This window comes from Hyalella azteca, unplaced genomic scaffold (genome assembly GCF_000764305.2).
Source record: "Hyalella azteca isolate HAZT.00-mixed unplaced genomic scaffold, Hazt_2.0.2 contig7978, whole genome shotgun sequence".
Classification (NCBI taxonomy): Eukaryota; Metazoa; Arthropoda; class Malacostraca; order Amphipoda; family Hyalellidae; genus Hyalella; species Hyalella azteca.
The window spans coordinates 157568-229656 of NW_025938085.1; the positions used below are offsets into that span (position 1 = coordinate 157568).

Sequence of the window (72089 nt, forward strand, 5' to 3'; positions counted from 1 at the left end):
AGTAAATTTACGTATGCATATCAGTACTCATAAGCCAATCCATGGATACATATACTCACTGTATACAAGAGGGAAAAGAGTTTAATGAGAAGTTGACAAGTTGTATAGGTTGCGGCTAGGATAGGACAAGATGTTGTAGTGGGAATATTTCGAAGGAATGTAATACGGATGTTATTGGTTTACTCCTTTTCATTTCTATATATATTTATGGAATGAATTACTGTGTTTACTCCTATTCATTTCTAGAATTTTAAATTGAAGGTAGGCCAGCTCAAACATCACATTTAGTTAAAATTTCATTCCGTAGGTAAGAACGCTGAAGGGCATAACAGCCCATGAAGTCAAGTGCCGGATGTCTACAGCTACAAAATGAGCTTGGTAAAGGTAAGCATGGCCATACTGCATCTGGCCAAACCTCTTCCGGCCTAACCTACACAAGTTGCAACATTTCTCCCCCCAAAACAAACCTGAGCGGACCTAACCTAACCTCATTGGCTGCAGGAAGTTAGAAAGACGGACCAAGTGGGCTGGTAGAGCCAGTCTTAGGCTTCAAGAAGGGTGCGAGCCGAGACAGCGGGAAGAGGTTAGACCAGAAGAGGTTAGGGCGGAGTAGGTACAGCCGGACGAGGAACTGCCTGCTTATGAGCGAGCATGCTTAAGCATTAGATGAAGACCTACGGCGCTATTATCTTTCGGCAGTGTGTCGCTTGTCTGGATTACGGAGTTCAAGCATAATCAGCGGCTTCTAGCTCTGAAGCTGGGTGAAGTAAAAGCATGGTGAATCTGGGCGTTGGCTTCAGGGCTCATTTAAGAGTGAAATTTGTGGCCTACGACTGCCCCTCCCGACGGCTGATTAGTAACTTAGCAACTACGTAGACCACTCCGTGAAAATATTCAACAGCCAACGATTCTCTAATCTCTGTTAACAAATTTGGAGACTTTTTCGAAAAATTTTACATTGCATTCAACCTCTATTCTTCCCTCCAATCTTATTTAGATCGGTTAAGCAAGTACCATTTGTTCAAGCTGCTTAATTTACATTAAAACCCATTTTTCGCTACCACCAGCCTACTCGGGAAAATGAAATTATTCTGCAATCCTTTCTTGACGTTTTTTATAGGTTAGAACAATTTTGTACTCAGACAAAATTTTTGTAAAATTGTTAGACGTCATTTTGCGTTTTGGAAATTCATTAACATTATGCATTCGTGTTTGATTTCAAACTGGCTCTTTAGTCCGAAAATTAGCTAATTTAAAGTTGCTTTACCACTTTTAAAGACATTTCTTAGCTTCCTTGCTGTGGCAGAGGAAGGCCTTGGATGTTCAGGTTGAAGGCACAGCTTGGCAACAGCGATGTGACAGAAGCTGTCGGTCAGCTTGAGCTTTGCATTATTCATGATGACAGTCCGGCAAGGGAGGAGGACTGTACAGCAGCCGATCACGCGTGTCCAACAATTTGTTCAGCAGGTAAAGTGACCTCGATTATATTGCAGATCCACAGACATCTGTTTTATTTGCAGAATAATTAACGAATTCAATTTAAAAATGAATTAAACATTGTCATAGACTTGGAGATGAAGTTGAATATACATTGTGGAAGCGAAGTGAACTCGACTGGGGTATACTACCTATTATTTAACTTGATTGAATCAGTGAAAAGCTGGAACCTTGGGGAAATGGAGGGATATGCGCGGCAGTGATGTTAAGTTGTTATTTTAGGTTTTCAAGGATGACTACTATTATGATCATGCCTAAAATCAAATAACTGTTCATCGAAATTGTTCCATTTACGACTGGATTTTTGTAACTACAAAAATAACCAAGTAATAAGTGACTTTATTGATACCATAATTGCTACTGCACATAGTATTCTATAATAATTATTTTATAACATAATAAATCATATAATCAATTATTGGTACGTGAGTAAGTTGATTAATTTAGGCAGATTATCAATCTTGCACTATTTTTGAACGAATTTTCATTGAATTGCCTGAGTGTTGTAAAGAAGGCCTTTATTTAATAAATACCGAAACATAGCTTTATAAAAGATGATATTCTTATCTTTTACATGTCTTAAACAACGGTCGCTTTGCTTGGAAGGCAAGTTTGCTCGGAAAAGTTTTATTTTGTGTTTGGAAGATATTCTGGACCAACTTTTTTGTCGGTCAGGCGCTGGAAATCGGTCGATAAAAAGCGTTCCTAAATCAAGGATTTTGTGACAACATCCCATCTGTGTCGCCTAAGTTTTTCCGCACCAAAGTTTCAGGTCCATGTTTTGAAAACCACTTCTTTGTTCAGAAATTTTGTTCGTCTAGGTCTGGGTATTTTGGCCAGCGAACCACAACATCTTCGACGACAGCAAAAATGAAGTGCATAAGAAGAGTTGCATTTGGTAGAATTTTGAGTAAAGTTTGAGTCGTTCTTGCTGAAGTTTAACAACTTTGAAGAGGATGGGACGTGGAGAGACATCAGTTTGGATTGATTACGAAAAGTCTTCTGGACAGGTAATTAGTGATGACCGTCGTTAGCCTGTTTCGACAATAGAGAAGCATATTTGAAATATAGTAAAACCGGTGAGAAATTCTACATCAGCCCCATGTCATTGTCAGCAAAAATGTTTTGATAACTTGCGACTAGAATTTTGAAATTAAACTTTCCAACGTGCGTGACGCCACAACACTACTGAACAATAGTGAAAAAAAATATCGTCAGGAGCTCGAGACTTTAACTTTGACACCATTGATTTCCAGAGGTCTGGGATTTGGTAAGGGTTAAGCCACGTCATTCTACAACATATTTCCCCAGTTGTATATTCAACAGTAGCTGGAAAATGAAGAAATTTATCACTTGAAGACATTAATAATAAGTGTATAACACATTTTCCTTTAATTTTTTCGCTTAATAAGTATTAAGGATCAACACGATACTAAGTCGTCGAGGTAACTTAATTTTTCTATTTTGTTTGCCTGTTGAATAGCTAATTTTTTTAATACAGCTTGCCGGCTAATTAAAAACAGTTAAGGTAACTAATTTTCGGTTGACTCAAATTTGGGTATCAGTCCAATCTATCTAATAATTAAAAATATATTCTCGAAAGCTGCAAGTATGAACTTTTCGAGAATTTAATTCATTGCCTGTCATGCCACATAGTCGCATTTCATAAAGAACCCTTTTGAACGAATTGTCAAACCAAATTCTGCGTTTTCTCCCCCTTATCGGGCTTGTAAAACAGCCTGATCTTCTCGAACGAGCAAGGAATATGAGTCCAGTAGGATTCTTGTCTATTCTATTACTCGCTCAACGGAGAAAAACTTTGTAAAGAGAACCAATCAAGCGTAAGCCCGCGGCTCTGTGTCGCGTCATAAAACTCAAGTTGTGCGTACCGTAACGACGGCAACTAGAGCACCAAAGCTTTTCTCGCTGATATTCGGGGACGGACCTTTGCGGTACGCGAAAAGATGTCCTGGTGCCTTTCTATTCTCCGTCTGATGCTCTGCACGCCTTGCCGGAACTGCCCCGATTCTGTAAATGGATTTTCGATGCCGGTTGAGGTACAGAAACGGTCGCTTTTATTTAAGCAAAACTGTGGGCGAAGGAAATGTTTTGAACCACCGCAAGAACTACTTGATGATTTTATTTGTGATATTTTATTTTCTCGCCTGCCCTTCCCTTCTTAATGGCAGTTTTGTGTACGTCGTTCTTGCACGGCTTCATTAACAATGACGAGACGGTCTCGTTAGGGAACTCAAACGGTCGTAGGAAAAATCTTTAAAGTTCCTCGTGGGTTTGAGCGAGCCAAGTGTCGACGAAAGAATTACCCCTGCGCTGATTTGTGTGAATCTCAATTAATATAGTACCAGATTTGTTTGACAATCGATTTCTAATTTGGTGGAAGACTTTGGGCATGAAAATTATAGTTTTCTACCAGTATTTAAAGCTACATAGATAGGAGCCAATTTGAGGAACGGGTATAAATGATTATAAAGATAGTTTCAATCAGAGATTAAATGCTTGTATTTAGATGCAATGCATCACTGCGCTTAGTTATTTTTTTCGTTCGAAGGACAATTATTGGGTGTAGTCGACGGCGCAAAGTAAAGAGCCAAAGAATGGTATATTAAAGTAATTCGAAATTATCTTGAAATTAAGTCTAACTTAGCAGTTTGGGTTTGCTAGGCTTAAATCTGTTCAATTGGTTTGATTATAATAATAATGCAGGCAAGAATGTGATTCTAAAGTTTGCAATGATATTTTAGTTCATTATAGGCGTTCATATTATTATTAGAGTATTATATTGCTACTCGATCCTTACTCAATCTTCTCAACACGAAACTATTTCATTCTTTCAATGTTGGAGTGGAGTTTGTGGTACTATTTGCTTGCAGTTTTTCTAACGATTGAAGCGTACGAAATCTTTCTTCGTGAATATTCGATATTTATTTGTGATACATTTCCGTGATGCTGGGATCAGAGGAGCCAGCCAAGCGTTCCCCAAAGCTCGTGCACGAGAAGCAAAGCGTTTTTCATTTACAGCAAAGGCTCTGGGAACCATCTATCACCGCCTCAATAAACACACGCTGTGACTACGTGATCCTTGGCCGATTTTTCTTGGCGTTCGCCTGGGCAATCTTTTGTCCTGTACACACCAAACAATAAGGCTTTTGCCATGCCAGACTAACTCCTGCACGACTCGACGTTTTTCGTCAGACATGGTCGCTTGGCGCAGCCATCATCCGTCAATGTGTCCCGCACCAAATCTCTGTACGATGGCTGATCTTTCATAAATTATGTTTGAGGACCTGGCCAGAGATCCCTGGGTACTTTCAGAGCTTGCTGAGGCTGGCCAACTTCTCCCTCGTGTTCCCATATGGTATTACAGGAATAATCCTGATCTATAATGCATGAGATGCTAGACAAAGACCGAGATCGCTCGGGGGAAGAGAAGTAAGTATTCTTATGATTAGGCCGCATACTTGTGTTGGTTATGATGTAGAATGAAGGTTGCGATGTTGTGTTGGTTATGATGTAGGATGAAGGTTGCGATGTTGTGTTGGTTATGATGTAGGATGAAGGTTGTGATGTTGTGTTGGTTATGATGTGGGATATTAAAGGTTGCGATGTTGTGTTGGTTATGATGTGGGATGAAGGTTGCGATGTTGTGTTGGTTATGATGTAGGATGAAGGTTGCGATGTTGTGTTGGTTATGATGTAGGATGAAGGTTGCGATGTTGTGTTGGTTATGATGTGGGATATTAAAGGTTGCGATGTTGTGTTGGTTATGATGTGGGATGAAGGTTGCGATGTTGTGTTGGTTATGATGTGGGATGAAGGTTGCGATGTTGTGTTGGTTATGATGTAGGATGAAGGTTGCGATGTTGTGTTGGTTATGATGTAGGATGAAGGCTGCGATGTTGTGTTGGTTATGATGTAGGATGAAGGCAAGTCCGGTGCAATAATGAAGGTTTATAAAATTATTACTCAGCGAAGCGAAATGTGTTTGTCTGACTAGGCTAGTAGACAGGGATCAACCATGTAGACTCGTGGACTTCTTCGAAATAATGTTAAATTTTTACATTTTAGGTACAACCCTTCAATATAAATGCAAAAGTGCCCTCCTATTCAATTCGTAAAATTATAATAACTTCGCTGTCGCGCATAATCCACGGAACGATTTCAGTTGATAACTAAAAAATGCATTCTGTTTTAATGATTGATATAGTAGTTTTTGTGATGATGGGTAACCTGTGTGATTGGGAACCTGAATTACATTCGTAATACGCGAGGGCGTTGTTCCTTTTTACCAAACTTCTATTTAGCTTCACTTATTATTGTCAATCTGCTACAAATCATATAATCAATATTTAACACCCTTCTACCTGTCCAATCGATCTGAACTTTGCACACTTGCGTAAATTCGGAGACAATGCATGAATTATTAATTCATAGAATCACCGAATAAGTGGTAAATCTGTGGTAATCAATTAATTCGGTCTTGTATGAAAAAAGAATTTTGTATGAAATCTTATATACTTCATAAGCAGTTGCAGAAAAATTTTATCAGACGGTAATGTATCCTTTTTGCAATTATATTTATTGTTCATAAAAAATCGATTATAAAATTCTTTGAAACTGAAAATATTAAATTTAAAAATAATATAAGAAATTAATTGTACATGTGTAACATCGGAGATACCGGCCTCTTTAGAAGTGCGGTTTTTAATAATATGCGTTAAAAAATTACTTTTTAAAGACAACACTTCTGAACAATCCAGTGTCTTGTATGTTACACATGTACGATGAATTTCTAATTTTATTTTCAAATATTTAAAAGAAAAAATATTTTTCAAAATTTTTTAAGATATCAAAATTTTGTAAATTTTCAAAATTATTTATTCTGTCAATTGATTCATGCATTGTCTCTGACTTTGCAATTGTGCAAAATTTCAGATCAATTGGACAGTTCAAATTGTGTCATATATGGATTATAAGATTTGTAGCAGACGAAATTATTTTATAATTTTTTTAATAATGAAAAAAAATTTTTTTTAATTGATAAAATTATTTATTCTGTAAATTTAATCATGCATTGTCTCCAACTTTACGCAAGTGTGCCAAATTTCAGATCGATTGGACAGGTAGAAGTGTGTTAAATATCGATTATAAGATTTGTAGCAGACAGACAAACAATAATTCAAGAAGTGAAGTTAAAGAGAAGTCTTATAAGAAAGTTACTGAGTTTATTACTATAATCTTAAACTGAACACGTACAAACGATTTCTTCTAGTTAACGTGATCAAACGAGAGGAGACTTATATATATTATACCATAGAATAAATAAAAAATTACTGGGCATATTACTGTAGTCTTGAGCTGAACATAAGCAATTGCTGCTTGTGAACACGAGCAAACGTGAGGAGACTTAAATATAATATACCTTAGAATATAAAAAAGTTACCGAGCTTAATATAATCTTAAACTGAACACAAGCGATATATTCTACTTAATGTGATCAAACGATAGGAGACTTAAATATAATATACCCTAGAATAAATAAAAAAATTACTGGGCATATTACTAAAGTCTTGAACTGAACACAAGCAATTTCAGCTTGTGAACACGATCAAACGATAGGAGAAATATATATACTATAACTTAGAATATAAAAAAGTTACTGAGCTTATTACTATAATCTTAAACTGAACTCAAACGATTTCTTCTAGTTAACGCGATCCAACGATAGGAGACTTAAATATATCATACCTTAGAATAAATAAAAAATTACTGGGCATATTACTATAGTCTTCAACTAAACACAAGCAATTTCTGCTTGTAAACACGGTCAAGCGATAGCAGACTTAAATATATTATACCTTATAATATAACAAAAGTTACTGAGCTTATTACTATAATCCTAAACTGAACACAACAATGTCTTCTAATTAACGCGATCACACGATAGGAGATTTAAATATATTGCACCCTAGAATAAATAGAAACTTACTGGGCATATTACTATAGTCTTGAACTGAACACAAGCAATTTCTGCTTCTGAACACGATCAAATGATAGCAGACTTAAATATATTATACCTTAGAATATAAAATAATATGCGTTTAAAAATTACTTTTTAAAGACAACACGTCTGAACAATCCAGTGTCTTGGATGTTACACATGTACAATGAATTTCTAATTTTAGTTGCAGATATTGAAAAAAAAATTATTTTTCAAATTTTTTTGAAGATATCAAAATTTTGTAAATTTTCAAAATTATTTATTCTGTTAATTGATTCATGCATTGACTCTGATTTCACACAAGTGTGCAAAATTTCAGATTAATTAGACAGGTAAAAGTGTGTCAAATATCAGTTATAAGATTTGTAGCTGACAAAATTATTTTTTCAATTTTTTAATATTGAAAATTTTTTTTTTAATTTTCAAAATCATTTATTTTGACAATTGATTCATGCATTGTCTCCAACTTTATACAAGTATGCAACATTTCAGATCGATAGGATAAGTAGAAGTGTATTAAATTTCGATTACAAGATTTGTAGCAGACAGACAGACAGACAGACAGACAAACAAACAGACAAGAAGTGAAGTTAAAGAGAAGTGTAGTAAAAAGTACTTTTGAACGCATATTTTCTACTTAGCGCAATTTCGTGTTTTTCATCATGTTTCGTTATTTTCTTCATGATCTTTTAACGCCCATTGCCAAGCCATTTTCAATAACTATCAAAAATTATTGATTGGACTAAGCATCACGCTCTCTATCAGTGATAGTGCTGGAATATCAAACATTCTAGGCTACTTTTCCTACGCGTTTCTAATGTTATCACAGCTTACACTTGGACTTAATAATACCTTGTCTTACGTTTATCAAGCAATCAAGTCAACTTCAGTTAACTTATTTACGGATGAAAGGCCGATCACAGTAAATCGTACCTATCTATGCTGTACTGAAGGAAGTTTGTGCATCGATTTAATTTAGGATATACAGATAGCCAGCCTCATAGAATCGCGAAAGTAAAACAATACAAATAATAGGAACATTATTTGCTACTTCTAAATTTCGCTGCATTCGCTACTCCTTTTCATGAACATTTAGAGTCTGAATTATGCAGTTTAATGTGCCACTAAAGTTCGTGAAGAGGTTGTCACCTATGGAGCGCGCTCAGGTGATGGCTTTATGCCGAGCTCAAATAAGCGCCGACAAGCCGCCAACCTGGAAAGCTCGTGCGCAAGAATTTCTCATTAGAGAAGATTAATGAGGTGTCAGCCATATAATATTCCGGCACCTGAGCGATATTGGGATGCAGTTAGATTTTTAGGAAATGAACCTATGGTGTAATTTTGTCATGTAATTGGAAATTTGTGTACAAATGAGAATAATTAGGCGGGTAAAATTTTGTGAAGATATTTCGAATTTTCCTTCATGTCTTCTCTAACCAAAGTTTCTGGTAAATAGTTGAAATTTTTGGAATATACAAACCTTTTTAATTGTACGAGTGCGTTCTGCCAATATTATACAAACTTCGGTCTAGTAAAATGCAAAAAAAGTATACATTTTCTGAACAAAAAATTTTTTTGAAAACCTCCTTCCTTTGAGCTGCAAAAGATATTTCTCTTTCCTTGAGTCTTTTTTTTTACAATTATCAGGCAGAGAATGATAATTATTCCTTGAATTAAATTTATATTTAAAAATTTACCGGGTTTATGAATAGGTTTTGAAATTTTCTCAAAGTTTATTTTCCAATATCCAAATAATTAAATCTCAATGATCGTCATCATTGCAGCCAACTGTTCTTCAATGTAACGTTTTTAAGAATAATTCCGACGTGTTTATCGAGGGATTTTTTTCCAAACTACTAAGACAATGAATGATGCTTTCTAAAAATGTTTCAGATATATGTCATACTTTCATCATACATCAAATCTCAATGCTTTCATTTGCCATCTATGCCTCAACTGTTGCAGAATCTTATTTTGTAGGTTTGATTTACGTCTAGTCTAAAGGATAATTCACTCTTTAATTAAAAGAAACATGTTCGAGTCGAAATCAGATGAATATCTAAATCTGAAGAATGAAGCTAAGGACAGGTCAAAATAATTCTTTTATATTCTAAAACAATTATTTAAGGAGAAAGTAATTGTAACAAATCGCAATAAAGATGTAATATTTACTGAATTTGGATACTGAGCTGCAACACGGGGTACGTTGGTTGCCTTAGCTCAGCACGACGTCTACTGAACGTCTGCATCTCGGCCATATTTTTGCTTCTACTGCCAAAGTCAGCTCGTGTTAGAGGAGCTTTCCAGCCTGAGTTGAGACCAGAAGCGGCTCAAATGCTGTCTTAAAACCTTTAAGCGCATATCATTCCCGTAACAAAGACCTTGTGATGCAAGCTTTGTTCAACTTATGCTCAGGTTTGCCTTCGTGGTGAAGAACGCATTTTCGGCAGCCGCGGCGTCGCCGGCATAGTCGCTGTTGGAGGAGAGACGCGCGACCTACGCAAATGAATTGTAACGCGATACGCAAGAAATGCAGACAGCGAATATGGAGTTGTCTGCTAAGAGTTCTTGCGACGTTTGCTGGCAGAGTTAGTGGTTCTCATTTACAGAAGTGCTGCTGCTGCGCTTGTCAGTGTTATAAACGAGGAAGTTGTTCCTCTCATATAAAACTGATTCCTGCCAATCAAATTTCGTTCTTTAGCTGCTAATAAAATTTTGTTTATAAAAGCAAAATAGAATGAGTTACAAATATAAGGAAAATTCACTGCTAAATGGACTGGTCATTATGATAAAAGAAATTTTCTACTGTTTACTTGTACAAAATTAAAAATTAGGCCGTTTTTAACGGAGCATCACATTATCGCCTGCAAATAATGGCCTAATAACAAACGCTGACGTCAATAAACAAGATTAATTCCCTAAAATTGAATTCCGAGAGCTTAACAATTAATGGTCTGACACCGGCTATCCGCTGCATGAGCTTGCAATTACACAGATTAGCTACGGAATAATTATATAAAGGAATGAAAAATTCTTTATGCCCAGGGCTTCATGATGAAAACATTTTATTATTCACGGAGCAATTTTTAAAATATATTTTAATGTTCCTACAAAAAGTTTCCAAAAGAATTTTTGTACTACTTATTATGAAGATTTTTCAGTCCAGAATATTTTCAGTTATTGAATATCATCCAGTTCCTGAACAATGACGGTGTGCTGCAATATAAATTAAACCTTAACACTGACGCATTTTTGTTATTTATCATTTTTCGAGCGCAAGACGACACTAGTCATAGTATTTTTTCAATACGCAGGAGTAGCCTGAGGGCAGACAGAGTTGGCCACCTATTAAATCTACGGAATTCGAAACACTTATTTAATTACCTTTTAATGCTGTTCAGAAATTACAGCACTTTTTTCCCTCAATCTGCATAAGAATAAACAAAGGCTCAGAAATACTATCCAATCAGTGTTTGCTGATTTAAAGTGGGAATGTTTATTTGCGTGAATTGAATCGCTGTTCATGACAGGCATTAAAGGCAATTGAAACAATTATGGATGTAAGTTGGATACTGAGAATCAATCAACATAATTATACGTAATATTCTGATTAAGGCTGATATAGGATGAGATAGGCTAAGATAGGCTGAGGTAGGCTGAGATAGGCTGAGAAAGGCTGAGATAGGTTGAGATAGGCTGATATGGGTTGAGATAGTCTGAAATAGGCTGATATAGACTGAGATAGGCTGAGATAAGTTCAGTACCGACAAGTGCATAGCTTATGGATAGTTTGATTAGCCTGGTAAACCATCTGAACTGAAATTCATTAGTTTGTAGGTAAAATCAACAAGGAAATACTGAATATTAACTCTAAATGTTCAATGGAATTTGTTCTAGATGATGTGGATGTAATATGGCAACCTCTTCATTAGACCACCTTCATGGTCACTGTTAATACTAAAGAAATAATTATTGATTCATATGTTGATTTTCACCCATATTTTCAAACACCATTCAAGGTTTTCCTGCATATTTAAGTTTTTAAAGTTTATTTTTTATATTATTTACTTAGAAATATTTGTAGGGAACGAAATTTTGCTGAGGAAAAGGAGAAAATCCAACAGCTTGGAGGGGCAGGTCTTTATGAACGTATTGAATCTACTAACCGAGTTTATGATTTTCTACGCGATATTAAATATTAATTTGTTAATATTAATATGACAAATAAATATTAATTTGTTTCATTCCTCAGCATGTAATTAAAAAATCATTTTCTATTACTAAAGATGATATTATCTTTACTTAAGATCAGCCATGCCAGGCATCTGCACGGGAAGTTAAGAAGCAACGTAAAGGAAGCGTAGTCGTGACGTAGCAGGCTCCACGTGACGTCATGATGATATTGTTGCTCCGGCAGCTCGTTCTCAGCCATCTCGCAGCGCTCGTTCAATCTCAGAACTTCCTGCCGTCACCTCGTCTCAGCTCCTGAACCTGCAGCGAAATTGATAAAAAATTCATCCCTGAAGCGGTCAGGGGCCGCGTCTGCCGAGGACTAAGACTTTGTTTTTTCCTGTAGTTATTTTCATGATAAACTTCTGTTTTTTTTTATAAAATAAGGTTTGTAAATTGTTTGGGTTAAAGATAGACAGGAACAGATTTCATATTGAAATTGATAAAGCATCTATACTAAATTATTTTAATAAAAATGTACACATTATTCCATATTATTTTCTCATGGAATACAATAGAACTGTAATGATAATATTGTATATTATATATAAAGTAAACAAAACCGTCCAAATGTTTTGGGAATTAGTTTGTGGTAGTACTTGATGCATTCAGTTTTCATTTGAAAGTTTAATCTCTTAATGGGGCTTTGAACACAAAGTAGCATGGATGTCTTGGGGCGCACTGTATACTTCTTTACTCGACTGTACATGTTATCGAATACTGCCGCACGATCTGGTTGTTCATTGTTCTACAATACATTTTTGTCTTGATTTGAGAATGATCATGGCATCTGCTTTGGTGTAGTTAATCATTTCTAGTAAATGCTACATGTATAAAAAAGTCTCGATGCATCCAATGAACTTTTTATGCAGATTGCTTCATTTACTAATAGGCCAGGTCTATCAATGACAAAGAAAGCAATTATAACTACTTTCTTTCTAAACATTTATAGAAGAAAGTGGTATGATTGTAAAAACAATCTTAACAATAAAACCAGGGAAAACCAAATTCCATGTTAACATGCACAACATTGTCGACAAAATTAATTTTGTTTCTCTGTGTTGTAAGTTATGGCAGTTTAATTCTGTATTCGGACAAGTGCCGCTTGCCAACTCTTTCAGTGTACTGGGCATCGCCAGCCGGACCGTCGAGGTAAGATGGATAGAGGCGAAGTGACCGATATTGGAAGTTTGGTTTCCAGGGTGAAATAATCCCTCAAGTTCTCAGACAACTTCTTCGTTGTTTGTCGTGATAGACTGCAAGCAGTCGATTTGTCAGACTACCGAAAATTTTTTTGACAACTGACACAGGATATAATATGGTTAAAAGTAGGAAAAAAATAATGAACAGTTGTTTTAATAATTTTTAACGATAATAGGTTGCAGTATTTTTTCGAGTAAGTCATTTACGACTCAAAGTTTAAAAAAATTAAACTGTTGTCCAACTTCCCCCACAACGACTGACGCTACACGGCCTGATCTCAATCAGAGACTGTGTATAGCACCCCGATAAAAACACTATTTTTTAGAAGCAATTTACCGATCCATGTCTTGTGGTTTGGAACACGACCGCTGTCGGTTATTGCCGCTGGTATTTCTGGGCTGGCCTTGAAGCCTTCAACGTCCAGGAGCAATTCAAACATGGCCATGTTGGTACAAGAAAGAATTTATTGCAGTCTTCGCTGCCAGAATTTCCATATATTCCTGCAATGCTTGTAGGTGGAGTCGTTGTATTATTTGAAGTCATAAAAAATGTAGCTTGAATGAGCTGTCACATTTACGTGGTCAGAACTCGTTTATTTTACACAAAACATTGCTGAGAATAAAAGTTGTATGTTTTTCTGGTGATATTATTCCCGTGTACCAAGAAATTTTGTATTAAAGCGGTTTATAGTTTCCAAAATAAGGCCTATACATAGGGCAGCAGCTCTAAATGTAGAACACTCTCATGAAACTAATTCACTGGTTCTATTACTATCCGTCAATAATATCTAATAACGAGACTAAATTTATTAGCTCAAATAATTAATCCTAAATCAAAATCCTACTAAACTACAAAATCAAGCAACTTTGTGGAATAATTAAAAAAACAATCGTCCTTAACTAATGGACGCAAAAGAAATGTACTTTATTACGAGAAATGAAATTGAAATTACTAATTTTTTAATTCAGTGGTCAATCAAGTGACAGGTTTTTTGTCTTGATAAAAAGCTATCACATTTCCCGTTTCAGCGATGAATTTAGCTGAATAGAGTAACAAAAAAATTGCTTGTCTGTTGTGGCATGGTCTTCACAAGCGCGAGTCTGAGAGGCTTTGCGTTTAATTGGAAGCAGTGTCGTTTGCGTTGGAGATTTTTTTCAGCGTTGCATTCAGTAAACAAGAGAGGCGAGCGTCCGCATCTTGTTTCTCGACTCACGACACCGAGGCTGAAAGAACAGCGCCCACCTGACGGGAACAATGCTAATTTCAGAGAAAAAGAAAACATTCCTCACAATAGGATGAGGAGTGGAAATTTTTGCCCGGCCAGGGAATAACTTTTCTGGCGACGTCCAGCGGATCATTGTTATGCATGAGTCACAACTGCTCACGCGATGACTTTTCCCCGGCATCCCGTGCGTAATATAAAATGAGTCTCGCCAAACCTCGGATAATGTTAGTGGCGGAAATTCGCTTATTTGATAAATTTTGTTTGTTTTGTTCGGTTTATTGAAGAAAATAACAAGGAAATTGTTAAAAAAATTGTAAATGTTTAGAAATATATTTTTATTTTTTTTTTCAATAGCGGAAAGTTATTTTAGTATTAATGGTGAAAAATGCAAGTATATTAGCGACATCGTATTAAAAATATGGTGAACAATTTTTTCTAACTTTGGTTTGCTTACTTTATCGTACACACAGATTTCCGAAAACGTTAGTTAAAAAAATTAATTCAGAAAAACCATGAGGATAATTTTCGAAAAACTTATTCCTAATTTTATCTTCAGATGATCCATAAATCGGAACAGGAAAAAAAATTGAAAAAGCCAAGGTACCAATAATTAAATCGAAATACAAATCCAATAATAGATATTGAACTTACTTTATTATTTTTATCTTTCTCACAAGGCTTCTCCAATAAATAAAGCGTTACATTTTAGAGCGAAAATTATTTCTCGGTCATGTCCCATGTGTGACAGATGTCAGATTGCATGAAGATTCTGAACAATCGCTCGTGGCTTCAACAGCTCGGAATACCTTTTTTAACTCGTCGAATTGACTTTACAGGCTGAGTGGCAACACAGCCTATGTCAACGCGACACGTCAATCTGGTTGTGTAGAGTGCCAGCTGCAGTCAGGTGTTGGTCTACACACGCTCGATGCAGCTGCCGTAATACTACAGCAGCAATCAAGCAACTCACAAAGCGTTCTATGTCTCGTCTATCGTGAACAGATGCAATGACTTGTTCCACAAACTCGATTAATGTTGAGCGGCTCTAAGTCCTCACTTTACGCACTGAAATTCACGACAAAATTAAACGACAGATGTGCGGATGGCATGCGCCACAGAGATAAATGCAGTGATTAAGTTTGCATTACGCGGGTGGATGGAGAGCTCGTCGTCCGAATCAGTCATCGGATGAAGAGTAAGCCGTTTCGCCTCAAGCCTTTTACGACAATGCGATTCTTGGGTCTTCGTAACGACGGAATTGAAACGAACTTAACTTAAAAGTGGAAAGATTTGAGGAGATCTTGGAGCAAATCTTTATAGTGGCCGAGACTACTTTCACTGTAGTTTATAAATTAGGTAATGAAGAAATTAAAATAATGGAACATTTTGAGAATAAGCACCCCCAGGATAACTTTGTTAAGAAAACGCACCCTAGGATATCCTTATTAATTAAACTCAATGTATTTTTTACATGGAATTGTATTGTTTAAGTAGACCTAATATGTTTGCATTATTCATTCAAATAACCTTTTAAGAATGCGCACCCCAATAACGCTTGGGGTGCTTATTCTTAACAAGATACAAATAATTATTTGGAAGGAAGAACAGTATTGAAAAGATTTTAATGCCAGCATTTCCGTTGACCAATATACATTCAAGAAAGTACTATGAAGAGCATTAAAGTACGGGCTGGTATCTCAATTACAAACTTTTATTTGTAAAGTCTACGACTCTCATTGAGCTATAATGAAACAAGTCACGACGCTGTTTGGTAATTGTTTGGGTGGGCAGCATTCCTAAGCAACTCCTTCGCGACATGTTGTGATCAGACTAAGAGCTCTAGAGATTCTAAGGTACCAAAGAGAATCAACTTGTTTGACTAAGGGAATTGAATATACCGACCAACTTGAAGACAATTCGATTAATTTGACAAGTCCCTGTCTCCGGAATTCTGCTCATGCGATGGGACTTCGGCCAGCTAAAGAGCAGCTGCCATCTAAACGATGGATGTACAGGAATGCTGTCGATGTTCGTCCAATGGTATAAACGGAAAATAGGTCAACTTCCTACATCAGATTAATTATCGATTGCGATCTGCAAAATTTAATGATCAAGAATTTAAAAGCAAAGAAAACTGAGAAAAATTTTCCATATCTTAAGAGAGAAAACGTTTCGGAGCCCAGCTTCATCGTCAGTTCAAGAACCCAGAACACAAATTCAAACAATTAGCAAACTAAAATTCACATTGATGACATTAAAAAACATTAAAACATAAATTGCCCAATGAAAACGAATAAACAAACCTATCTACAATTTTGAGGGGATATGAACTGTATTTGACATTTAATCTAGGCTTTTGTTCAAAATTATACAGGGATTCTAAAATTCGCAGGTCAGAAACACCGGTTGTGGAGACTAAAATTCTAAATCACTATCGGACACCGAGACGTTGCACTGCTCGGCAAGAACGCGTCCTGCTGAATGAGAAGGATGCGCAAGCAGGTTTCCTGTTCTAAAACTCCTTCCTTTGTGTTCCGCCAGCCTAGGATAAAAACTGCATGATGTCATACCGATACACGCAGACGCACACTGCGCACAACTATATTGATCAACTAGGGACGATCACGTAGGAACAAGGAGTGTATCTGTATTCTTGAAAAACGTAATGATTTTAAAATTATTCATCATCAATATGTGAAGATTTACATTTTGGAGTTATTTAGAGGACAAACCTTTCAACTCCTAGGACATAGTCTCCGAAGTTGGACCAAAGTAAGTAAATGAACCATAAACAGCTTTCTTATTGTCACGTTCGGGAACAATCTCAGGATATTGCTTAGAGGAAAATTTCTTAACTATTCTCCATCAAGTTCAGGATAGTTAAGAAATTTTATTTCAGGATCTTACTCAGGGGAAAAATTAAACTGATATTTAAAAACCAACTTGTGAATCCTATACTGCTTGGCATGTGGCTTGGTTATTATGAAGCTTACTGCATTTGAAGTGGAATAGGGATATTTGTTGAATATTTCGTTCTAATGTATACCATTGTACATTGCGCACTATATGATATACCCACGTTTCTACCTGATATCATTCATAATATACGGTTATTCACTTAATTTAGGTTAACTGTTCTCATTAAAGCATTGTTTCGAACGAATTCCCCATTCGTTTGAAACAATGTGGAATTTTATTCTTTTGCACTTTGACGCTGAATTTCGCCGCGTCTGCCGATTTGGTATCTAGGATTCACGAACTCAAGTCCCGTTAGAACATCTTGACTATCTATATGAGTATGTCAAATTTAGGGACTTTGAAGTGAAACATAATTACAGTAATCTAGAATACAGTATTCCCCTCAATAATCTTTTTTATGACACCTAAAAATTTAATTGAAATCCCAAAATTTTCCATCGCCACGCTGTACCCTGCAATGATTCCAAAAGTTTCAACCCAAACTAAGAGGTCCCATACAGCCGCGGTGTATACGTGCCTGCAGGTACCTTCGTGTACCACTAATACTACACATTAATTGCTAATTTGTGTAATATCTCAGTTAACGTGTTAATAATTAGCATAATAAGTAGGTTTACTGCATGAATTTATGAGTGGGCTCCTAGGAGCAGGTTTGCGGCGTGTGGCAACAGCAGCAAATTGTTGCCAGAAGATTGCCTTGCGTTGGTCTGAGAGTACAAACCCCCAACTACTATATAACGTCCATGGCCTCAGTTTGCTTATGGCAATAATGTAAAATAACTTCAAGGCTTGTGGTCTGCGCGCAACACCACTTTTTAATATAGTACAGTTGTTTAATTTTAATTCTTTTTAGAATAAAATATAATTGCAAATTATGCAATTTGCAATATGCAAATTTGGCTAATGCTTAGCCTATAAGTTCATATTTTTCTTAAATAATGATAAATAAGATGATAACTTGTCTTGAAACCTTGCTTAAATATCTATACATTTTTCTCATATGATAGCTTTGATTGTAATTATTATCGGAATTTCGGGGCAAAAAAGTAAAGGAGACCTATCATAACAACGGTTTCTTTTTTCTTTTATTTGCGTAAAATTGTCTTGGCACTTATTTAATTTTTAGTCCACCTTATCGGCAATACAATAAAACATTACGATCAGCGATTGCCTCTACGAACAATTCTAGCAAGAATGATATCGTAATTTTATTAAAACAGTTTTTTCAGTGATGAGAAAAGAACCAGGCATAAGATCAGTTGTATTGTCTACATTTATTGTATTTATTGTCTACAGTTTTTTCATTGATGAGAAAAGAACCAAGCATATTAATCTAGGTAAAATTATTGAAATTTAAACGATTGCTGACTCGGTTAAAGGTTATGCGATAAATGCGCTATCTCTCACAAACTTCCTGCTGAAATGTACTAACACAATAAAATGCATTGAATCCGGGTCGGAAGTAATAAATTTTCTTTGAATAGTCAGGCGCCTTTTCAAGCCTCTGCTCCGATCAAGTGGGCTTCGGAACTAAACTTCCAACCTCTTCCATTGTCGTAATTATTCCATTCTGTCCGAGGTAGAGAAGCATTTTATCCTGTTCAGGGTTTTGCCATATATTCCAGGCATCGAAGTGCACAGGAACTATTTTTGCAGCAAACATTCGGCAGAATTTGTTGTAAATTTTTTAAGATGCATTACTAATATTTTCATAACCTTCCATTCATCATCACATTTCATAGAGCAGTTTTTCTCTAGTTTTTACTACTATTTAGAAGCAGGGCTCCTCGCATAATCTTGGCTATCATCGTATGATAGTGCAAAATATTTTTTATTGTCTACAGAATATTAGTAGAGATTTTTTTCTTGCCTAGCAAGAACACACATAAATCTTCGCTAATTTCTGAGTAATAACTGATCTTATGTGAGATGAGAACATATAGCCTGTACGTATCTGATAGATAAAAATACGATTTCGCCAAGAAAGATTGTCTTGTATGCTCTATCATCATTTTTAATTTTCTTCCACTAGACATAAAAATTTATCTTATGTTACTTCAGGATTTGATATTTTTTGTTTTCAAAAGATGCGTTTTTCAGCGTCCATGCGCGCTGAGATCATCTTGAGGGCGCCAGGGGCGAAACTTTGCGTCAATCTATCAGGGCATTTAATGGATCTGTCGTCACTCCATCACAATCCGCCATGCACTCAGCCTCGCAGTCGCCTTCAATCTTCTGCACTTTACGTTCCTTCCGAAAGCATTTATTTTCTCTGCCACGTCTAGCTGTGACTCCTAACTCTTAATGCAGCCTGCGAGAGCTACACGTAAAACTAAGGGGAGTGTTTTCTGGGTCTAATTCTAACGTGACATTTTATGTTGGTGGCAGGAAGTAAGAGTTTGAGAAAAAATAGTAAACTGTTCATTTTTACGTCACTAAAAACCTTGCAGCTGGATTAAATACGAAGAAAGTTTATCAGGAGCAACTTGAGATTGAAGAGTCTTCAAGCAAGAATAAAATACTTAAAAAAACTTTAAAAAACACGTTTTTCGTGTGGACTAAAAAGTAGAAAATAAATTATGGTTCGCCCCAAAAAAACGTGTGTCGGGCAGTTTTATGATTAAAGTGAAAAGCACACAACACTTAAATTTTGAAAATTTGATGGTGAACGTACAGCCCGACCCACGTTTTTTTGGGGCGAACCATAATTTATTTTCTACTTTTTAGTCCACACGAAAAACGTGTTTTTTAAAGTTTTTTTAAGTATTTTATTTTCTACTTTTTAGTACACAAGAAAAACGATTAAGACTTGATTAAGTATGACCTGACGTACGTATCGATGATACGCAGCGTCAGCGCCTGCTCGTCTATAACGTGAGCGCCCGCACGTCATACTATATATATACTATATATATACTTTACTCAATTAAACTAATTTCGGTCTCTAATTACTAGTTTTTATGATTGCATCTGAAATTGTTAGGCGAAAATAGCCTGCATGCCGAATTTCAGATCTCTAGAACAATCAGAAGTGGGCTAATTTTCGTTGTCAATGTTAACAACAAACAAACGCGAAGCTAAGCTAAGAAAAACGTGTTAAAAAGCAATCGTGCTAGGCTTGAATTCACAACTATGTACTTTTCAAGTACAACTATAGTATATGTATTCAAGTACAACTATATCACATCATATTTGTGTTCGTTCGGTGATCATCATTGGAGGATGAGGTCGTACGAATGTTTTTCGGCCACAGAAAAAAAATGTTTGAATGGTGTTCACTATTCATGAAAAATTGTCAAATATTTAATTGGCAAAAATATGGAGTTACAGTATTCTCCCTTCATATCTGAACGTAATCTTGAACATGAAGTTTCTCAAGATTTCCCGCTCTCAGCTCAGCCCATTCCATATTTTATCCTCTTGAGACTAGGATAACAATGAAAACGCCGTCTCTCGCATGAGCAGGAATAACTCACAGGAATACCAAAACAGCGACGGCTGAACTTTGTATCCATTTGACCTCCTACAATCCCGTAGACACTCAACTTCTACTTTGCTAAACTTCAGTCGAGGAGAGTGTCAAGATTGATTGATTGCACTCACACTTGGCTGTGAAGCGACACGAGTTCGCAACTTTCGAGGCAACAAAAAAAAGGAATATTGCGGGAAGCGCGTTAGAGGCGCTCGGTGCCAATGTAAATGAAATTCTTCTTCTTGCCTTCCTTGCCTTTCACAGAGTAACGGCCGATGTAGCCTGGCTGATTGATGCTTTGACACGAATGGAAATGTGGTAACCGAAGACAAATTATACACAAACGTCAATAGAGGAAACCAAACGCAAAATATATCTTCATTACATCAGTTGATTGTGAACAATGGGTAAAAATTGTTAATTAAGTGTGAATTTGTATTCGGCTTTCTATGAACCAGCAAATAATACACAAATGAATCAATAATTAATTAGATAACGTATTTGTGTCGTGAACTTCTCAACCCTGCATAAATAAATGCGTGAATTATAACAGTTTCCAATTATAGAAATACATTAAAAAAATTAAAACAAATCGCTTCATATATTATATGATTACCCAGTTTGGTCATTGTCGTATTGCTGACTTTATATAATAACTTATTAAATTATCAAAATTCTCCGGCAATTGTGTACAGAAAAAGTTTGTTGGTACACATACGGCTGGGAATAATTAATGGCAGCCACGTGCGAAGCTGCCTTGTTTCCATTACGGTAGAATATTACGGTGCCCCTGCCCATTAACATCCATTATTGTTACATAAATTAAAGTAATCGTACTTTATTTCAAGCGGCTAATGTATTCAGATCTCGGATGCAGAGTACGAAGAGGCAATGTTTAGTGGCTGGCTTGTAAAAAATATGACGACGTTTTGCAGCAGAATATTAAATTATTACAGAATTAAAGTAATTATGACTAAAGTTATGCCACTAATTGAAAGTGAATGTTTCAAAGTTATTCTGATATGCCTACTGATTTAGGGTTGAAATTGATTTATGCGAATTTCACTTATAATTTCTTGCGAATAATGACATCCAATCTATATGCTCATGGAATTCAATATTTAAGAGGCGGCGACAAGAAGCAAATCTTACCGCGCATGGCGAATGCTTAGCAAACGCGCGTTGTCGGTTGCTGCATATCGGGCCCAGCCTCGCCGCTTAAAGAGATTTCCTCAGCAGCTCTCAGCCTTACATATAGCACCTGCAGAGAATTATACAGAGATTCCCGCAAATAGATCTAAACCTTAGCACCTGCAAAGAATTATACAGAGATCTACTTAGCAACTCGAAACTCTAGTACCTGCAGAGAATAATACTGAGATTTCCTCAGCAGCTCTCAACTCTGGCTGCTGCTGAGGCCAATATAGAGAATCTCTCCGGAGCTCTCAAAGTACCAACGTTTCATCTATGTAAGGTCCATTATGGCCATTAGTTACGAATTAATATGTCCGTTGTCAAGAAGCTATTTGGTGCATATTTGCATCATTCCTTTATTTATTGAGCGCTCGATTTAGCCGCATGACTCTAGAGCCTCTACCGATTACATTTTATTTGTATTTTAAAACTTGACTCCTGAACATTTATTTGCGCATTTAGTGGCAATGTTCCACAGTAAAAATCTTTCGAACTCGGATTGCGGGACACTTATCGTAGTCGAGAATTGTATTTTGACGGCGAGCTATAACATATTTTGCTTAAAAACCTATTTATGATAATTAGTCATCAATTAACAATTGACTCATTCAGGTCAGATTAATGCCGCTTCCGAATGTAATAGATAGAAATTCATTATTTCGTGATCCAGTAAAACAAAGTCCAATTAATAAACCATAAACATGTTATTCTAAAAATGCATCAACTGGAAATGCTTCAAAATAGTCGACAAATATATTAGCTCCATCGAACTAGAATGACCAAAACGCTGAAAGAAAAAGCGAGAATATTGCATTCGAGCAGAGCTCAGTTTTTAATAAATTCCAATTTAATTAGCGAAGGAATTAAATTTTGCACTGCAGCAAAAATCAACGGGGGTCGCGGATCAATGCTACCATTGCGCAGTCGAACGCGGAACTGACTGGTGGCAAAGATAACATTGATGTCAATGGGTGTAAATAGGTTAATAAAAACCTGGATGAGTTTTGCGAGTGGATATCGCCAAAAATTTAATTCCCGTAATGAAGGGATAATAATTTTTATCTTGTGGTGCATTCGCGTCGTTTTTCCGACAGTCAACTTCCGAACCTTTAGAAATAATCTAAAAAAATTGCGAGACACGCGGACAATGATTGAAATTTCTAGAGATGCTCATAGCAGTGCAGAAAAACTATATGTACTGCCTTATAATAAAGACCTATAATAAAGGCATGCAGCTTTTTTCAAGCTGAATTTACCGGACTCTCCTTGTAGAACGATCCACACAACCGGAAATAGATTACAATGAGCAACAGTCAAAAGAATGCAATCACATGAATATAACGAATTGGTCTTTTGCTCTTTGTGGTAGCGAATTTCAGAAATACTCATAAATATCTTATGGAATTTCCGACTAACTGCAAACGTAACAATAGCTTTACTGAACTACGGATTTTAATAGGAAAAATACATTTAAAACGAAATGGTTGAAAAAATATGCAAGTTGACCAAACCTATCTAACGAACCTTACAAGCCTAATCGCGCGTAACTGATTTTTCTTTTTTTTTTCTAATACTTCTTCTTGCTTCAAGTTAGGTCGTCGAGCGAGTAATTGAGGTTCGTGTTCAAGGCCTTCCTTTAATGAATAAAATAACGTTTTCAAATATCTAGCTAATGAATAAATACAACAGTAAAACCCGAAATATACACACAAAATAGTTAAATTTCAAAATAGTCAAATCAAAAATATCATATCATCTAAACGCACCTATACAGCAAGATCACGAGAAAAAGTGATGATTAAACTCAATGATAGCCGAGGTTACATCAAATATGATTGTAAATAAAATGATAAATGTCAAAAATCCAAAAGCCTAGTACATTACAGATCACATATTATAAATACAGATATAAATTAAACATACTTCACGTACGCCCTAGTGTGCAGGAAATTTATTATTTATTTATTTAGTGTAAAAGGCCGACCAACCGAAGATGGACCAGCGGCTACGCACGACGATTACTGCACGGCGCGGTCACGTCAATGTACATAAAGAATCTACGATAATTACGATGCATCGGTTCAATCATGCGAATGAATATAATGGTGGATTTAGAGATTAACGCAAAAAGTTATATATATGACTAGCTTTAAAAATTTTCAGCAACGATCAAATGTCTTAAGTAATAACTTAGTACGTAATTATTTTACAAAGTTTCATAATCAAAAGATCGACGAGAATAACGAGAACAATAAATTTAGCCACGTCCTAATGAGGCTGCGGGTGTAGTCTTAGGAGGCTTGTTAACGACAAGACCGAGAAATGAAGTCGCCGCCATGGCGCTCGGCCGAAGGTTCTCGGCACACCTTGGCTGTGCACAGAGGAAATATTCTACTTCAACTTATGAAGGTGTAAAGATCCCAGAAAGAAGCTTTTTATTGCCAGCTCACTAAAAGCTTCCAGTCTACAAAGTCGAAATAAACCTTTTCTCTTACAATGTTTTTCCTTAAACGCTTATTCATATTGAAAAATTGAACAATATCAGTATAAATTCAGATATTCATCTTTGGGAGTCGTTTAGTGAATTCTTCATAGGATTCATTCTACGGCTACGAGCAAAAGTTTCAAGATGAAGCAAGTTTCCCTATGGAGTCTATAGGAGAAGGACGCCGTGGAGAAAAAACGTTTGAAATATGACGGTCTCCGGTCGGAGGGAATAAAAAAGAATGGTTTTTGAGGGATCTGCCCGTCAGACACAGCAGCTTCTCTCAAAAATTTCCAACAAAAATTCTCTGACGGCACCGCATTGACCCGGCCCATGGTAATATATGAACTGAAATATTAAGAAATGTCTTAGAAAGCTGGAAAAAGTTTATCGTAAATTGGAGAAATTTGCCATAAAACGAACAGAATTAGATCTATTTGATGCTGGAGAGCTTTATGTTCAGAGATGTTTTATTATTATTATTCGCCTCGTAATCGCTAATTTTTGTTATTAATCCATCAATGCAAAAATAGGAAACATTTAGCGCACCTTTGCTCTATTTGATTTTATTATTTCTGTTACGGAGAATAACTGTACTTGGAAGAATTTGTTCCGCAGTATAATTACTTAGCTTTAATTAAAATAATTTACATAATCATCATAGGCGCATTCAATGGCTTGAATTGCGTTCCGTAAATCTCAGGCCTATAAGACCAACCATCGAACCTATCGCTCTGGATCAAATGTCCCTACGCAAGTAATGGCATTCCAACAAAAACTTAGACAGCTCCAGAGTAGCTGCTCATCATTTATGACTAGAATTGAGAATAGGAAATTTTTGGCAATGATTTTTTGACGCTTGGTGCTTGACAAATCAGTTTCTTCAAAACGCTTGCCTGTGTTACTGACTGGCTAGCTGAAAAATTATTTTCTGACGCCGACATTCTGACGCCGACATTCTGACGCCGACATTCTGACGCTGCTTAATTGTCCTCCGTCCTCGCATTTAGCTTGAAACCGATCGGTCCCCTCTAAATCTTGCCAATGTCTATGCATGAAATTTTAGCAATTGACAGTTAAATTTAATGAAGAATTATATTACCGTGCATATAACATACTGAAATTCCAACAAACACAATACAGATGGACACACCCACCAATACCACCCACCCAGTACCCACCAACAGAATAACAGCGTGCATGTGGCCATACAGTTAATAACCAAATGGACTTTGAGGTTTAGATAAACAATTTTCAATGCTTCTAATGAAAAATAACATTAAATTCGTCAAACTGACAAATGAACTCTACTTGAATAAAGCCATTAAAACAATACCTTTAATACACGCATGAAAAATAACAGACTATTTATAAGAAAGCGTACCAAAAATATTAATTCTTGAGAGATCGGATGGCGTTGTTCACAAGCTAGCATTTGTCTTTCCTCCGCTGAGGAGAAGGCGAAATGAAAGCGAGAGCCGAGAACAGCTAATTACCTTGGCCGTCTCGCCGCGCTAGCGCTCGGTGCGCTAGGGACCTCGGAGCTACGCCTCTTCTTAAGCTTTTTTACTTCATCAAATTAACAAAAGAAATTAGACACAATAGACTGCTTAAAAGTATAGATTTGTTTCCGTTATCAGCAAGCTTCGCTTAAATATGTGTTTTGTGAATATTACTTCCTACTTTATATTTTCGGTGCAATTTTGCAGTTTACCTTGCAATAATATCACTTGATCTAGGATAATGGTAATGTGGTGCGATTTGATTTTATGCTAAAGTAACATATAAATGAGGATTAATTTTGCTGTCAATTGACTGAATTTGAACTTGAATCAATCTAATATATACTCAATCTTTTTCGTGTTTATATTCCAAATTGTTGGTAAAAAATGAACAGACAAAACGCATGAGAAATTTACGTTTCTACCTCAGCACTAGGAAAGATAATATGTTGTTACTCTTTGCAATTTAGCAACATTTTCTTCAAATGAGAATGTGAAGTACATGGTTAAGCAATCGGATTCTGTTACTAGATCTTACTAATAAAACACTGGGACACTTAATATGTTCTTGTATCATTTGAATGTTGAATACTTGAAATTATTAATCATAATGTTGTGTTGCATTTTCTGCGTCTCGAACTGCCTATATTAGGGGGTGAGCTTGATCATTAAACTTCTGTAACTGATTGTGTTTGTTAATGAAATAAATAGAAATTTGCTCCGACATTTTTTTCAATTTGGAGATGATTTTTTCCAATATGAACTTGCATATACTGATTTTTAGCCATTCTTCAGTAATATAAAGCACTTTAGTCCAATTTTAAAACCAGTAATCCAAATTTAAATTTAAGGCTGAATAATCTCTCCGTCAAACATCAACTAATATTAAACTATTTCACCAGAACATCGTTGATTCATTCATTCACCATTCATTCACCAGAACATCGTAACATAGCGTAATTTCCGCTGACTGAGAATATTTTAGATATACTTGTGCGTATAGGCATTGACATTTTACGCGCGAGGCTCGTCAAAAAAATGTCATCAATAAAGTAACACGCATTTCCTATTACACTCATTACATCAAAAGACAAGCAGCCAAACGGCGTTATGTTACTTCTCATCAAGAATTATGAAGGACACTCAATAGAAGTCGGAGCTTCATGCTAACGCAATCTTTTGGCTTCATTGCCTACAAGAAAGCAGTGACTCGTAGCGGCTAATGTTCTCGCTGGATCCTTTTTTGTGTTCTTAATTGAATTTCTTTTAGCTGGTCGGGCTGGCGACGGCTCCTATATGAGGGCTCGAGGGTCGTTAGCTGCAGCAGCTACAAAACAGCTGCCACCTCGCGCGTCTCGCTTGCTTTCGTTCTTCAATACTTCGGGCTCTCTGGTTTGTTTTTCTTCTGGTCGTTTGTCTAAATCCCTTTGTTTCTGAACTTCCTGCTCTCATATGCTTATGTCTATGTTCTCCATCAGTTTAATGTTTTCCAAGGTGAAAACCATAAACTGTGCATGATAATAAAATATTCTAAACGTGTTAAATCGTGTTAAATTAGGAGAATATAAATCATTAATATCAATGGTGCTGTTAACATTCAAATGAAAAATTTTATTAACGAGTCAAAATCTATGCAGAGGCAATTTATAGTGAAGAAGGCACTCGATTATAAGGCTAAGATCCATAGTATTTTTTGCCGTTTGGCGAGTCGACGGCAATATTAATTGGTGCAATTGCTTAAAAAAGAATTAAATAATTAGTCATTTAACGAAGTACGGTCACTGATGGCCAATAAATAACGGCTTCCATTTGAGCAGCAAAAACCAAGAATTTCTTACTTAAAATTTGGAATTAAACTGCACTTCCATGATGAATTCTTAAAGATTATTACGAGAAAAACAAAGCATCAGTTGGAACGTTCATATATATGACTCAGAAATTAATCTGCGATGAGCAGTAGAGTTTGAAGAGTTTTATGGCAGTCAAATGCCGTATCAGGAAGGTCTCAAAAATACAGTATCTTTCTAATAGATAATGCGACAGCACTTATCGCAACCTCGCAGCTGGGCGCTCAGATGCCAGCAGGAAGCGCCGTGTCTTTTGTTTGTCTTCAATCGACGATAGAAAAAGTGGGGCGATAGCCAATTTTATGATCGTCCTTCCCAGGGGTCGTCATTATTTAAAGTTGATGGAGCGGGCGTGTGGCTCTTTATCCTGTGGCGTGCAGGCTTTCAATTCAAAACTGCAGTGCGCAGACTGAAATAAAGAAAGTTTGTTTGAGCTTGAATTGTAAAGACGAAAAATCGAATTGGATCAATTATTTAGAAAAGAACGTAAAATTTTTTAAATGTACCCGTGTAATTCTTGGTTGGATAGTAAAGATAAGATTCGTTTTTGGAGAGCGCAACCGTGTCGAAATTTGCGTATCGAATACCCTAGTTACACCTTGCCCAAATATATTTAAATATTTCTTCATTATTATTCATAATGCCATCAAAAATTAGAAAAAATAATGTCCTTTACTACCTAAAACTGGGAAAAGGCTACATTTCCTCTGCCGATCTGATCAAGTTCCACTCATTGTTATTGTTTTGACTGAGCTACAACGAATTGGGAAGTATGTTGCATATGATGGAAGTTATACCTACTAGATATCCTTAGGTTTAGTCATGCAATTTAGGCAGTAGTTTAATTCCTGTACGAACTATATAAATAGGCAATGATGAAAACATTCTTACCGTCGAACGCTTACAAACTTTCTCAATACAATCAGAGCTTAGCAAATGAATTACATGCCAAAAATCCAGCACTGTCAACTAAAGTATTGGTAATGCATTTTAGCTGAAAAAATACACGCAGTATAAGCCAATGACTTACGCATGTACTCATGAACGCAACCAGGAATATCACAAGAACATTGATGTGGTTATAGTGCACTACCGCAAGGACATTGGTGTGGTAGTGCCTTGTTTATTGGAAAGTTGGCAACAAGAGAAGACGGCTCAGAGTGAAGAGGAAAAGCCAGGAGATAATGAAATGACAGGAAGAGACGGAACAGACGCTAATTGCATTATTAGGTATTGTTGCGTCGTGTTGTGATTGTAATCTATGAACAGGCGTAAGCAATAGTATTTATTTTAACCTCTGGGTGTATTTTCCTCTGCGTGTGAAAGACCATTTTCAACATGCCGAGATTCAGTAGTAAATTCTCATACATCAGCTCCTTTAAATAAAAATCTCACGATCGAGGAAAGCGAGTGACCATGTGAGAAGAGTTGAGGCATTTTGCCCGGTCAGATAACTCAAATCCCAGAGAATTTTCAAATCAATTTTAAATTTTTAGCTTTAATTTTCATCAACACAACACCATTCAACATTTGTATTTTGCTTTATCAACAAAATCGAAGGCTTCTTGCCTAATCAGCTTAACAAAGAGCTTCTGGCTTAAAGAACACCACTGAGAGTTTGTGTCGCAACAGACACAAAGAGAGCTTCTTGCCTAACTAACACAAATAAGAGCTTCCTGCCTAACACAATTGAGAGCTCCCTGCTTTAATAACACAATCGAGAACTTTCTGCCTAACTAACACAATTGAGAGCTTCATGCCTAACTAAACCAATTGAGAGCTTCACGCCTAACACAATTGAAGGTTTCCTACCAAACTAATACAATTGATAGCTTCTTGCCTAACTAACACAATTGATAGATTCATGCCTAATAACCACAAATTATTGAGAGCTTTTTGCCTAACTAATACAATTGGGCGCTTCTTGCTAACTAACACAAGTGAGAGCTTCTGACTTAACTAACACAATTGAGAGCTTCTGGCTTAACTAACACAATTGAGTTTCCATTCTTAACTAAGACAATTGAGAGTTTCTGGCTTAACTAACATAACCGATAGCGTCTTACATAACAACACCAAGAGCTTTCTGTTCAAGAGAAACCAGGAGTCTCCTGTAATTACTTTCACGTCGTAACGAGAAAACATTGTAGAGCGCAATGGCAGCCGTGGTCTGATGAAGCGCAGTTTGAAAGGAGTAGGTAAAGCTCCGGAAATCTCTGATAGAAATTACTATCGAAAATAGAAGAAGGGGAATATTAATTGGAATTAGTTCGGTTGCAAACCTTAATCAACTAGTGGATAATTACTGTTATGAATTTTTGTGTGATGGAGCGAGGTTGTATATTATTGAGGTGCATTGTTCAAACAATCACAGCAGCATCTGCAAGATATCAAACTACGGGTCAAAATTGACAAGAAGAGCACGTAAATAAGATTATCAATATTGGGCCAGCTTTTGAGACGCGCAGCAATTTAGAAAATTTTGCGTTGTCTTGAATCGGCGACAGCCCAGACGTGGTCAAATCTTATATTTTCATTTCATTCATTCCTATATTTTAATTTTTCTAATATACTGTAATGAATATGTTTGCTCTCTGGCGAATAATAAACAAATAGAAGGAAAAGAAATCCACAAGTTTTGAACTTTTATGTGAAGATATCTTCCAAATTTGGTAAGTCCTCGTGAACTTCATCAGCTTTATCAACAAATTATCTCCCAGTTACTGCAGTAGCATCAAGCGCGTCAGGCTCTGATCGTTTGAAAAAAAGAAAAGGCTTTCATTTTTTTTGTGTCGAACGTGCCAATTTTGATCGGATTCCTATATTAATCAAATTTTAACAATAAAATAATTTTTTTGAAATTTTTAACATGAGGCGATGATTACTCGAAAATTCACAATGTTGGAAGAATTCAGGGGCCCCGAATAAAATAGGCATCAATATTCCCCCTTCGTTTTGGTATATGTTCTGTCAATTGGTAGTATTCTTTACCGCAAAACTGTCGCCACACAGATAACAGTTAACCATATCGACAACTGATTCGAGCTTATATAATCATTTCATTCATTTTTAAGATCGCGCTAGGGAAGAAAGTAACTAAATGTTAAAAAAATTTGCATTTCAAAATTTGACATGAACATTCGAGTTATTCCGATGTGAGTACATATGCGATTAGGTCATAGTTCCAGTGAATTATAAAATCTTTAATAAAACAAAATAAACCATACCAGGATTAATGGCACAAGGCAATTAAGTCAAGACTTTTGAGTACACAAGGAACCAAGATTTGAAGCAGAAGTTTAGATGCGTGGCGACCTGTTATTAGCGCATGGCAGAAAAAGTGAGTCGCCTAAAGGCTGACAAAACGTGCGCTTCAAAGGGTGAAGGGATATTACTCGGCCAGACGCCCTTTTGAAGCTTTTGTTTGAACGCGTTCACGTCACATGATTGAGCTTGAGTGAAGTGCTAGCTCAATGTACAGAAACATCTTCAAAACGTTGGTTAAAAGATAGAATAATTCATGTACCTTTTATAAAAATCCACTGCAACATGGGATTCTTACGAATTCATCTGCATCTTGTATAATGCTGTCTTTGATATAACTGTGCTGGATTACTGTGAGTCAACTTTCATCGTCATCCACGAGTTTTCAAGAAAATAAAAAAAATATGAAGCAATTTCAGACATTTAGATCTCATTTTGTCTTATCAGTGAAGGAGGCACTCGTCTAGGAATTGGTACAATTTCATGAGCTCAGATGCATTGATTTGTTGTTGGAATCTTCTGACAGTTAAAAAAATTGGCAATTTATTGGTATTCTTCATAGTTTGATATCAGAAAAAGGTAAAATTTATTTAGAAAATAAAAGGAAAATGGGTATAAATGAGATTCAAATCAGAAAATCTGATCTGCACAGTAAACATGATTTGTCAGTAAACGATCATGTCAAATGCACGCATTCGTCATGAGCTTTGAATTTTTAACCAATTGAATGGCATGGCGACCACTGCATGCAAACATGTGAATAATACATTTGTGTGAATCCTGAAGGAAGTCATTAATATCAGGTATTAAAAATTTTAGAGGTGAATTATTTCCATTGAATCACCTATTTCTGACATAATAGACATACAAATTGGAGATGTTTGTTAGATGCGTCAGAAAATAATGTTGCACCATGAGTTAGATAACATGTCGTGAAATGAGTTGTTTTGACATGAGTTAAGGAACAACATGTTGTGTCATGAGTTAGAGAACAACAGGTTGTGTCATAACACAACATGTTGTTCACAACATGTTGTACATGTGTTGTCTACAGGGCAGGGTGGCTCAGTGGTTAAAGTTCAGAGTACCAAGATTGGCGCAGAAAGGCGCGGGTTCGATCCCAGCTCTGTGCGCCAGTTTCTGGTCAGAATCGGCGAGGAGGCCGGGCGGTTAAGCACAGCAGAATTGTAGCAGTGAGTTGCGAGTTCGAGACCGCAAAATGCTGTGAATGTTCTGCGATGTTAAGAATCGGCGGCAGGCCTACGGCCTAATAAACACTGAAACCGCTATTATGAGTTAGAGAACAGCATGTTGTGTCATGAGTTCGAGACCCACATGTTGTATCATGAGTTAGAGAACATCATGTCTTATCAGTAGTTAGAGAAAACTTGCTGTACCATGAGTAAGAGAACACCATGATGTAACATGACTTAGTACGTTCTTATTAACTGAAACTTGGTGTCCGATAATGACATGTATTCATCTGATTAGTTCCATTACTAAAATATCTTTGTAGTTCTGGATTTATTTACGTTTATTTTCTATAACTCATCGATGTTCTATGTCTGAACATTTGGTGAACATTTGAAGGATGGTGAACATTTGATGGTGGATGGTGAACATTTGAAACCACATCCTAACATTAAACTATAAATTGCTATGAGATTATAAGTAGGGCTGAAAGATGTTTAATTACTAATGAAATTCATAGAAAATGTTCCAATTAATTAATTTATTTAATTATTAATTTCTGTGATATTTTACTTTTGTTGGTCATTAGAATATTGTTTGGTATGGCCATATCCTGTACAAAATTTGTGGTCGCATTGTCAGAAAGGAGGACTGTGAAGTATTAGTCATCTTATGTCAGTGCTGGTGAAGTGGACTCGTGCTTTAAAGTAATAAATACAATGGTCTACTCCATTATATTAAAAAAAGAGAGATCAGAAAGGCATCCAGCAGAAAATTAAGTGCTGGCCTGTACCAAAAAAAATCTGTGGACTTTTTACCGTAATTTGACGAATTTACAGCGTTCCAGATTCCGCAGTTTATTCTTTGAAACAAAACCAACTGCTCCGTTGAGACCAGTCCGAAAGAAGTGAATCAAAAGACACTTCAGTGATCCCATAGCTTCGGCAAAAACGGACGCTTTCATTGTTCCGTCAGAGTGCAGAGAGTTGTGTCTGCAAAACTTGGGCTTATTAGAAAAAACCTGAAGATCTCATATTGCCCCAGTCAACTCGCAACTGAGACGCTTTTTGCGACCTGCGAGTCTCGGGAGCGACCTAATGTGATGACTTTTGGCGACAGCGAAAAAGACAGGATGGAAAAGCAACCCGAAATGATAGTGTAGCTAAGATATTAAGATGTTGTACGTAACAAGTCTGGTAAAAGGTGAAAAGGACATAAGGTTAAACGTTCTTTTTATTGGTCAACTTACGAATTATTGATCAAGAAACAACACCCTGAATTGTGAACACTTAGTTTTAACTCTTTGCACTATCAAAATTTAGAAAACTCAAAACGTGTTTATTCATCCGGATGATTTAAAAGAGTGTGCATCTTGATTAGACATTCAAGATTGATGCAGTTTAGACCACACTCCACTTTAAAACTTTATTCACCTCAGAGCCTGTAACAGTTGATCCAATTTATGGAGGAGGTTCTGGTGCATGAGTTTAATGATGAAGCTCTCAAATTTTAAGAACCGCGCTCTAGTAAAGGGGGCAGCAACAGACCAATGTCATAAGCCCTTCATTTCACGGAGCTGTGATCGCCGTCACGTGCCGGATGACGAACAAAATCTCAGTTTAGATTTATTCAAGATAATCAACGTCCCTCGAAGTCGTTTGAGCATGTAAGTGTACCTTAGATTTTTTAACAAACATGAAGCGAACAACGAGTGAGTTGCTGTCTTTGGAGATAATTGCCGGCAAGAATATTTCAAGGGCCCGCATGAAGTGTATGAATGCGGACCACATCCATCCAAATATACCCCATTGAAAAAACCAGGAATCATATCGAACTTCAATGTGAATTATTGTCATTTAATTACAATAAATCTCAATGGAAAATGCTGTGGCAACCTGAGAAGTCATGTGTAAGCCTAATTGACGTCTGTAAGTAGTTTATGTCAATATTTCCTAAAATACATTATTACTCACATAAGCTGTTTTTTTAGATAGATACATGGTTACTATTCATTCAAGACGGCTATTTACCTGCTTGCTATTAACCGCAAAACAGTTACAAACTATTATATTTTTAAGCACAGCCTAAACGCTCATCATTCATTATCATCATGGTCCATTCATATGACACATTTTCGATAGAGGAACGTTTCAATTTTTGACAGCCTAGTAACAATCTTTACCGAGAATTAATTAGTTCGCGAACTTGAAGCAATACAAATATTTTCGCCGATAATAATCACCAACCAGGAAACTATATAAGAATTTTATCTTCAAAAGTCAAAGTTTTTTTTATAATTTGAAGCTTTTCGATAAGTTTGGTTATATTTTCTACACAGTCGCTTCTCCATTTTTGCTGTAAATTAATAATTAAACGCAACACAGCCGCGCAGTTCCATTATCAACAACCAGATTTATACATTTTACGAAATATCTAAATTTGCAGCAAAAATATAAAAAACTTGAATCTTAACACGTTTCCTGCGACGGCTCTTTTGCTGCTATGCACGACACCTGCGATGGGACCCACCGGTGGGTCCCACTTTAATTTTTTCTTCCTTTTATAATCTGCAAAAAAATATAAGTCTATATTGACTACGCGTTATATATGCGTCCTAGTATTACTATATAAAGGTTAAATTAAAGAAAGATATGTAAGAACGAAGGTTTATCGAACTTCTAATTCATGAAAATTTCATTTTATTCAAAATATGCAGAATAAAAATATAATTACATTTGTTAGTGAATAAATATTTTACTTTTCATGTTTCATATTGAAAGATGGTAGGCAGAGATAAGGCGACCCATCACACAAGTCACAAAATGTAGAAACTTTTCGAGATTCGGTTTTAGCCGCTTTGGAACCTTCGTTTTTGGATATCATTTCATAGCAGCCGCGGCACCTTTTTCTTGTTTTCCTTTTGGGCCCTTCCCCTGAAGATAATGTCCAGATGTTGCAGAAAATTTCAGGGAAGATTTTCCAAGCTTTATTTTCTCCTCCATAACGCCACAAGTATAGTACAGTACAATGGATTCCTTGAATGCTCTCATTGTAATTTTCTTTTTTGAGTAGTATTTATTGTACAGTACCCACGCATTCACAATAGAAGTACCAGTAACTAATTCTAAGGCAACTTTTTTGTACCATTTCCTCGACTTCTTTAGACGAGAATAATAGGAGGACATTTGGTCTGATACATCAACCCCTTTTTTGCAAGCATTGTAGTCTAACACACTTTGAGGCTTTTTGATAGGTAAACCAGCCCTTGTGATTTTACCTGTGTCTACCAAAGTGTCATCATGTTCTGGAACTGTTGATAAAGTTACAACATTCCTTTTATCCCCTGTTGATAAAGTTACAACATTCCTTTTATCCCTTTATCCCCAAAAAGGATCAATTATCAATTTTTTAACATGGGACCCACCGGTGGGTCCCATCGCATTACAGCGAAAACATTATCTTCAGATGCGATGGGACCCACCCGTGGGTCACTGTTTTTCTTACCTAATCAAGCTGTAACATATGAGAACAAAACTCTGACAACCTCACTCCGTGCTATCTCAGATGCAACTGAAGTTATCGTACATATACCATCGTCGCAACAGGAGAATAGCATCGATATTGGCCGTCGCCGTACACGTAACACAGTGGTGACCCACCAGGAAACGTGTTAATAAGAAAATAAAATATGGACATCTGTTCATGACGTAACTTATGCACAGAGTTGCCTAAAAAAACAATAAAAAGCTTTGCTTTAATTAAAAGCTTAAAAATATGTAGAATGAAAGCATATGTGGAAATGATTTCAATTATACGCAGGTCTGGCTAATCAGGCCGCGATGCTAAAATGCTGAAATTCGAGCTATCCTATACGTATGATCACTTCATCACTTCCTGTGTTCCATTTTTGGAAGTAATGGCATATTTCTTCGAGTTCTCAACATTCGCAATCATCAAGGTTTGTTCGCGTATGTGTCTATATAAAAAAAGGTTAGTAGTTAGGATTAAGTTAGCAAGAGATCGCCTAATTATAGCTACTGTTGGGAAAATAGTATAAGTTACTTCCGATAAAGTTTACTGCTAAAAATACAGCCCAGAAAATTAGACATTAGTGCTTGGTAGCTGCATGCAGTAATAATGTATGGCATGGTCTATGACGGGCCGGAGCAGCCATGACATGAATACTTTTAGACGATTGCTACTCAGCATTACAATGTCCCGCCTCACTTTGTGGTGAGTGCAGAGGTTACTTACACGGAGACAGTCAGTGATGAGAAAATTTGTTATTTTGCAAAGGAAAATGTCTTGTACAGTGCAAACATTGACCCCAATATAATGTAGTAGCTTGCCATCGCAGTTTTTATTTCCGTTTACATCCAGGTTTTGAAACAATTTTGAAAAGACCCCATTGATTTAATTTCATCAACAGATTTTTTATAGATTCCAAGTTTCTCAGCTATGATGCGAAAATAATTCCTAACTCCATTTTTCTCATCTATGACGCGAAAATAATTCCTAACTTTAATGCTAGCTTTACGTATCTTTCATATTACATCTGTAAATTTGACATGCCGTTGATAGCTCTCACGGCCTTTGCAAGAAACACGACAATTGGACGCAAGTTCGCTTCACTTTTTCCCTTAGGCTGCCTGCCACTCCGGCTGGGAAGTTTTCGTTGGCCATTTGATTTGTCAAAAAGTTAGGCGCTTTAACTAGACGCTAAGTTTTTGCACAAAGTCTGAGCGGATCAGCACGTTTCACCTGAGGTACACCGCGTGAATATCAGTACAGAGACCCAGATGACAGTATCAGCTCAAAACTCATCTACAATATCATCTTTTGACCTGTCAACGATTGAAAATGGCTGCTCCCAATGTTTCATGTTAATGATTAATTAAGTATTGCTCGGGGTAAATTTTTGCGTATGTATTAAAAAATAGTTTGAAATAAATAGTTTTTGGGTAATTTTATAAAACAAGCCGCAAGCTCCAGGTATCTTCAATATATTCAGTTTATTTCCAGAAAAAATGAAGAAACGAAATATCATGGAGTTAGACTTTTTATAGGATCGGTGAATGAAAAGCAAAACGAACCGTAGATTGAACATATAAAGCCTATTTAATGAGCTGATTTCGGTCTTCTTTCAAAGCGATGCTTGATAAAACACTCACCGCCATCAAGATCAACGATTTCAATCAAGCGTCTCATTACTAAGGCAAATTTACCGAAATCTTTTGCAGAATGATTTTCGATCATGATAAAATTGCACCTCCCGGTATTTTAATGGCAGATGGATGTCAAATTCTGGGAAAGTAACATCGCAAGCTGAAATTCATAATGGTCTTGGCTTATTTTATTGTATACATAGTAATAGTGAAGCATGGTTTTTCTCACCTTTGGCTCGACATTTATATAGCACCATTATACATAAAGCATAGCATTGATCATTTGCAAACTTATATGCATTTTAGCAAATGATTTAAATTTAAAAAAAGTTTTTTTTCCAGCAATCCTGGGTCAACAGTTATTAACAGTATAGGCCAATTAACAGTATACACTCATGTGAGAACTGCAGTGTTGCTAATACAGAGGCGTTCGGACGATGACATTTGCTTCTACATTAATACAATTGTATTAATTACGGTGAGAACGCGGCAAGGTAACAAAATTAACGAGCAAGTATTGAGTTACCGATGAGGTACATCTTAGCAAGCAAATTGATTGCTCATATTCAGGTCAACTTGACCAGTGTTTGGAGAACGAACCATGGCATATGAGGTGCAATTCAAATTCATTCGATATTGAATGTTATGATGACCTGAAGTACTGGTAATTAGAGTTGCCAGTGGAAAACTTAGGGTCGTAAATATACATAAATATAGTTGTAGTTGTTAATATTCCCTATCTGTTTCTTTGTTTCTGATTTTATTCACAACGCATGCATTTTACAAAACGTATATTAGCAAAGCTGAAATAATTTTTCTTATATTAAAGAGATCATAACAGACGCATATTCAAAACAAGCCTTGGTATTAATCGTTTAACTGATTGCCGTCTCAGATTGAATAAATTGCCGTTGGAGAAAATGCAGGGGAACCAGAAATTCAATTAGTAGCTATAACGTATTTATCGAAAAATCTTAAAATATTAGATCAGTACTCACTGCAGTGAGTGACAGAGAGCGCATTTTCCCACGTCCGTCCGTCCGTCACGGACAGACGGACATGACGAGCACAATAGCGCCTTTTTTCATAAATGAGAAAATGCGCTAAAAACGGTGCGCATTTAACAAGAAGCGATTGCAAGTGAAAAAAGTTTTGATTGAAAATAAATCAATCAGGGTATATACGCATGTAAGTAGTACAGCTCATACGATCTACCACGTCATCGTCTGTAGTGCATTTGGACATTCTAAGACTTGCTTTAAGAAGCGAACTAACTAGTGCGTTAAGATTCTTTCGAGTTTCTTGCTTTGAATTTCATAACCTAAACTCCATCACTGGATTAGCCGCGGCTCGGCGAGAAGTTACTCCATCAAACCGCTTGAAGTTGAGCACATTACATATTTTTTGTTTCACTTGTTTCAGCAATAATTACACTCCTAACTCTGGCTGCATAGGACGCGTATCAAGTTTACACTCTGAGTTGTTGGACGTGACTCTATTCATTAATTACGTATCTATAGCTGCCTTCCTGTGTTTGATATAATATTTGTATATTGATAGAATAGATATGAACAATATAGGTAAGAGAAATAGTTGACATAAATTTAAAGGTTACATATAATTGTAAGAATTGATTTAAAAATTGGCCTATACAATGGTTTTTCTTTAGTCACAATAAAAATGTCAAATGATATTGCCAAAATAAAGCGCAGGTTAAAGTTTTGCATATGACTTATTATTCGGGGCAGAAAATCCGTGGAAAGCGCTGAATCTTGTAAGAAAACCTAATATATTTTTACCGAAATGTTGTCGAAAACGCGACAAATTCAGATAGCGGCCTGGTCCGCATTTGACTTGGTAATTCCTCAAAAACGCCAGGGGCGTCGAGGTCGCGCTGCCGGCTGCCAAGGCGCGGCGCTTAGCAGCAGCTAAGACGGCGCTGCTTGACGGCGCTTAGCAGCAGCTAAGACGGCGCTGCTTGACGGCGCTTAGCAGCAGCTAAGACGGCGCTGCTTGACGGCGCTTAACAGCAGCTAAGACGGCGCTGCTTGACGGCGCTTAGCAGCAGCTAAGACGGCGCTGCTTGACGGCACTTAGCAGCAGCTAAGATGGCGCTGCTTGACGGCGCTTAGCAGCAGCTAAGATGGCGCTGCTTGACGGCGCTTAGCAGCAGCTAAGACGGCGCTGCTTGACGGCGCTTAGCAGCAGCAGATGAAAGTCTGGACAGATCCGTCGGGCGACCCTGCGTTCAATTTCTCAACCACTCCTGCACTTAGAATTCGGTTTAAGGTATTCAAAGGTTTTATTATTCATATTGAACATATTTTGGAGTAGTAACAAATATCGTTGTAGTGGAATAAAGTTTATGATAAAAGTCTGAATTTATTCATTGAATTCATTTATATTGAAAGGATTTTGTTGGAATATAGAATTTATTTTGGTTCGTTGAACAAAATGCTTACATTTATCCCAGTTCAAAAATTCGAAAAATCTTTCCTCTCTTTTTTTAATTCGAACAGTAAAATCTAGGTTTGATGCCTGATTCTCGAAGCTGCCGTCAAGAGCAAGGCTCATAGAGCAAGAAAAGTTGCAAATGCTGCCTCTGATACACGTCTTCATAAGACTACAATGAAGAGTGAAATCTGACCAGAAGCGGTCCATATCTCAAGGCCGAACGTTTCTCTGTATTGTCGTGCCCTGACAATGCCCAGGCCTCGTGCCACGAAACTCCGACAAAATGCTCCGCTCGCCGGATTCACGAATCTGCCGTTCGTGCACCAAGGCTACTCGACCGGCAACTGAGTGCACAAAAATTCATGAGATGCAACTTAACGTCAGTGAAAAATGTACTGTTCAGAAAGGCTTTTTTTTGAGGCATGGTAACAGTGAGTTTCATTCGAGTAAACACTCGTTTTGAATTTTGCGATTATATGAATCTAACAAGGAACTGATTTATTAAAACGTAGAAAAGTTGAATTGTTGTTATAGGTATTTTTTATTTCCTTATAACAGTTCCTCATTCCTTTTTTACAATTATGACAAAATTATAGTGAACTATCGAGATTTCATGATGTGAACAATTTTATCTTCCCTTAAATTGAAAATTTGCTAAATTGTTCTTCTCAAAAAAAAAAAAAAAAAAAAACTTGTTACATCACGACCTAAAAGAATGATGATTGCAAAATATTTTGTTTAAAACTTTTTGAATCCGCATAAAATATGTTATAGCGAAGAATGGAATACTTTGTAAAATGGAATAATTTGTAATACCGCGAGGCTTTGAAAACAACACTCAAATATATTCACTTTCAGAAAAGGTAACTAAAATCGCTATTCGTACGAGCGACAGTTTGAACGACATTCTTTTCACGAGTAAATAGGCTACATGATGGCTATTATAGCGCTACGCTCAAAGTTTCCTGGAAAATTGCATTTACATTTTTGAGTTCAGAGTAACTGCGTTTTTTTGGAAAGTTGAAACGTTGGGAGGCGGGCACGAGCTCTAATTTGAATAGTTGCCACCAAATTTGCTGGCCTATTAGCCGGCCGTGCAAGTTTCTGCTCTCGAATTACTGTTGGAGATGGAAAAATTGTCCTGATATACGATCACATGAGTACGCCTGCAGACTTCAACTGCTCAAGACGAGCGCAACTTAGCAAGACACGGCGTAAGGATGTTTCCCTACGATTCCTAAAGTTGTGGAGTTATCTCGACTTTGCTATTGGAGTTTCATAATTTTCTGAGGATAATCGCACCATCGGGTTTATTTTTGTACAACTTTTCACGAATTACTTAATTAATTAGCGATAAATATTAATAATATAATTATTAGTGATAAATTTACATGTGCTTGGTTAATTTTTAGATTGTTTGAAAATTATTTTCCTACCAAGCAGTGGGTATTTTCATCGATCAATTAATTAACATTATCATTTGGATTAGTTTAACAGTAAATTAACAGATGTTGCACACACAGGGAGAATAATACTCGCATCTATGGCTTGATCATTTTCAAATTACTTGTTCTCACCTTGGGAAATCGACTATACGGCTTGAAAGTAAAATTTTATTACTTGGTTCATCGTCTTGATACATTCAATATTATTATTATTCTACGAAGCAGTTATCTTAACGTCTGGTTCAAACGAACGATCGAGGGCACGTTACACATAAGTTTAATAACAAACGAAAAATAAATAGACACGAGAAAGGATGAGAACAGATAAATATTACTAAGCACTTGATTCATAGGCTCTACGAAATATTTCCGTCTTTAGGTGTTGACGAATCGCCTGCAACGAAGGAGCCGATGTTGCTGAAGCCGGTAGACTGTTCCAGGTACTGGCATCGGCGACCGGGAACGCTCTGTCACCGACGGTAGATAGACGTGTAGATGGAACGATGAGGTCCGCTGTTGATAACGAACGCGGTCGTCTTCTAGAAGGCAGATCCCACACGCGCTGACGACATTCCGTGAGATAAAGAGGCGCCAGACCGTGAGGGCATTGGAACGTCAGAGCAGCGACCATGAACTGCGAGCGCTGCTGCCTGCGCAGCCAGGGAAGATCGCGCAATATCGGCGTCACGTAGTCGAATTTTTGCTTATTGTACCCGAGTCGCGCAGCAGCGTTCATTACGGATTGCAGTTTATTTAGTGCCGTGGTCGGAAGTCAATAGAGAGTGGCATTACCACAGTTCACTCTGGTCAGAACGAGTGTAACCATGAGGGCCTTGTGGGCCGGACTCAAGAGACAGCGGTTGACGCTACGTATTCGTCGCAGAGTGTCAAAACAAGCGGTTGTGACTTTGGCAATGTGATTGTTCATAGAAAGTTCCGAGTACAGCAGAATGCCTAGGTTTCGAACCGAAGACGCAGGCATAAAGAACTAATTGCCTACGCGAACATGGTTGACCGGAAGCTGACGATGGCGCCGAACAGTCGAAAAACAAATGAAGTAGGTTTTCGATTCATAAGCTGGAGCCGGTTGGGGCACATATAGTCTGAACCTCCATGCAGATAAATATCCGATTCTGCAACCCTGCAGCGTCAGCCGGCGCACAATAACCATATATTTTTGTGTCGTCGGCGAACATATGCGGATTCAAACTATGTGAATAAATCATATCCAGCACGTCGACAGCATCTAGGAGGTAGAGGATCGGGCTGAGAACTGATCCCTGTCGTACGCGCAAGTGACGAACGATGGTGTAGAATTAGAGTTTTCGTGCTGAAAGCATTGGAATCTATTGCTAGGATAATACCCGAACCACCGCAGCGCTGTGCCGCGCAGGCCGAATGATGCGTCTAGTCGACGCAATATAGTGGCGTGATCAACCGTGTCAAACGCGGCCGACAGGTCGAGTAAAGCCAGTGCCGCAATGTCGCCGCGGTCTACTGCTCGCCGAATGTCTGAAAGCACCTACAGCACAGCGGTTTCTGTCGAGTGGAGATGACGGTATGCAGGCTGGAGGCGAGGCATGAGACTGGACTGCTGAAGATGGTTGTTCAGCTGTCGGGCCACAGCGCGTTCCAGGAGTTTCGACAGTAGTGGAAGTGGAATGTTGATGAATTTCGAGCATGGCTGCAACCAGCTTACGAAAAAAATACCCAAAGAAACAGAGCAGCTGGGCAGAACTGTAACGCTCTAATCATTACGATTAGTTTCACAAGTTTCACTACCAATAAGGCTGACAGAAAGCACTGCAAGTAAGTTAATGGGAATCAGATCAGTATAGGAGGATGGCACCAGGTTTCGGCACCATGTCACGCCCCAAGGAGCTCAGAAATGTCTCTCGAAAATATCTTAGACTTCGTACTTCTATGTGCGACACTCCCTGAGCAACTTGCGGTCGACCCCAAAGACCATTTTAAATGTGACGCCCTTACTTGAATATTTTTCAATCTTAAGGCAGGACAAAGACTGCAGCGATCTGTCCGACCAAGATTGCTCATACAAATCTCTTCAAGGAGGCTGTGAAGAAGGCCTCATTCAAGTGGTTAAGCAAGTCGTTGACAATCACCGCATCGGTGAGTATTAACTTAATAACTGATTGCTTAAAAATTTTCATGATCAGAGAAAATAAGTCGGCGATTAATTGGAAACTTTCTTGAACTCGTTGTTCGCGATTGTTGATGTTGCTAGACTATCATTGTTGTGATGCAATTTCAATTCAGATAGTCCTTTGTGTTCTTTGGGACATGAAATGAAGAGGTGAAGCTTATGGTTCTTAAATTGAATTATAATCCTGAATTATTAGTAAAAATTAGGCTTTTTATGTTGATATTTTCGATTAAAATGAATTGAAACCAACTCAAAAGATGATATATGAAATTTTTATTTCTTGTGATCAAAAGTAGACAAGTTCGAAGATTGAATTCACGTGCACTGGAACCCGTATTAAAAAAGGTTGGAAAAATACTATTGTTTCCCTAATGTTGATTTGAATTTTCCCTCTGAAAATACAATCACATTCTATTGCCTTTGAAGACACAAACCTGAACATCAGGAGTATGCATGAAATTGTGCATGCTGACACACAATTCTCTGGCTTTAGCACCACTTAAAGCAGCCAATATCGTTCCCTCCTAAATGAATGCCGCCACTAACCTAACAATGCCCATCGGAAATCCATTTGTACATCATCGGAGCGAACGTTGCTGCCGGAGCGCCAGCGGCAGTGGCTGCAAGTCCCTAAGATCGCCCGGAGGGTCCAAGAGAATCGAGAAACAACTTGCCAGACACGAGACGCTCATCTTCGTACCGACAAAGTAAATTTCACCTCTGGCTGTTGGAGTATCGTTAAGTGGTACATCTACACGTTACTTGAACCCCGGGGACTATACTTTCAAGAAAAGTTAAGAGATCGTTAGTTCAAGCAAAATCCACCAATCATAGACAAGAAAATAGAGCGTAAGTACTTACGTTCATTTAGCGAGTTTTGAAAGTATGGCCCCAGGAAAACAAAACTTCGATGTGTACTTGGGAATGTATGTAATCGCATCTCCCGGGGATCAAGAAAGTTGAGAAATTGGTTATGGGCAACATTCAAGTTTCCATGAACAAAAATTTCTTGTTCCTCTGTTATTTAAAAAACACGGAGAAATTTTACTTGTAATTTAATTTATATCACTAAAGTAAAAATCCCATGATAATTTTCGAATTTGCATTTTGTGTGGGTTGAAAGGAAGGAAGGATATATTTAGCTCTTGCATTTCGTTTCGACGACTGAAGAAATTGATAAAAATATGCATGTTATATTGATCAACTTTCACAAACTTTATGCATCAGAATAAAATTATGGAACACATTTGACTCAAGGAACTGATTCATTTATAAACAATTTTTTTGTGCCTTGAAACTGGCTACAAATTTGCCATTTGGACTAACACATCCTTGATCTCGAGTGCATCTTGAGTTGAAAAATAAATCTACAGGCGTTGACTTGATTTGTTATTAAGGCGAGCTTATCATTATTAACTAAACAAGGAAAGCTCCGTCAAGTCTCTTAATAACTTTTGACTCTTGAAGCAAGCCAGGCCAGTGTAGTTACGAGTAAATGGCTAACTTATTTACCGTGAATTTCATAATGAGTATTAATATTAAGCATTTATTTGCTATAATCGCATGTTGCACCTCAACTATCGTGGAGCAATTTTATGAAACTGCTCGCCTTGAACTGAGATTACATTTTTACATTATGTGGCGCAAAACAGAAACAAAATTATGTTGAGTCTTCTTTTACATGATTACTCTAATCCGAGCCTATGTTGCACAAGGTACATTACATCAGGTAGGCTGAAAGATATTCTTTTGCTGCACGTGTTACAATAAGCGTATTTAAATGCTAAGGCACAAATCAATTTCATATTTTCAGCGTCAGAAGTTAATTTTTCCTTTTTCTTTTTTTGAGTATGAAGCAGTGGAATCAGTTCCTAACGTAAGATCACAGCGATTGTATGATCACAAGGATGTAAGATCACAATGATTGTAATAAAAAGTAAAAGATAAGAAAAATAACTATTTTTTGCAGTACTGCAAATTTCTATGGGAAAACTGAAATTATTTCGATCATAAATTACGTATTAGAGAAATTGATTGATCACACATTGATTCAGAGACAGAATCAATGTGTGTAATTGATGGCTCTTCAATTTTATGCTACAGTCCAGTTGTCTGTGAGCCTAGAAATACTTGAGTTTTTAAATAGAGCACGGAAAATTTTAGTTATAATTATTAATATCAATATGCTCTCATTTGAAAATGAAAAAGAATGTCGGGAATAAAATATTACCAAGAAAGTAAAATTATATCATTCGCCATGACTTAATATTTTTCCTCTATTCCTGAATTTATAAGATAAAGTTATATATTTTATGACGAAGAAGAATTGAGGCGTTAAAAAATAGACGAGAAGCGCGTGAACACTTGGCGTAACATTATGGCACTGCATTTGCGTGTGTAGCGCGATTGCGCTCTCCCATCGACCCACTAAAATGTTTTATTATTCGGGCAGGTCGAGCTTTCGGGTTTTCTATACTTCCATTGAGTTGCGTCCTTGGTGGGCTTCACGTCGTAGAAAGCGCATTCCGAAAATTTTTTTAGCAATAATTCCGGAATCGAATGGAAGAAATCAATGATGAGAATTTTTACTACAAAGGAATAAGATGAATTTCGTGTACAGTACAAACATTGACTATAAATAGACATTAGAAGCAGCCCTGTTGGTATTCGCTTAACTGTTTTCGATGTCGATGAAAATTCACAAAATGTATTGTAAATAATAAATAAAATAAGAGAAAACAGGAAAAAATAATGAACGAGAATAACATGAAAAATAAATAAGATGATAATTAACAATCGATAAACAACTTCCCAGTAATAAAACAAGTTTGTTATAGAAGCTAATTGCATGCGGATAGAAGTTTCGCTCATTCGTTTTGCTAGCGCTCACGCGCTCAACTGTCGGTATCGTTGCACCATCCCAAACTTCAAGCTATTCTTGAGCTCATGTTAGGGATTTTATTAAGAGATATTGTAAATATTACAATATCTGAAATTAATACTATATTATTAGTATTATATATTATACTAAAATTAATACTAAAAATTAAATTCAACTTGGCAAATTGTTTTTTAAATTTGTAGCAGACGATACCGACTATGCTAAGAAAGCAAAATCATTGAGCTGCATTTTGATTTTATTCCCTAGCAAATGTACGTTTATTGAACTCTTTATAAGACGATTTAAGAAGAAATTTTGAAATGAATTCAGTTCGTCCAATATTAAGAATACAAATAGTTTGAATATATTCAATCGAACTAGCAGCTTCTTGAATTTGACCAAGTAAGCCTTCAGCGTGCCAAACCGATGTTTTTCGTGTATATTATATAGTCACTCATATTAGACTGAAGCGCAGGGTGATGAAAAATTATTTCACTCACTTAATTTGAAATTCGAGGTGAAGTTTAGATTTTGATCGATATTAATGACTTATTTTAAAATTGTATAATTGAATTTACATAAAATTTCCTGAGATAATTTCAGCAAAATAATAATTCATGGCGATACATGCGGAAAATGTGCAATAAAATTTAGCTTAAATATAAAGAAAATGACGATTATGTAGAATTTCCTGAAAATTTTGGAAAATGCAGACACAAAAATTTTAAAATTAATGTAAAACTAACGTAAAATGTCATTAATAATAATAAGAAATTACATGAAATATATTTAGAATTTTATGCAAAGTTTATGTCAACATATTTAAATATTTTGAAATGCAAGAATATTATAGTTGTGTAAAATGATATGCAAATAGAATTTAAAATTGCAGGGCAAATAATAAAATATACCAAAGACCACGCGATAATACCTAAAAAATACGTAGAGAACGTACACAAATGTGTAAAATTATGGCAAAGAAAATATATTGAAACTATACTTAAAAATTTGTGAACAATTTTGGGCAAATATAATATAGCTTGGCACTGACATATCGCATAATCAGAAAATTCAGTAATGACGTTACTATCGGTTAAAAAATTCATTCTCAATATCATAAATATATCGAATTTGTGGCAAATTACATGAAAAATGGTTTATTATTAAAAAATTTAAAGTGAACAGAACTAAATTTAAAGAAAAGAATTAAAGAAAAAAAAAGAAAATTATTCATATCAAAAAGCCGAACATGATATTCAAACGGCAGTTAAGTCTTTACTATTAAGGTTTTTATTTACTTCTAGTCTATAAACTTTCTGGTTTTTACTCAGTAAAAGTTATGCATGGATTTATTCCCCAACACTCATGAGCCCCGCATGAGTCGGGAGCTTCACCGTGAACGCAATTTATCCAACGTTTGATATCAAGTCAGCTGCTGCCGAGTGCTGTGTGACATCAACAGGAACATCGGGCTGTACACGAATGTTATTTAAATATTAACTAGAAAATTTGAGTTCATACCAACCCAATCAAGTAGCCCAATACGGTTTTGAATGTACTCTTGTTTTATTGAACTCAATTAACGAAATATAATAACCAGGCTGTGCATTTTAAAGTTCGGGTAATTTCAGCCCTTGTGAACAGAAATGAAAGAGGAAAACAAAAACCTACGCACCGATAATCAGGCTTAACTCGCGAAGGGCTTGGATTGTCGTCTCAGCTTGACTAGGTAAGAACGTAATTAAGGTTATGGCTGCATGTTACTTCCAAAAATAATATTATATAAATGTTCAGAAACAATTACTTAATTAGCTGAGCCTAATTACGTAATAATTACGCTCAGGTTCATCACACAGAATCTCCTCCATTTCAGAGCACACTAGTTCAGAGTGTAAAAGAGTAAGGAAATAATAAGGAATTGCTATCACCGTGAATAGTATAAATTATAAGATGCGAGCTTCTTAGCATAATATGTGGAGCAAAATTTTAAACACCTAAACCTCTAATACGTAAAATTTTATATAAATGTTTTTCCTTCGTAAATCATGACCAAAGCTTGGCTTACTATTATCTTTCATCATAAGAGTCGATCTAATACGCTTCACAACATCGTCGATCATAGTCGTACGCTTCAGCATGCAACAAGACTAAGATATATATAACTCAGTACTCACTGTAGTGAGTGACAGAGAGCGCATTTTCTCGTCTACGAAAACGTGAAGTCACGGACGGACAGACAGACGGACAGACGGGCGGACATGGCGAGCACAATATTGCATTTTTTCCATAAATGAGAAAATGCGCTAAAAATGACAGATGCACCGAAGCAATTCAGGTCTCCTGAATTCCTATCAACCCGACTCCGTATCCTGGTGACCAGCGTCTGCTGCACTGTCAAGAGCTCAATAACCTGAGGCGTCATTTTCCGTAAAATATTGGCCCAGAAGGAACAGAATTATGCCTCCTTCTCCCATGCGTGATGCGTCAACGAAAAGTTGTACTTTAATCGTCGCCTTGGTGTTCTCGGCAAAATTCAGAGAGAAATTGGTCACCCAGAGATCCTTGGAAGAATTGAATGCTTGGTGTGGCTCCCCACAGCATTGAAGTGCACGAATTCTTGCGCCACAGAAAATTTGATGGCGATTACAGAGCAATTTTTAAAAAGTGGAATGAAAAATTCACCAGGTCCTTATAACTTTAAATCTGTAGACAATATTAATTTTGGGGAGTCACGGTATTTTGCTCGATTGGAAGAGATTTTCGAGTATCCCCAGGGTTCAAATCCATTAATCTTTTTGAAATGCTTTAATGATAAAGACTTTTATCGATCAGACAATTTGCTATTAAAAGAAACCACGAATGATTTACAGAAAGTTATTGTTGCATATACCCTTACTTTTTACTAAACTCCGATCAACAAAAATATTGATCTAGCCATGTAGGAGTAATTTTACATGAAAACTTAACGGGCTCCCCTATTTGAAAAAAAGTATATGGAAAGGAAATTATATCATGTGAACCCGAGTGATCTCTATGCAAAGAAAAATATTTTAACTATAATCGGGGCAGATAAGCAGATTAATTAGTACGAGAACTCGTCCTGCAAGCCTATATAACTCAACCATATGCATGCTACATAACCATGAAATCCCCCTTCGCCTACGAATAGTACCTACAAAACATCAGTGAACCTCAACTGCCTCATAATCGAAAGTTAGTGTTTCTTGTTGTAGCATAGCTCCATCATCCTTCGGGTCTACCTTAAATGATTGTAAAAAAACCGACCTCCATCGGTATAATTATTCAGCGATTGTTAGTCCATCACCATTTGACACTTATTCACCAAGGTATTCAATCGTTCATATCAGCAGGCTTGGGAGTAAGTTTGGTCAGGTTCACCTAGTAAACCAGGTATCTTGCGTCAGGTCAAAAAGAGGACAAGTGCCTGTAAAAATGAGGAACCCCGAGAAACTTATTTATCAGCATTTATTTTCATGGTTCCCCGTGGAAATAATTGCTAGAAAAAAGGTTCCCACTAGAAATAACTGCTACAAAATTGGTTCCCAGTGAAAATATTCTAGGGGAACCTATTTTCTAGCAGTTATTTCTGCGGGAACCTATTTTATTGCACGTATTTCTACTGGGAGCCTTTTTTCTAGCAACTAATTCTACAGTTCTCCGTGGAAATGGGTTCCTCTAGCTTTGGGTTCATCCGCTATGATTACTAGCATTGATTGAACAAACTTTCAATCGGAACTAATTTTGTTTGTTCTTAGGAGCAGAAATTTTTTGGGCAAAAATTCTTCCGAGTGCAGACGACGCCATGAAAAAAAGGAAAGTGAAGAGAAAAAACGAGAGGCCAACGTGTAAAAATTAACTGTACAAATAAATCAGGCAACGCGATAGGAAAAATCTAGGCCGTATTACTGTATGAAAAATCTTCTGATTCCGAGGCCCGTCTTCACATCTGACTCCACATGGGGCTTTAAAACTCGTAACGTTCACGCTTGTAATCGACAATTCCCAAATGAGAATTTTTTGGAGCTATCTTCAAAGTGATTCCGATATTGGCTCTGAAGTAGTAAATAAGGCGAATCTTGCGTCGATGAAGGCAGCCATTACAGGTAATGGATTCGCAACATTCGCTCTGATCTTAAAAAGAACTTGTCGATCCTGAAAAATGCAACAACCACTTTGAAGAGAAAATCGTTGGTTCAAAATGAGAGCACTTTATTTTAAAAAGATTCCAGTTTTTCGAAGAGGTTTTGCAAATATAACACCGTGATCGCTCTACCGCCAACACTCGAAATGATTTCCATGCATTTCAATTTCAATATTTTTTTTCCATTGATGTTTTTTATGGGTGGCTCAAAATTTGATTGTCCAGAGATTTCAGTAAGTCCTATTAAAAGTCAGTAATCATAGAACTAAAATGTTGTGTTGTGTGAAAGAAGGCTGTGTTTCTGTTTTTCTAATGACTGTTAACAGAGATAATACGAGGAGGTTCGGCAAAACAGCAGGTATCTCAATTTTGGTGTGTCTTAGCTCAAGAAGATGTTCCAAGCCCGGCTGCTTCTGAATAGGCTTTCTAGGCTCTCAGCGCACCTCTATAGCGAGCACTTCTATTGACCAGCTCCCTTTCAGAGAATGGCGCTTTGCCATTATCGTCGAGCTACTTAATTTCAGAGACGATTGTTTGCAATCCAATAGCGTTTTCTCAAAACAATTTCAGACCTGATTGAAAATCTGCGTGGCTTTGGACCAATTTAAATGAGATCTTGAATGCCAACGACATGAGTCGCTCTTTGATTTCCAGGCTTGCCAGTTGAAAGGGCAGCCTTAAAGTCCCTAGTGGCATATCCAGTCGTCACTATATTGGCTCCGAGCAAATATTGCTCGAGCGGAATGAGTTACTTTATGCTAACAATATTTTTGCTTCTTTAAATATCTTTCAAATTGCATTACACTCACACGGGTAATTTTTAGCTTAAACTTCACGTAGAAAATAGCCTGGCATTTATAATGCATTTTGTGTGTGTAACATGCATTAGTTAGCACGACAAACGTACAAAAAAATCAATTAATGAAGGCTTACTTCCTACGTAGGTATCCTGAGAAGAGGAGGTATCTTCCCCGACATCTACTGCAGTGGTAGATAAATTTTTATAAGGCAGCTGATCTGGCATTCAAGAGAACTCAAGCCAGGATGCTCGTCGCTCTTGCATTATTCAAATACTGTCAGATTGGCAGCATCAAAGTACCTGTCAGGCTTAACGGAGCTGCGTTTCCTGATGCCCTGAACCTGCTGCCTTCAGCAGCACAGCCGTTGCGTGGCATCATGCAAGCCGTCGTTCTCACACGATCATTCTTATCAATGTACCTTTTATTAAACAATTTTGATTTATTGGCCGTTTCTCAAACAGTAATAACTATTAATATGAGAGTTAATTCGCTTTCTTTAATAATTTTGACGTGTTTAAATATTTTTTGTGAGTTTGGTTGAAATTTAATGCATTTGTTGAGCAATGCTAAAATACATAAAATCGTTTAATGGTGCGAAGCGCTATTATTGCATGTGTTACTATTTTGGATTGGTATGAAGGTGCCAGATTTAAAATATTAGTTGTAAGTACGACTTTACATTTAAAAATTTGGTGATTATAGAATTTTTTTTATTTTCTTTTTAGCTTTATCTCAGAAAACAGCAGACATAGTTTTACAACAAGCCAACCGCTAGAGGTTTGATAATGAAATCGAATGTAGCAATCAAGGATATATTGATGTCTAAATTACCCAACATTGTGACGCATGGTATGCCTGAAAGTTATTCTTTTAAATGCGTTTGAAGCTGCTTGAAAGTCAGGGTCATTCTATATTTTTGACGATAATCTCAAGTATCCTTGATACAGTTCGGGGCTATTGCTGGCGAACCGTGAATCGTTTTCTCATCAGAAAAACGTTCCCGGTAGAGTTTGCCCATATATTTATAATGAATCAATCGTCTACTGCATTTCTGGTAATGTAATGCATTTTGAGATCTTAAGATACCGTCCTGAGGTGTCTATTTTTTTTTCAAGTTTTGAAGCGAGATTTCGTAACGCAGAAACATCATGCAGTCAGAAGGTGTGGCGATAAGTCTACATGGTGCTGATGCATGCTAGGGTTAGATCAAGTTCATCAATGATTTGGTTTGAAATTGAAATCAGTTTCCACATTGATCAAGAAGCACCTAATAACTACATATTAGCAGGCTGTTAAAAGTTCATTATTTCGATGTGCGCACAAAAACTACCTTGTAAGAAATTGAATCACAGACGCCGATTCTACATAGAAATTAGCTTTTCATATAACAGATGAGCTATAAATGAAGTGCGCTCTGAAGTTAGCAGATTACTTAGCGTCCACGAACTTAGCGTCCATAATAGTGACGTTGATGCGAGTTCAGCTCGGCGTTTTTAGCATATTTGATGGCTAAATTACTATCTAGATCATAAGTCGATGTCAGCATCAATTATAATACTGCGTTTACTCTTATTTAAAAATAAACCCATACCAAAAAGCAACAACGGTAAACTCTCTAATTACAAGCCAATAGTAAAAGAATGCCGTTGTTGTACCTAATGAAATTACCGGGTTTGATAAAGCCTCATAATTGCTCACATCTCATTTCCATGACGAAGAGAGAGTGACATGAAGTTTTTCTGATGGCTGATGTGCTCGAGCTTGTTTCTAACGATCACCACTCAATAGCAGCAGCCAACCTCACTTGTCGACAAAGACAAGAAAAATTTTTCAGTTTATGAACGTGTGGGAAGACTCTGTGGGCAGGTTGTGGTTACGTCGAGGCTGCTTCCTTGCAAGGCCACAGCTGAATAGCCAGAAGCTCAACGCAAATTTAACGTTCCAAAAAATGCCTTGGTGAAAAATAGCACCTCTGATTTTTACGGAACCATATTCCAGTGACATGAATTGACTTAGGTATGTAGATTACATATTGAAATTTGAGGACTAGTAGATCAATTTTACTTGACTTTTAAATGTTGTGGTGCGTTCAAAAACTTTACAAAATTTTAAATAATTAGGTAATGTCAATAAAACGGGGTTTTATTAGGCAGTAGCTACATGATTGTTACGAATATGGTTAACAAGGATGCGAATAAACTTAAACATCCAGAATCATCCCGTGTGAAGCGGACCTTGCAACTTTAAAATTTTGTCCATCAGCTCACCTTTTCAACGTCATTAAATCGTAAAAGTGTAATTAAAAATGGTTAAAGATTATTGGAATAGAATCTTTCAATGTTTAGCACTGCTCTAGAATAAAGTTAAGCCACGGTAAGTACATTTATTAAAATAAGGAAATGCCTTCTGGTCTCCAATGTTCCGTCATTTTTTCTCACCGATCTTCTTCCGTCCCAATTCCATACGCGCCATTCACGATTGTAAAGTTTCTGAGATTTTAGTGTTCTTGGGCTGCTGGAGTGACGTGTTCCCGGCCTTTTAACGACCCTGGGGAACTTTATTGCCTTGAAAAGTTGGTTGAGTAATTCTCTTTGCTGAATGGAAAAGCGAAAACGTTTTCTCTAGCGCCTCAAATGCTGGTGTCACAATTTCTGATACGTCGGAGATTGGTAACCCCTTGTCGGATAAATAAAGAAGCTAATGAATATATAACTTAGCTCGCGGGCTAATTATAATAACATTTCAAACAGAAGTAATACAAATTGACGCATGAATTCCGGAATATTTCAAGGTTGCCGAGCAGTATAGAATATAATAGTAATATTTTATCCGGATACAGCGGCTAATATGATTATTATATATTGTGAGTAACGTTGGAATTTCTAATCATCCAAGATACAATCATACAAGAAAAATACTGTACGAAATGTTAAACCTAAATTTCATTCGTTTACAAATGACAAGACGCGAGACAATTTTCATGCAAGCTAGAGAGAGTGGAGAGCATCCGTCATCAGCAGATGTACGCCACACATTATGCATCACACCGATGAGATTTGAGGCGTTTTTGCGGCTGAGCATTTGCGGAAGTTGTAGCATTTCTATCTGAATATTCCGAGACGACGAGCCATTGGAAGAATACTAGGAAAAGTCAAAACGGTTGATCGTATGGGTGATGAAAGGCTCGAGGGAGCGTCACAGAGCTTGCAGCTATCCGCAGCAATCTGAGTGAGTGGTCCGCACAGCGCTCTGCCCTTCCAATGGCGGGCTTTAGAGACCACAATAAAAAGGGCACCACAATCTTCTCCCACTGCCCCCATCATTTCACGAATCATTCATTCCATCAGAACTGGTATCGTCGGATTCTTTGATAAGAGACGTAACGAGCAAGCCGCGAGACGGTTGCTTGAGCACGATCGTCATGCGGCTTAAAAACTCACAGGGAATAGCGCAGAATCTTCATCGGCGGCACGGTGATAGAAGCATTTATTTTCTCCAACGTTTAGATAAAGGACGGAATGGACGAAAGCACGTCTACAACAGAAACTTTATTGTTGTCGTCTATATAGAAATAGATGATTTCCCGCTAGTAAAATAACTCTGTTACTCCATAAATGTCAGAATTCATTAATATGAATATTGTTATTCTAAATACCAAAACGCCATTAAAACGAACGCTTGATCTTAATCGAATTAATATTCAAAATACCTAGCACTGTCAATTGAATTTGGAATAAATTAAACAAACTGAGTTAGCGAATGGGATGCTGGAATTACAACAGAACAAACACTCAGTTTCTTTTAATAATGAGAAACTGCATATTCCACTTATCATATAAATATAATACAACTAAAATCAATACATTAGCTTCTACTCAATAGGTATACAATTTCCTGATATTTCAATCACAAAGTGATTCTCTTTGTGCGCAACACTCGATAAACTCAATTCAAACATTCTGACATTTCAAATATTTTCTCACGTGTGATTCCTGCTGAAATGATCTAAGTGCTGAACTTCCCAGTTATCCAGCTAAATAAATAGAGAACTTATAGGCAAGACATCTACTATTTTAGGGAATTGTAGTCTTTGGTTCAAATTCTCTATTTATCCTCCCTTCGGACGAATATAGTTGATCAGCATAACATTGACATACGAATCGATGATGGTTTAGACAAACAATGTTGTTTTGGTTCGTGAATGATTAGTGAATCATGAATCTTGATCAAAAGCGAAACATATCACCGAGGCAAGAATCTGCAACGGATGCTATTAAGGATGCATGAAAGAGAATAAAATTGAATTCCGAAATTGTTTCGAATATATTTTGGATTTGTTCCGCTCGCAATGTCATCTGCTCAAGAGTTTCTCATGGGAATTTGTTGAAAAATTGCTCAGTTGGCTAAATGATTTGAGCCGAAGTCCCCAGCCCATCCAATCATAGAGCTAATACAAAGAGGGTTCAAATTTGCCTCATTTCTATACAGTCAATCAAGCACTTTGAGTAAATGGCAAAAAGTTGAACGATTTTCGATCTGGAACGCTGACTACTAATGCGCCTCAGATGACGAAAGGTCCCGGTGTGGGATAAAGCCATATAGTCAGCGCTCCAAATAAGGGAATAGTACGTGGTGCTGTAACAGTTTTATCTGATCTTAAATGCGAAAATGGGTCCCCATCTTAACTCCTTTACGTTGATGAGCATTTGTAAAATCATATTAGCTGTTTGTAATACATAACAATGTACTTTCTTAATATAAAAGAAATTGCACCTAAAGCTTTTAGAACCTTTGCATCGTAAAATAATATATATTAAATAAATAATAACGCCTCATACTGTAACATTAATATTGCTTGACCATTCTGTCTCCTACAATTTGAATATAAAATAGAATGCACTTTAAAGCCGCTGTGTAAATTTAGCAACGGCGTCGATGAAGCGCTCAGTTATGGTCAAATGGTCGCGTCGTGTACGAGTGTAACCATTGAGAACCGTCGTTAATGGCCACCTAACAATTAGAAGAAAGGCTCAGATATTGCCGTGTTTCCTGCGCTGATGCCATCGCGATCATTGACACGTCCTTTGCTCGGTCGTTTTGCCGTGGCAACGATATGGCTCATGGTTAGAATGTCCTTTATATGAGGACAGGCTCGACGAAACTCTTACCATGGACTTAGGTAATGGTAATATTACTATTAATGAAAATTATACTCCTATGATTTGGTGAAAAGTAATTACGATCTCAGCCGAGCAAATTTGGCGAAACTCGGATTGATTCGTCGGAGCAGTCAGTTTAACCATTGGGAAGCTTGATGGGGTATATTAGCGTTTTTTTTATTTTAGTGCTTATATCATTAGCCTGCTTGGTGGATATACCTGTCGCTTTTTTAGCTTTTAATATTTTACACATCGTTTTTATATTGAATTCATTATATTCAATTGCTTCAAAACTTAGGAAAGACTATTATGAGACGAAGACTTTTTTCTTTAATGGCTCCAACTTGGTACCCCTCATATATTTATGGTCAATGTTTGATATTCCTAACGGTCGCTGAAACGAACAAAAACATGAATTTAGGAGATTATTGTTGACAATTAAGAATTTTTCATGTTGAAAAAATTGATCAAGAATCAAGCTTATGTAGTCTGAACTTGACAATTGTATTTGTTCTGTTCAAGAATGGTAGGATTCGTCTCGTAGACCAATTTCAATTTGTCTCTTAACATGGAAAGAATAATCAATCTCTTTGCGAATATCCACTTACTTCTGTTTGGGGCCGCATAATTTTGTCCTTAGACATCAAGGCAGTAATGTGAGGCATTAGCATTTGTTTGGCACTGAGAACAAAGCGAATTCCAGAAAAAGTTTTTGATCATCGAGAGAACGTGGTTGGGGCGTACCGTGCTCCGGGAACATTGTTGAGCGACTCATCTATTCTGGATGCCAAACTTCACAGCTCGAAACAAGTCTGGTCATTTTTTGGCGCACGCAAGAGATGGAAGGAGAGCCGTAAAGCCCGAGCTGTAACCGCCGGATGAAATGTTAGCGAGCCGGCAATGCAGGAGCTCCCAAAAATCGCCTGTGTAATGCCGGCGTGCAATGAATGCAATTCCAAAACACTCATGCAACATAAACTTTCATGGTAGCGGCACGAAGAGCTCCTATATCTTCTCAAAATAGCCTCGACGGCTCAATGCTCTGGTCTTGCTATTAAATTCTCATCGAGCTTTTCAATTATGAGTAGCCTTTACTTGTGATTTTTAAGGGGCTGATTTTGGGTTTGTGATTTCAACAATGCGAAACTATGAAAACTAAAGAAGCCTTGTGATGACATCATGTATCATCAAACTGAATGAAGTGAACTAATTCAATATAACAAACTGTTTTTTTTTCTTTACAGTGCTATTTTTCAGATACTTGATTTCCATATTCTTTTACATATCTTAACCTAATAAAAAATTTTGCTTTTACATAGATCCAAAAATAGAAATATTTAATTTCAGCATGGAATCTTTATTGATAACTATTTATAATCTTGAATTATTGCCGATTTGGGACCATAGCTAGATGAATTTTCTTAAGAATTTCAAATCAAACTGTAAACCATATACTTCAGCTATTACCACATATATACGTATAGTGGCGACTGATATGGCCGTAACTTGCATGGCATTGTTAGGGAAGAGTATCAATTTGCATCAATTTGTGAAGATGAAATTTTGTAATAATAATTTTCCATTTAGGTTGCTTATCCGCACTCTAGGTTGCTATTACTTCCATAATTTATTCCTTTAGGCTCTGATGAGATCTGGACTAGACTGCATCACGGCGCAACTCAGTTGTAAATGACCAGTGTGTAAAATACACATGTAAAGCTCTACTGCACTTCCCATGAGTCCAGCTTAATGCATGACAGTACTAGAGTAATTTACATGAGTGATAGCGTTCTCACTATGAGTTGTGCGGTCGTGAACACAAAGTTATTATGGTCTTGGTCAGTGTCGGTGTAACTTCTTTACCTGAGCCCCTTTCAATAGCTGTTTTGTTTCAACTGATTGTCCATCATGGACGTGGTCACCCTAAGGCCGGGTTCACACCATACTGCCGGGCACGTGTCAGGCATATGCCAGTCATATGGTACACTTCAATATTCTTTTATGCATTCTTATAGAAGCAGTCACACCAGCCGCACAAGGGACTTGTCATGCCCATGGCAGGAATGGAATATTGGAGTATGTAATGCAATTTTGTGGAAGTGCATTAAACAATATTGGACTGTACCGTGACTGGGATGTGCCTGACACGTGCCCGGCAACGTGGTGTAACTGGCGTGACTGTAACTGGCGTGGCAGTGACTGGCGTGGCTGTAACTGGCGTGGCTGTAACTGGTGTGGCTGCAACTGACGTGGCTGTAACTGGCGTGGCTGTAACTGGCGTGGCTGTAACTGGCGTGGCTGTAACTGACGTGGCTGTAACTGGCATGGCTGTAACTGACGTGGCTGTAACTGACGTGGCTGTAACTGGCGTGGCTGTAACTGGCGTGACTGTCCATGGCTAGGCCGTAAACATACGAACAAAATTCATATCAAAATTAAATCCAAACCTTGAATATGAGGGAACAAAAGAAAAAAGAAATTAATAAATCGTCAGAAGTGAACCGGGCCATAGGTCATACTTCTTGCATATATTGAACGGAGTGTTTGAAGATATGACGTAAAATGAATTTAATCAACGTAATAGTGTGTTGAAAGAGGTGGAAAAAGGTAAAAAGAAGGAACGCTCTAAATTTACATTGTTTAAACGCGGGTGCTTGAGACAGCGTAGAATCGAAACATGTTGAACATCAACTCATCATTTAAATTCTTGTTTGGTTTAAGTTCATAAACTTTTGTTTAATTTACCGACCACAAAGCTCGAAATATTTGTAAGAAGCATAGCGCGGAAATATGATTGGATTTTTTTTCCGAAACTGGGATCATCTCGAGTTTTTTGGGGGAACTCTCTGTTGCATTTCCTTATCAAACCCTCGCTGAAACCATACTGAGCCCTCACTGAACCCTCGCCGAACTCTGAACGAACCCTCAGCGAACCTTCAATTTACCCTCACCTAACCCTCACCGAACACTCATCAAACCCTTACCGAACATTAACCGAAACAACACCGAACTCTTACACAAACCACTCCAAATCATCCCCTAACACTCACTGAACCCTCATCGAACCCACACCGAACCCACACCGAACCCACACCGAACCCTCAACGAACTCGCACTGAATCCACACCGAACCCTCACCGAACCCGCACCGAACCCACACCGAACTCCCATCACACAATGCATCCTTAAACGGACTTCAGGATCAATTGCAAATGATTGTAATGATGTTAGGACGATTGGAGTGGCGTTCATTAACGGGAACAAGATCCAAATATCTGCGATCTGTTGTCAAGAAATTATAAATTTTAAATGATTAGTTGTGTGAATGGCTGGATTGAAATTGGTACTTGAATATGATATTGTTAAATTTTAACTGTGCATGAAACTGCTTCTAATTTCATTTATAGTTTTATATCACGTCCGAGTATAATAGAGAGTAACCTAGATTGAAGAAACCTAAATAAGGGAATCTTATTATTCCCTGACTTTAATTTTAGTAATAAATGTTTATCATGTGACAATCATTGTAAATCTGAAATTTATTAGTACTGTTAAGCTTTCAACGATATTTTTTTGTGGAACATTTTTTTGTGTTCAATGCGTATTTGTAAATTTGTTTCACCTTCCAAGTTTCTAAAAGTTTTCTGGACTTAACAAAAAAAACTCTACCTCCAAAGCTCACTATAGAGATCCAATTCCTTCTTCAGAATCATAGAAATGGTGATCTCTTTGATTAGGATTATTCCATCGATTAAAATCTACGGTTATCGCTCCGAACATTTAACTTATTCGAGAATGCGACATACTTAAACCAGGAGAAAAATCAGTAACAACGCACAAGAACATTTTGTCAGAATATTATTGCCAGTGTAATTAAGAAATTCTTGTCGCAGTTATTTGATTTTTGCCTGCAATTTATGATAGAATATTTTATTTAGCTATGACGTAACGCAGTGACGCTCACCCATGCGGTTCAGTAAATTTCCTGTCCGTTACAATCCAAACGGACATCTAAACGAGAAAAAATAGTTCACAAATACAAATATCAACCATTTTCTATGGGAGAAAAAATATTTAAATTAAATGAATGTTAATGTTGTCGCAAATTTACAAATTGAGAAACTATGACACCTCCTAAAAAATTCAACAATTTTTTATCAAAATCTTTCTCATCTTTAATTGATTCTAATTATTCTGCATTTTATTTTGTCATGCATGTACAGATTAATCATTTCAAAGTGTTTTGAATCCAGGATTTTACGAATAACCTCTCTCAATAACATTTATTCACAGCGGGATAAAGATTTGAATAGGATTGGGATGCTGGTCTGCCTCCAGAAGCCGGGCTCGGAGCGTGACGCTGGTCTCAGTTGTTCGTTGACCTCGACGTCAGATGGTCGTGTGATACGCTCGTCTTCACAGACTAGCCCTAAGCTTCCGTAAAACTCAGCGCCTTTATGTCCCATTAAGAGTGAAGTTCTCTAATTACTCGTGAATAAATTACCCTTCATTAGACCCTACAGCTCAATTTGGCTCGAGAAGTTGGTGAATGTCGTGCGTTGGGATGAGCTGTGAGTGATAATTGTTTCTTTAGTGAGTCAAGAGATGAGACGGTGTTATTTTTCGCCCAGGTTCTAGAGCCGGGACTGTTGACTAGAAGGTGGAAATTCTGTTGTCATCAAGCTCTCCGGCAACTCTCAGGTTAGATTCAATAGAGAGGTAACTAATTAAAAGTCGCGATACGGTTGTAGTGACGGTAAACAATTTATGTAACGTTTCTCTAAGATCTTATGTATTTATCAATGGGTCCTTCTTAGAGAGGGGAAATACCGTGAATTTTGTCATGGCTGGCAATCTGGAGGCAATTTGCTCGTTATTTGTTTTCTCCAAGAAAAGTGATTGGGAGGAGAAATGTTGGCACATTTTATTTTTTGATAGTCACTCATCCGTATTTGCTTATCTGCACTACATCTGTTTACGTCGAAGTATGATGAACATCATTAGCTCCAAATTGACTATTTGCAGTCATGTTGAAGTTCACTGACATATTTGTAGTCATGTTTGCAATATTTAATCACTTCTGCGCTGTCACTAATGCAGTCTTGTACTTTTTAAATAAAACTTCGTTCTCTGTCTTTTCTTAGCACTGTATGGAGAAATTGTTGAAACTGATTTGGGTTTAATGCTTTTTTCATGTCGTTTATTAAATGTACAAAAATCTGCCATTAAGTCCTAACCACATGTCTTTTTTGACCACCTACCCCTATTCATCGGGAAGCGTTTTAATGCTCCGCTTTTAATCTTTTATTTAATGTTGGTTGAAAAGGAAAACTATTTAGGAAACATTTGGAGCTGAGATCGCTGATTAACCTGCAATTGTGCACTCTAATGGTGCATTAAATGCGTGTTGCTTGAAATAAATTTTTGTTAGAAGCGAAGCTATGGCTTGTAGGAAAGCTGCAAAATGAAGCATGAATACATTGTCAACCTTGAAAGTGAAGTATGGACTGCATTTTTACGTCTGACATCTTTCAATCTTCCCTAATTTTGTTTCGCTAACAACATAAAAAATCACTTTTTAACATTGGTTACATCCTCATCAATCTCATCTCAACTCAATAGGCCTTGCAATTTTCTGACAATGCACGGCAACGCTTCGAAGAGAGTCGAATATTTCCATAACCAATCATTTCTTGCTACTCGACGTCTCTCAACCTTCTATTCACTTTGAGTACTTCTTCTTTCAAAGTGAAGTCCAACTCTAAGGACTTCTTTGCCTCAAAGAAAAAAAATGCTGTCACTTCAGCTTCCGTCTATCCATTTTCAAGTTCTTTTAGGAAAAGAACCTCTTTTTGAAGTTGTCAACATTCTTACCTCTGAGAATCTCCGTTAGTATCGAGAGAATAACATCTCCTTGGAATGAAATTTTTAAATGAATCTTCATTGTGAACGAAAATGCATTTGGCAATCCAAAACAAAACTGAAGGAAAAAATATCAATGCACAGCATGACCTGTTCAATTTGATATAGAGAAGATATAGAGAAGAGGTTTAGGAATGGTTGGATTAACTCTTGAATACGATTTGAAATTTTGTAGTGACGGAAATAAAATCCCGTGGTGCACCGGGAAAATCCCTGATGGGATTGCAGCTTGCAACATTCGTTCAGGGAAGTCAATACGGGACATATCAGATGCGTGAATTTAATGTTGAGAAGTCGAGACTGACTAAACTTTATCGTCAAGGCAAATGTTTAAGAAAAAATTTAAATGTCCAAATTGAACTTTCGAAATTAAGTGTTCGCCATATGTGAGAAGTTCTTCGCAATCTATTTTTTTGCGTTGGCGTTGGGTTTGGAATGTATAATTATTATTGAGGCTTCGTAAAACGTGAAAAATAAATTATTAGTGATAGTGTGTGCTTTATCTCAAAGTTGTATCCACACATACTTATTTAAAGATTTATGTTCTGATCTCCAAGATTATTTTTCAAAAATATATTGCACGCTATATTTATCTCGCTCAACATTCCCAAGGTATATTATATACCAAGCATAAGCTTTATGTATTCAAGAAAAAAAAATTAATCGTGTGTTCAAATCTATAATGGAATAATTTAGTTACTAATATCCAATCATATTGTTATGCTCTATTTTCTCTCTGTATCGCACCAAAATTAGATCCACAATTTCTTTAAATTAAAAACATAAACAGAAGCCGATATATTCGGAAATAAGAATAAAAAGTTATCGTTTCTCCTGCACTTTACAAGTCGATAATTTTGACACAAATTCAACATCCTCATTGCAAACTTTGCAATGTGAAAAATCCATTCATTTTCAAAGCTTATAAATAACTAGTAATAATACCTACTTTCCATAGCAAGCCAGAGCAAAAAATATAACAATGATATTCAAAAGTGAACACAGATAGAAGTCCAAACCATGAATAGAACCAAATCTCAGCTTTCTACTTTACTGAATAGTCTAAAATAACAAACGGAATTAGTGGTATGATGCACGATAATGACAATTTTTACAGCTTGAGACATTGAGCGCTGGTGTTAGTGGAAAATGCAATTTTTTTACAAATATTCAAGAGACGAGCCAATTTCCAGTTAAAAATTCTTTTGGAATTCGAGGAATTCCTGGTAAAAATTCTTTGTGACTGCGAGAAAATAAAAATTAGTTGTTATCATAGAGCAAAATTGAGGCTAACTCAATTAGACTGAATTGGAGCCTGATCTGTGCGACTGACATGCTAAGTTTTTCCAGTTTTTACTGTGTTGAAATATTCAATGGATATGACTGAAGCAATCATTTAATTTACGTAAAATATTGCCGTATTATTTCCAGGGACATCGTTAAAATTTTCAGGGAATCTTAGGGCAAGAATTTAGTATAAAAAGTATGCTGGTTCATAAGAGTTCACAAAACGAATAGGGAATGAATCTTGAACCTTTTGAAAATTGCAGAGGATGAAATTATCATGTTAACTTGTTGAATATATTGAATATTACTAGCATTATGAGTTTATGACTGATAACTTTTTCTTAATTTCATTGATACTAAATTAGCCGACTGCTAATAAGACTGGAATATTTGTTTGCATTTCCATTTTGTGATTTTATGGATTTTATTTTAATGAAGGATCCACGTGAAGTTAACATGATGCTGCATCTCAAATTTTTTGTACAGTCTGTTAACTAAACCATTTTATGCATTGAATCTCCTTACGCCTGACAAATGTGAAGCCTAAAAACATTCCAAAACCGTTCAGTTGAAATATTCTTGCTAACTACATAGTTCCTGTTTGACAAGGCAATGAGTCTAGATGGACCTTAAAGCTGCCAGTCGCCTTCAGCAAAGAATAGATTGAAATCTTTGAATGTGCGTGCAATGCGATGTTTTTCATTCATACGAGTCTGAAATGATCACAAGTGCGTGATTACCGGAGCTTGGCCACATCCGAACAATATCCGAAAATTGCCGCATCGGTCTAGCGCAATGGGAATTGCCTGGTGAATTGAAAATAAAATCACCAGATCAGCCCGTTAATATCATTTAATGACGTGCCGAGGCCATTTCCACATATTTAGTATCTTATACAATCAAGTAAAGGTATTGATTCATTTGCCACATCTACGGATGACGATTGTAAAATAGCAAGATAAAAAAATTAAATTAAATTAAATTTTTTAAATTTTGAATGAGGTAAAATTTTATAACTTCAATAAATGTTCGTATGGTACAATTTTCGATGCTACCATATTTATTTGGAATTCAATCTGTGTGAAAGCAGATTATGAAGGATGCTGACAACTTGATAAGAACTGCTGATGTGGTATTGAGACTTTCATTTATTTATGAAGCAGTCAATTATCTGCTCAGTAACTGTGATTGCGTTCCAAGAAAAGGTTCAATGATGGCATTTCAATTTAAATAATTAAGAATTAGTTTACACGCATTGAATCACGTAATTTTTTGTATAAATGTAAAATGTAATTTTTGCAAACTGATGTAATAAATAATGCCGAGGAGTATACGCTTTAAAAAATTTATTTTATGACATGACTTAACACCTCGTAGAGAGATATTTTAACAATTGAGTTATCCAGAGAGAAAATTTTTTTCATTGTTTCTTAAAACTTTTATTTGCTTTCTCCTATTTTTTTCATTGTTTTCTCTAAACTTTTCATTCTTTTTGCTAAGCTTTTCATTGTTTTCTCTGAATTTTCTCTTGTTTTCACAAAACTTTTCATTGTTTTCTCTAAACTTTTCATTGTTTTCTCTGAAATTTTCATTGTTTTATCTAAAGTTTTCATTGTTTTCTCTGAAATTTCCATTGTTTTGTCTAAACTTTTCATTGTTCTGTCTAAACTTTTTATTGTCTTCTCTAAACTTTTCATTGTCTTATCTAAAATTTTCATTGTTTTCTCTGGAACTTTCATTCTTTTCTCCAAATTTTTCATGGTTTTCTCTAAATTTTTTCATTGTTTTCTCTAACTTTTCATAGTTTTCTCTAAACTTTTAATTATTTTCTCTAAAAATGTTCATTGTCTTCTCTCAACTCTTCACCGTCTCTAAACGCTTGCTTTCTGATATAGCGTTTTGGTTGATTTAATTAGATTTTTAACACATGTATGTTTAATTTGATTTTTAACACCTGAGGTCGTTTGGTGGCTCGGTATTGAGGCTTCGGAGAAAACGTTGTTAAAGGAACGAGAATATTTCGTCTAATTGTTAAATTAAATGCATTTGCAGGATCTAAATAGAATTTTAAAAGTTTCGATAAATTGCACATAAAAAATCAATGTCATGGCAGGAACATAACAGTATACGATCATCGTGTAGTTCAGCTTTAAGTCTCTCAAACGAAATAGAGACACAGTAAATACAATTAATATTGTAGAAGCACATTTTGGTATCAGTTTTATGCAGTTCTCCACCTGTGACCTCCATCGTGGAACAATAAAACGTTGATTTGATATTGACTGAATACAGTGTTCTTATGCCCTTCATAGAAAGAGAATTTGATATGTAACTTGTGAATGCGAGCTCCAGAGTTTGGTCTGAATAGCATTGGTTAATTTGAGCAAGCATATTTTGAAGCATGAGAGATTTTATTTTTTTATTTGATGGTTATTAGGGTGTCAAAAGAATTATTTTATAGTTATAGTCTCACTCCATAGGAAGTTTCCTTTTGACATGCCATGATAATTAATCACAAATGAGGTCTATCAGATGACATTTAGGGGTGCCTCTAGATCATCAAAGTTTTAGGATTTGCCTGATGCACATTGAGAAAATAGCTAACTTTGATACCAGATAAATCAACCAATATGCTTCCTGAGAAGTTGATGTTATCAATTTTTATTTATATGTAGTTTACTAACGATATGTATAAAACATTAATGCTTACCTAACTTTTATTTTAATGGATATGGTGGTCCAAACTTAGCACAAAGGCATTCGTGGAGATGAAGCTGAAGCCTGCTTTGGTTGTCATGCAGGCATCACATAATAGAAGTCCTGCTGTTTGATGCTCTCACATGTTGCTTTATCCTATTGTCAATTCATGATATTCTCAATTTCAAATGTTATTGGGACTAGTATAGTTGGCAGGATAATTAACAGCCATTTCCCAGAAGTGTTATACTAAAACGCAGATTAATGAGGTACAGTTAGAGCTGCTTCAGTTGATGCCGCTCTTGTATGCGCATCGAGTTCATGAAATGCCTGAAACTCAAATCGCTGTTTTTGAGATGTTCTTTCGAGGCTCATGATTATGGAAATCCAGTCAATTTAATTTATTATGTTACAAACAAACACGAGTAAATCAACCTCAAACTTGCAATGCTGCCAGGCAGAGCTATTAAAATTCAATGCGTTATGGAATCACTGCAATAAATTCAAAGCTAAGCATCAATCTACTATGTGGTTGTGAACCCATCATGCCATTGCTACTCATTGGTACTCAGTCACCGATCTTTTGCCAGTTTTTTTAGTGTGAGCAATTTTTCTTAGTTTTACCTGAAAATTTCTTCCTCCCCCAAAAATAACTACATTCATTAGTTAAATATGAGTTGACACTGTTTGAATGCCGTTAGGTACAGTATAGAAGCAGACATGAAAATTTAATGTATTAATTCATCAGGAAGACGACATTGTGTACACATGATAATGTTAACATTGCTCACGTTGTTAACGTAAACTTTTCTATTTACGATCACGCTGTTGATACAGTGTATGCGTATTTTATTGATGATACATTGTACGTATATCTTATTTTATTGCTTTTCGCGCACATTTTATTTTATTTTTTGAAAATTAGACTGAGATTATTAGAAAAAATGAAGAATTTAGAGCTAGTTTTTACTTCCGTTTCTTAATTATTCTTCATTAATTCCTTATTCTTTTAAGAGGACACAACTAGATTAAAATGTGATCAAAGAAGACGATAAAAAGTTAACTGTTCTCTTAAGATGCATGAGAATAAGCCCCTTCATTTTTTTTTTGTCCATATAGAGAGGAATACGGCGCTAATATTTTCCTGCCTAACGAAGGAACAAAGACAGAATAATATAATTAATAATAATAAGAATAATATTTACTAAAAAATAATAGAAGAATAATAATAGTAGTAAGAATAAATAGAATATAGTATTTATAGTATAGTAAGAATAAATAGAATAGAATAGTAGTAAGAAAGAATAATAATATTTACAAAGAATAATATTTACTAGAGAATGCAATATGAGTTGACATGCGGGCGATGACCAAGAGAGAAAAGGAAGGCTAATGACCGAGCACTGCAACAGCCCGAGTTGACAATCAGTGCGTTGCGAGTCTGTATGTCTGATAGAGCTCCATCAACTTCACGATTCGTTTGAAATAAAATGTAAACAAATATGTTTGTTAAAACTACAGTATCAGAATATAAAGGCACCAGTACAGCGGCCACGCACTGTATAAAAGCGTCGACATAATCCTAATGTCAACAATTCAACAGGAATAACTGGGTGACGTCAATGATAGTATATACAAGTAATATAGTATGAATGAATCTAACATTAGCCATACATTGGGAACGAATATAAATTTAAAATTTTCAAGATGACTAACGCTGTATCGCGTCCACGTAATTGTTATTACCATTCAAAAAACATGATATTGTCAGAAGGAAATCGGAATAAAATGATAATTTTTTGAACTCACGGAATCAAAACAAATGAAATATTTTCTAGTGATGACGAGTTTCAGTAAGGAACGTGAGCAGTTATTTAAATGTGTGAGGCAGTTTGTCGCAAAAGTTAGCTGCTGCTTGCAGCTGTAAAACAAAACAGCAGTAAGTAAATCAAGCCCGCCTCCTGATATGTCAAGTCAAAAGATTTATCTTTCCATAAAGCACGCCATTAATTTAAATATAATGGGGGGCATGTTGAAAAATTAAGTTCTGAAAATCTGTACGATATTATTCGCTACTTGAATTTATAATTAACTTTGAAATATTCGCTTGTGAGTGACGTAACCATTTTGCACTTCTTACTCTACTATATATAGTGCCTGAATTGTATTTATAGTCGGCGCGCTACTTATGGTCCGGCCTGCCCAAGAAAGTTCTCAGCCGGAAAATAAGAGTAAAGAAGTTGGCATTTTTATTTTCCACTGAAGTGTTCAGGGTGCTCGGCATGTGAGAAAATTATAGAAAAGGTTGCCTTTCAATTTCATCGTTTGCTGTCGTGAAATATCAGAGAAATTACAATTTGACCGAAGATGCTAACTTCAATCTAGTCATTTGAATAACTGGTCGAGGTTATATATGGATCGACCAGTAGATCACTATAGAATTTCATTATTTGCATCCGAAATTTTATAGTGCCTTCTGACCAACCCATTTTAAAAAATTTCGTATCCATTTTGGTTACCTTGATACCTTTGCAAAATTCCCGATTAAGTAGTCGAAATTTTTAAAAAGTTTTGTTGTTGACAGCTTTAATATTCTAACCTGTTGTTAAGTTTCAGATTATGGTGCTTAATTTTCATGTCTTCGTCTATTTTAACATTCAGCTACGTGCACTTAAAAACGCTGGATTCAAACAAGATTAACTCTGGCAATTAATTTTGTTGCGACTGCCTGGTTGCGACATTTGAATCCGAGCTGACTGGACTTAATTCGGGCGGATTATATTTCGCATTAATTCGTATAAAAATTATTTGAAAAAGAACAATCTTTCGAAAGCAGTAAGTCGATCAAATATTTTAGTTAGAAAAATGAAAATAAGTACAAATAAATAAAATTAGTGCATCGTTAGACACAGTTCAAGCAAATTCAATATATTAAAATAATTATAGTTGTTTGAAGAAAAAAACCTTCATTCATTCGAATTCTTTAAGGTTGTATATTCATTGATGAAAAGGTCATCGTTAAAAGATCGTTTTCATGCACCCACAGCAATTAGATTAATTATATCGGTGCACATTTGTCTTAGGATTCCTCCTATTACATCAATGATTCCTCTATTTACACAAATGATCCCTATTATATCAAGGACTCCTCTCGTTACATCAATGATTCAATAATTGGTAAAAAGACTTCAAGAGCGGCATCTAAAAATGACCGCAGCCGGCGATCACGCAGTTGTTATGTGGGGCATAAGCGTGTAAGCGCGCAGTCTCTGCGACTGAAATGATCTTGTGTCGACGATTACATCGAGCAGATACGAGGTTTAACATCTTAATGTGGTCTCTGGTATTTTAGATTTCTATCGAATAAGGTATATTTGAGGGGGCGGCTGTGATTTGAATCAAGGTAATTGGCAATGATACGCAATTTAAATACGTAAATAAGCCGTCCACAATCTTTACATATGATTGGCGGGGGCTTTTGGCTTGAAATGACTCAAATTCAAAATGCTTAAATTCATTCAACATTTGCCCATAAGATAAGATACAAAATAACACACAAACTAAAGTGAAAGTAATGAAAGAACTAAACATGATTATTAATTTACATAAATTCTCATGTAGATAACACACGCATCATGATTCAGCATGCAACATACTATGTATTGAGTTATTGTCATCGGATATATTATATATCATCCTCCTGTAGTTCACATGTACAGAAGCCATCATGGGAAATGTTTAATTAGCACTCAAATTTCTATGGAGCAACCAGAATTATTTTCATGCATTTAGATTACACATACTCATTATCTATTTGCCTAAAAACTGAACGAACTCTTATTTGAACATGACAAGACCAGGGCTCCTAAAGTGAAGCACTTTCACAGTCTGGAATTGCGGGTTGCTCACTTCAGTTCTGCAGGAGAATTTGCCGGGATATACGCGCCTATTAACTCCTAGCATCAATTTACATAAATTCAATCAGGAGCGAACAGCAATTGTTTTTCCGCGTATTTTTTTCACGGAGCGAAAATTGTTCTCTTCCTTAATAGAATTTATTGTCTCGTATATCATGCATCATGCTCCTAGGTACCCAGCTTACATTAGTCTCTTTATTGTAAACAATTAGAAATGATTGCAATTCGAATATGATGATTTTCCAAGTGATCTTCCCAAGGGTTATCTGAAAACACAATTTGTTAGATTTTAAGAAACATTTTTAGTTAAACAAAATTTTTTCAGAAAAAATGCTGCCCATTTCGTATTGTATACCTATACCCATTTTAATATATATTTTAGAATGAGTGAGACACTGAGTCCGAAGCCTGCTGTCACTGATCCAAGTGCCATTTATCTGCTACTCTGAGATAAAATAGTGGAAATAGTGGACATTTATTTGCGCCCTACATGGAGAGATCGTACTTATGCTACCTACACATTTGAATCATGGCGGCGCTCATAAACAAAATTTGATTAACTAGAATAGAAGGCTTGCAACGTCGGTTGTACTTATACGCTTGCCTATTTCCTATTTTGACGTAATATTTCTTAAGATTTCTGTGCTGAACTGTATTTTCTTGTTTGCCTGTTTTACTTCTCGTTTTACGCCTGTTTTACTTCCTAAGTGTTTTTACCTCCTGTCCCTATTACTTTTCACGTACGGCATTCTGTGCCTGCCCTACCAAAATAGTGCATTTCGGAACGTTTTTATGAATAATAAAACGAGGTATCATTGTTATCTCCGTCTCATTTTTCTTCTATTCCAAGAGAAAATCGTGGCAATTCATTCGGAAAAAATGTACGTGAGCTGTAACCATGCTTCCTAACGGTTGTATTGCATAGAATATAACTAAAATGTTTAATTTCGGTTTACGATTGGGTTACAAATTTTGTAGAATGTAATAGCTCTAAAATTGGGCTTAACGGTAAATTTGGTTTGACATTGGGTTAACCAGTTCAGCGCGGGTTAACCTGCCAGTTGAATGTAAAATAAAAGTAAAAATTGGATAAGACTCATCATTATAATTTAACTTTCTTCCTCTAGTTTTGATTTAAAATATGGTGATCCCATAAATGACTAAGTTACTCTTAGTGCAACTTGGTTTATAAAAGAAATGACTTTCCTGATCGGCAGCAGGCGTGTTCTTTCGAGAATCTTGGTAGGGGACCTCGAAAGAGCTAAACTTTTAGCGAATACTTCACAAATCCGACAATTTTATGAAATTTAGGCGATTAAGAATTCCCTCGCGAGAAGATTTCTCTGGAGAGGTTATCCTACTTTTCCGCCAAGTAAATGGAGACGCTGGCTTTTATCCTCCCACATTGGATGTCATTTTTGCCAAGCCCATTGTTGGAGAAAAATATGAAATTAAAGTTGAGATTTTTTAGTCCCTGCGAGCGTGCCTCTAGAGTATTATCGGCTTAGACAGGATTTCATTTGGCGAGCTTTTCCCAGTGGAATATTTCCATTCGCCCAAAATTTATAGTGCGATTAGTAGCTCAGAGTGCAGGAAGAAGCACTCGCAAAGACACCATCGAAAGTCGTAGCACAAGAGTGGCCTACACTGCAGTGTGTTTTATTCGTTACATAATTAAAGGTATTTTTTTTTGTGATGAAGATTTTGCCGGAAGTATTGGAATTTTTTGTTCGTAACGATTCCTTGCATGAACCTATGTAAAATTAGGTTAATTTAAAGACAAATTTACGAATGAGAAGAAAAATTCCATAAAAATCTTCAAGTGATTTGAGTTAAGGCCTTTTGATGACGTCTTAGACAGCAAATACAGAATTGAAAATATATTATATATTTTTATAAAACGATGCAAAATTATTATAAACTCTTTT

At 36.5% G+C, this 72089-nt stretch overlaps 1 protein-coding gene across 1 annotated transcript; it reads right to left on the minus strand.

Moving 5' to 3' along the window:
* Window positions 1-4963: 4963 nt before the first annotated feature.
* On the minus strand, window positions 4964-41908 carry LOC108665529 (histidine-rich glycoprotein-like). Its single transcript, XM_018152293.1, has 2 exons — window positions 41701-41908; window positions 4964-5406 (listed from the first exon to the last, which is right to left on the minus strand). The coding sequence occupies exons 1-2, from the start codon at window positions 41906-41908 to the stop codon at window positions 4964-4966; spliced, it is 651 nt and encodes a 216-aa protein (XP_018007782.1).
* Window positions 41909-72089: the final 30181 nt, after the last annotated feature.

Bases quoted from the DNA above. Each gene is read 5' to 3' on its own strand.
- LOC108665529 (XM_018152293.1), bottom strand. From the start codon at position 41,908: ATGAACGCTGCTGCGCGACTCGGGTACAATAAGCAAAAATTCGACTAC. The intron at 5,407-41,700 runs GTTCGTTATCAA...ACAACATCGCAG, and splicing joins GCCTTCTAGAAGACGACCGC to CCTTCATCCTACATCATAAC.